The following is a 72,089-nucleotide window of genomic DNA, read 5'->3' on the forward strand; positions in this document are numbered from 1 at the left end:
ATACTCTGAGAGGTACTGCAATCAGTTGGGTTTCAAAATTTCAGAAGATTGTTGTTCTTTCTAGTTGTGAGGCAAAGTATATTTCTATGATAGATGCTACTAATGAGATAATGTGGTTACAACCCTTTTTACGAAAATTGGGTCAAGACTACGAGGGAAGTGTGTTGCGATGCGACAGTTAGAGTGCCATTCATTTGAAAAAGAATCTTGTTTATCATGGCAGGATGAAGCATATACAAGTTCGTTGTCATTTCATCTGGTCAGTTTTAGAAGATGGAGTATTAGCTCTTGAGAAGATTCTCGGGAGTGAGAATCCAGCTAATATGTTGACAAAAGCTGTGACAAATGAGAAACTGAAGTTGTATGCAACTTCAGTGGTCTTCTTCATTAAGATACTTGATGGAAATCCGTCACCGATCGAGAGATGATGAAGTTAGTCTCCAAGTGGGAGATTGTTGAATTATGGAGCCTACACTTATAATAAACTCTACAAGTGTTAATTAGAGTTATTGGGTTTGTATTTGGTTTTGGGTTTGGACTTAACCAAAAGTTATTTAGGTTTATTACCTGAATGTTTACCCTATAAATATGTGATTATTAAGTGTTTACAAGGTAGAGACATAATTGTAGAGAGATAAAGTGTGAGGCAAAAACTATGTATTCCATCTTCTTCTTCATAGTGAAATCTGGTGGCGGTTGTAGTGGACGTAGCTTAATTTGAGTGAACCACTATAAATCTGTGTCTTCTTGTGTTCTTCTTTCTTGCGTTTTTACAGATTATTTCAAGCAGGTCGAATTTTGGAGATACAAATCCTAACAAAATCAACCGTAGAAATTCTTGTAGAAAATAATGCAAAAAACAGGACTACAAAGAGGGAGTATTGAAGGTTGGTTATAATGAAAGAGCCAACATGTTTGGTCTTAAAAACTAAATTACCAAACTCCTGATGCGTGTTAAGAAGGGAGAAATCACAATCAGTAAATATAAAGTTTAGAAAATAACAGTCCAGCTCAATATTTATTATCTCCATGACTAGAATTTATTGAAGAAAGTATAATACGAGAACATAGTTAAATAGTTAGTTGATGTAATGAAGGACCTGATGAAGGCTCCCAAATTTAAGACCTACACTATCAGGAGTAATTCAACATGGAAAATCAACGAGGTATGGAAGAATAAAGCAGAAAAGAAATATGAAGACCATGCCTACAAAGGAAAAATCTACTTGGGTAATATCCAAAAAAAGGTAGAGGTACTCAACTCTCCTTTTGAAATTCAAACTGTCTTCTAAAGTAGATGAGAAATATATTAAAGACGGGGAGTTTATAGTGGTTGAAAACTTTATTTAGAAAATAGAGTATCATTCCCAACTATCAAATATGCTTTTAATTAAACAGTATGCAGAAAAGGGGCTTGAAAATGTTTTTATAAACATACACACCATTTACTTCCTATAGTTCAAAAGGGCTCAGATTTGAATGAAATCCTAGAGAAAGAGCATACTTACATATGATCAGATTGTATGAAACTGGAAATGTGGTTAGAAGAGATTAATCTACAGAGCAGACCAAAGGAAACAAATCAGATTTGGTTCAAGCTCTGGAACATTCCATCCCACATGTACAATGTTGAATCAATTAGTCATTTTGTATGTACAATTGGGAAACCAGTATATATGGACCCAATAACTGAAAGAGAAACGCACTTGTCTTTTTCTAGAATTACCATTGAAGTGCATTCTAGGAGTGCATGCCAATGAAAATGGCAGTTGTTGACAGGAAAGGAAAACATAATGTCATGGAGATATCTTATGAATGAAAATAAAAGAGGTGTATTTTACGTAACACTTTCCACCACAATAAATGTGATAAAGCTAAAGAAGAAGAGAAGAAAAACTAGAGAAGTCAGGAAGTAGAAAAGAAAAAGAAGGAAATAAAGGAGGTTAAACTCAAAGGTCAAACATTCATAGAAGAAAGCCAGAAGGATTCTAGGAAAAAGGAAAACAGTGAAGGAAAGAAAGTAAATGGACTCAAGGTGAATAGGAAAATAAAATTTGCTATAATGCAAAGGATCATGATGGAAATGGAAGATGAACCTCAAGTTTTTGTTGAGGAAACTCAAGAGGAAGAAACTCATAATTTGAAAAGTTAAAAAAGATAATTCTAAAGCCGATAAAAGAAGATTCCAAAACAGATATGGAGTCTGAAGCTGAACCCGAAGATAAGGAAGACAAAAACACATAAATTCAAGTTGAATATAACAAAGGTAAAACCCTGAAATTCTCAGAAACAATTTTTTCTATCAAATCAGAACAGTCTCGTACAAAGAGAGAAATCAAAATGAGAAATAACAATACTCATCATCCTCTTTAATACAATCTCCTTTCATTGTCAGAGGAAAGAGAAGAAGATCTCTCAATGAAAATGGATAACATGCGTAAATGCTAAGTTGGATGGTTATGTTTGAATGTAGTCTTTTTTGTTTGTAATCTCTATTTTTTAGAATGTATGAATGCTACTAATAAATTTTTTAGGATCTTTTGTTTGTCATCCTTAATTATAACTTTAATTTGTCTAACTTTGATTTCTAACCCTACCACTTTTAGAATTTTAATGAAATAATTAAAACCGTTTTGTCAAAAAAATTAAAAATATTTAAATTAATAAGTAAGAAGAGAGAAAAATAAAGATTCCGCATCATTCTTTCTCTATATTTTTCTTCCAAATTCCCTAAATCTATCATTTTCTTTTACTAATCAATAATGATTTTTTTTTTCTATTATACAAAATTTGAAATAATTTAGTTTTTCATAAGATATTCTGCAATTGACTTTACATAATTTTAAATAATACTTCTAACTTATTTAAATTCAAAAACTCTAGATAATCTAACAAACCATATGCATCATTCCGAAGTCATTAAATCAAATAGATATTAATAAGCATGTTTGAAATATGTTAAAATCACGATATTAACATCACTGCACGATCGGAACGGCGACACGATAGGCACATACTACACGATCGTCTTAGGTGATACGATATTGTCTTGAGTCGGAAGTCATCAAATTGGTACCAAAATCACCACTTATCAAAGGAAGTACGATCGGCACGGGCGACACGATTGGCACAAGCGGCACAGCCCGATCTACACGGACGACACAATTTTTTCTTGCATCATAAATGAGCCATTAAGTTTCTCTAGTATAGGGTTTCTTGTGCATTTGTAAACATCGCTGGAAATTTCCCTCAATTGTGGTTTATCTATGATCATATCTTAGGTTTCCTGCAATTATCCTGTTCTTTTTCTCTATTTCTGCCATCATGGGGAAGGGAAAGAAAAAAAGTAATAAATCTAAAGAAGTTAAGGATTTTGTGTTGGAAGGAATCAAGGAAGTAGCCGTCAAAGAAATTGAAAAATTGCTAAAGAAGTTATCAAAGAACAGCAGGATACCAACACAAGTAAGCAATCTGCTCTAACTGCTACTGGAAAAATTCTTGTTGAAAATTATGTAGGAAAATAGAGGATAATGAAGGATCTTGGAAGATACTCTATAATGAAAGAGCTAATTTGTTTGGGTTCAAGAATCAGATTACAAAACTCCTTATGCATGCCAAAAGGGGAGAAATAGTCATAAATAAGAAGAAAGCACAGCAGATTACAATTCAACTCAACATCCACTATCTTCAAGACCGAAATCTGCTGAAAAAAGAAAAATATGAAGAAATTGTTCAATGGTCAGTTGCTACAATGAAGTAGCTGATGAAGGCTCTCAAATCTAAGTCATATACTATCAGGAGCAACTCGACATGGAAAATTAATGAAGTCTGGAAGAATAATAATGTAAAAAAGTCAGAAGATCATGTCTATAAAGGGAAAATATACTTGGGCAATACACAGACAAAAGTGGAGGTATTGAATTCTTAATTTGAATTTAAATTACCTACTGATGTAGAGGAAAACTGAATGGGAAAATATACTTATGGGAAACTACATAGGGAAAAATAGAGTATCCTTCTCAATTACTAAAGATGCAATGTTGAAGCAATGGGAAGGAATAGGGTTGGAGAAGATTTCAGCAAATGTCCATAATTTATATTTCCTTAAATTCAAGAAGGGATCTAATCTGGAGGAAATTCTAAAAAATGGGAATACATATATAGGACCCAACTATATGAAATTGGAAAAATGACCTGAAGACTTGAACCTATTGAGTAAACCAAAAGAAACTACACAAATACGATTCAAGCTCTAGAATATACATGCACATATGTACAATTCTGAAGCACTTAGTCATTTTGCAGGTTTATTGGATAGACCATTATATATTGATCTAGTTACTGAAGGAGGAGAGCACCTATAATTTTTTAGAATTAGCATTGAGGTGCATCATAGAAGCACACTGCCGAAAAGTATGACCGTATTAGATAGAAAAGGAAAACCTACTGTCATGGAAATCTCTTATGAGTGGAGGCCAGACAGATGCTCTTTTTGTAATACCTTCTAACATGCAAGCCCAAAATGTGATTTGGCTAAGGAAGAAGATCCGAAAATTCATAAAGGCCAGAAAGTAAAGATGCAGGAAAATTAAACAGAGGTGTCTATTTTAAAACAGCAAAATGTGGTTAAAGAACATGAAATAGAAGATAAAGGAAATTATGTACAAGAAGAAAGCAATACGAAGAAGGAGGTAGAACCTCAACCAAATCATGTTGAAGAGATAGTTGAGGATTCTCAATTAAATCAAGTTGAAGTAGATGCTGATGAAACTAGTGAGGAAGATACTCAAGTTAATCAAGAGGAAGAAAAAGAATTCCAAGGTTGATACAGAAGAATCCAAAGTTGCCAAAAATTTCAAAGCTGAAGTTGAAGGAAATAAAGACAATGATCTCAAAATTCAAGTTGAGAACAACAAGGTGAAGAGCTAGGAAATCTTGAATAATAATTATTTCTTTCAAATCAGTACGGGTTCATATAAAGAAAGAAATCAAAATAAAAATAGGCAGTATGCATCAACCTCTTTAGTTCATCCCCCTTTCATTGCAAGAGGAAGAGGAAGGGCAAAGGGAAAAAGGAAGACAACATGTTGAAACATCAGGTTGGTATGGAAATAAAAATCCTGATTGGGATAATTAGGATTTGATACAGTTTGTAATCTTTGTTTGAAATCTATGTTTCTTGTATGTTTGATTGCTAATAATCAGATTTTTTAGGATCGTTTGATTGTCATCATTTAATCATAGCTAAAATTTATCTAGCTTTGATTCTTGAACCTCCCACTTTTGGGATTTTAGTAAAATGGTTTTAACCGTTTTCCAAAAAAAAAATATGTTAATATGATTCTAAACACGAAACCTTCATTTAATATAAAAAAGACTTTTTTGAATAAACTAGCAAAATTTGATTTCTAAAACATGTTTCTCCTTGCATAATAAATAAGTAATAAAATAAAATAATGGAAGAAACATGATTGAACCAACATTATGGACTTTGCACATAAAAATGAAAATTAAGAAAAACATTTTCAAAAATATTCAAATACATTTGAGAATTTTAGTATTGGGATCAATTCAAATAAAAATTAGTAAAGTTAGAATATTTTCAAATTGGTTTTACTAAAACATTAGTTTAAACCATATATTTGATGCCTGGGACCAAATAAATTTCTTATATATATTTGTGCTAGCATTTGTTTTATCAATAATATATATTTCACAGATCTATAGAGCCTTTTAAAAAATAAAATTAAATATAATTTATGAAAACTAAATTTATAGTTATTATACTAATAAAGAGAATAACTAAAACTAAACTAAATTCATTTTATATTAATCTATATATATATATATATATATATATATATTATTTTTAAAAATATTAAAACAAATCAATAAAATAAAAGTTAGATAAGACTAATTAATTATACAAACTTTTTTGATTTTGCATTGTTTAAAATTATATAAATTTCAGTTTAATATTGAGAGAGAGAGAGAGAGAGAGAGAGAGAGAGAGAGAGAGAGAGAGAGAGAGAGAGAGAGAGAGAGAGAGAGAGAGAGAGAGAGAGAGAGAGAGAGAGAGAGAGAGAGAGAGAGAGAGAGAGAGAGAGAGAGAGAGAGAGAGAGAGAGAGAGAGAGAGAGAGAGAGAGAGAGAGAGAGAGAGAGAGAGAGAGAGAGAGAGAGAGAAAGAGAGAGAGAGAGAGAGAGGGAGAGAGAGGGAGAGAGAGGGAGAGGGAGAGAGAGGGAGAGGGAGAGGGAGAGGGAGAGGGAGAGGGAGAGGGAGAGGGAGGAAGGGAGAGAGAGATGTTTTAATATAAATTTTTTCTTATATTTTAAATAACTATGTAAAAAAAAATATGTGTGAAATTTTAGTAATGTTTATTTTAATATTAGTGTTTTAAATGAGGGAAAAGCTGTTTAATATAAATTTTTTCTTATATTTTAAATAATTTTGTAAAAAACATGTTAAATTTTAGTGATGTTTATTTTAATATTGGAGTTTTAAATTAAAGAGAGAGAGAAAATAATTATGTACAGAAAAATGTGTGAAATTTTAGTGTGAGAGTAGATATTTTAATATAAATTTTATCTTATATTTTAAATAATTATGTACAAAAAAAAATGTGTGAAATTTTATTAATTAATTAATTAAATTGAATAAGTAAAATTTTCTTTAAATGATAATCAGACTAGTACTCCATTTGAAAGGTTGTTAAATAATAAATTGTGTAGGAGAAGGTATTAACAACTATGAAATAAAATTATTTCTAAGCATTTCTTTTGTAAGTTACTTACATTACATTGCTTAATAAATTATATATATATATATATATTGTTTAAGATACATCTCTTATTTTATATATTTGTTTTGCTAAAATATATTTTTTCATCATATTATATATGAAAAATGATTGAGAGAAGGAATTTGAGGGAGAGAATGGGGAGGGAATGATGTGCGCAACAAAATTTCTCTCATTTCTCTTTCTCCTCACCTTTTATCATTTTTACAATCAGTGATATAGTGACACATCATTCCCTCCTCAAATTCTCTCATCAAATTCTCTCCCCTATCACTCCTCATTATATATTACTAATTTATTAGTATAAAAAGTATCATAAACATATATATAAATATTTTTAGAAAATATTATTCAATATTGACAATTCACACATGTATAATACTAGTTTTAGTTAAGAATGATATGTCTATATTTCAATTGTAAAAGAAAATCAAATAGTTTAGGAGAATTCAAGAAAAATAAAGATTCTTTTTATATATTAAGTACACATGATTTATGATTTAGCTATAAATTTATACTCAATATATTATTTTGAGTATTGAACTATAAAAATTAAAATTTATCTGTCAATAAAATTAAAATAAAGATATTCTTTTATATATAAAATACACATATAAACTTATAATTAATATATTAATTTGAGTATTAAACTATAAAAATTAAAACTTATTTGACATATAGACAATACTAAATGACAATAGATCAACCTTTATAAAATTCAAAATAATTCAGTATGCTTTAAATCAAATATTTTTTAAAAAGAAAATATTTTACTTAAATTTTCAAAACTCCATTAAACCTACCTATCAAATCTCGAAAACAGAGACGAGGAACTAAAATAGTTAGTTTTATTCGTGTTTGTTTTGAAATAGTTTTTTAAATTGTTTTAGTAAATCTCTTAGCTTAGTTTCCTCTTGAATCTCGTAGAATGATTAATCGTCGATTATGTTTTCAACTAAAATTCAATTATCTAATTCCATCGAACAAACAATTAAAAGCAATCAATCATCCACTGACTAAACAAAAAACGATATTAATATTGACAACAACAATCAATTAATGAATTCAACGAACTAAATAATTGAGAGAATGAAATGCACAATTACAAATTATAATTTACAGAGTACACAATCAAATACAAGGAGATAGAACAACTTATGAACGGTTCAAAATAAGTTCCTAAGGCTAAGAGAGTAATGGGATTGCTTCATAAGGTTAGACGATGAACTCCAGCGAGTTGTTAATTTCACTTATGTGTGATTTAAGAGTTTTTTTTTTTTATATTCATACATAATATAATAAAATTATATTAATATTAAAAATCAAATAAATATATTCAAGATAATCTATTTGTTTGGTATATATTTTATTTATTCATTTTGGCAAATATTTAAGAAAACAATTAATTTAAAAATACGTTACAGATTGTTGTTTTTGAATTAACTAAATTATTTAAATCCCGATCAATAAACCATTTGTATGAAAGTGATATTGGTTTGGGATTGTTCAAAAGTTGAACATTCATGTGAAAAAAACGGTGTGTTTTTTTTAAAATATATTAAAAAAATATATATATAAAAGAAATTTACGATAATAAATCAAACAGGAAGAAACCATATCTAAGATATCAAATATCACATATTCTATTCTTATTTATAATGTCTTAAAGTGAAGTATAGTATGTGCGAGATCGGGATGTCCTAACTTCATAAATTAAAAAGATATATATGAAAAACTCATTAAGGTAGTTTAAGTGACAAAAATAGTCTCTAAAAGATCAAATGTCACGAATTCGATTTTCACTTAAAACGCCTAAAGTTGAAGTGAGTGTCATAGTTGTGAGTCATGCTATTATCCTATATTAAAAATATATATATTAAAAAACTATTATTAAAATATTTTAGTTTATAATTTTGATAATTTTAAAAATAAATACTTTAAAATAAAACATGGATCAAGTGATTTATATGAAAGTAAATTTTAATTTCTCTTTTTTATAAATTATTAATTGATCTAAACTATTTTAAGAATGGTAAATACATGTCTTCTATAATTTTTAATGATTATTAAAAAAAAATTAAAATTATTCAGATTGTAAAAATCTATATAAAATTTACCTTTAAAAAAGATTGATATAATCTATTTTTATCAATTTTAAATGATTATGTTAGATTTTTTTTTATTTTAAGAATTTTTATAAAATATATATTTCAAAAGAGATTAATAAGAAATTTTCCTTATAACATTAATTACTCTAACTTTTTCAAACTATAAATATTTAATTTTTAAAATTATTTTTCAAATTCTTAGTCTTTTAAATTACTTTAAATAATCTTTGAATCAATTATTTTAAATTAACACTATTGTTATAACATAAAATATGTTTTTTCTTCACCGTTATCTATAAAAATAAATTATAGATCTTAGTGATTTATATAAAAGTTAATTTTAAATTTTTTTCCATAAATATTAATTAATCTAAGCACTGTTATGAATGGTAAATATATGCCTTCTATAATTTTAATGATTATTTAAAATTAAATATTCAGATGGTAAAAATCTACATCTAATTTACCTTTAAAAAATAGTGATGTAATCTATTAATTTATTATAAGAATCTATATAAAATATGTAATCTTTTTTTTTTTTTTTGTATTATAAGAATATATATAAAATATATATTTTAAAATAGATTTATAAGATTAATTACTCTAACATTTTCCAATTATAAATATTTCATTTTGAAAATTATTTTTTTAATTCTTATTTTTTTAAATTAGTACTCTCTAGTTCTTTGGATCAATTAATTTTTAAGTTCTCATATCAAACAACATGCAGAAATTGTTCTTCAATCTTGTCTTGGTGTTAGCTCTTCTTTTTTTTCGTAAGTTTAATAATTTTATTTATGATTATGTTAAGTTGAAATGCAACGATAGAATTAATAATACAAATATTAATATTTTTTTTTTTTACAGAGAACAGTGAAGGAAAGACATGTTTATTGTTTAATAAGAGTGCTACTTTTAAAGGCATGTGCTTGGTTGACGACCATTGTAGAAATTTTTGTTTAGCTGAATCTGCTAACAATAGTTACGGGTATTGTAATGGTCTTAAATTACAATGCATATGTGTGAGACTATGTCCCCACACAATTGCACCAACACTATGAACCTTTAAAGAAAAAAATTATTAATAAAATAATTCTTTCATGTTTACTTAGTTTTTAGTTTCGAGATCTAATTGTTATTTTAATTTTTATTAGCTTACAGGTCTACTCAACCCTTAACAATCATATATTATTAATCATGTTACTTCACCCATGATAAAATTCTCATCCCTTCATAAGCAAATTAAAAACTATAAAAATTATACATACGATTAAACAAAGTATTTGAAAATTATAGAAACATATTTAAAAAAGTACTATGACAAATATATATATCATTAGACGATGATTAATTTTAAAATTGTCATATATATATATATATTATATTATGATGTTTAAATAAAAAAATCATTAATCGGGTCGAAAGATGTGATTATTTTGAATAAATATATGAGAGTAAATGAATATTTGAGTCAGGTCGTAGGTTGACGATCATAAACTTTGAATTGTTTTGTAAGCACTAGAATTTTAACTACCCAATTTGCAAATTTTAAAATAATTATTTTGAATAAATAAATTTAAGATGAACAAAATCAAGGATAAATCATGATTAAATAATTTATTGGAATAATTAATTTATTAATTCAATCTCAATTAATCTACATAAATGCCAAAAAAAAAAAATAATTTGAGATAAATGTTGTATTCATTTTATCTCAAATTAATTTCAAGGGGCTAAAAGAAATCAAAATAAATAATTCGAGATAAATGTTATATTCATTTTATCCAAATTTATTATTTATAAAACCTCAAAAGTATAAAAAAATAAAATAAAAAAATAAATAGGCAAACTAAATATTATGTCTATTAAAAATATTTTGTAGGTTAAAAATAAAAGCAAAAAAGAATAAAAAAAACTAATTTCAAACAAGTTTTAAGGCTAAAAAAAAGTTGTAATATGTTGCAACCGAAATTAAAAGAAATAAGTGCAGCAGACCACACAACCATCGGATGAACGCTTGAATCTCATTCGACACACAACGTCAAGCCGCGTCGCTCGCTGCAATAGAATAAAAGTGCTTCCGCACAACAACTGATTAACTAATGCGCACCTCAACATCGTTAGTAAAAATGCACGCGTATCGTTCACCGATGACGGAACGCGGACGAAATGCTTAGGCTTTCACGCTTATACTAGAAATGATATCGTTTTAACATTCCCTCAACACCCAAACGAGTAAGAAGCAAAAGACACCGTCTTAGCTTGTCTTCTTCCTTGCGACGAACATATAATCTTTCGTCGAAATATTTGATAAAATGTTGTCATTTTAATTTATATATTAAATTATGTTTTATTCATTTTATAATATGTTTTATAAATGTACTTGTTAAAAATTATTTGTATTTAATGTGTTAAATTGTAATAATTTTTATGTCAACCAATAAATAATGTTTTTGACGTTTTATATCTAAAATTTATCACAATACTGATTATTCGTTAAATTTTTATTAACCTTCTGTGTATTTTATTTATTTTATTTATGTGAATGTATTTTAATATGATTATTTATTAATGATTAATTTCAGTTAAATATTTTTTTTCATGTGTACATATAAATTCAATTTATTTTTAAAAAAATGCTCGAAATGTAACCTAGAAAAAAAATGATACTACTACATATTATCATATTTTTTTTCTCAAAAAGAAATGATAGTGGCAATTAAAAAAATAAATATATGTAACGTAGACTCTTTTATTTATTTTTTTTTTTTGAGAACTTTGTAAAAATATTTTTATAAATATGGGAGTAACTAATATTAATATTTTTTAAATAAAAATTTAAACATTTTTTTTAAACATTATTAATATTAATTATTTTTGTAATAAGATATTTTATAACTAAATATTATTAAGTAAAATAATATTTTTAATTAATTATACAACCAGTATATTTAACTTAATTATTTTTTGTCTTTTAATATTGATATTTTAAAAATATTATATATAAATAAAATATAATACATAAGTAAAATATATAATTAAATATTAAAAACAAACAAATATATTTTGACCTTTTTATTTTAATTTATAGTGGTATTTATATAGGTATTATAATATTAAATATTTTTTATTAAATACTAATAAGATATTTTATAACTAAATATTATTAAGTAAAATAATATTTTTAATTAATTAATTATTTATACAACCAATATATTAACTTAATTAGTTTTTGTCTTTTAATATTTATATTTTAAAAATATTTTATATGTACATAGAATATAATAAATAAGTAAAATATATAATTAAATATTAAAAACAAAAAAGATATATTTTGATATTTTAATTTTAATTTATAGTAGTCTTTATATAGGTATTATAATATTAAATTATTTTTATTAAATACAAATATAATTAATGTTATTTTTTTAATAATATAATTATTATAAATATGTATCTTTTAATATATTATTAAACAAAAAGACAAATAAAAAAAATATTGTATAAAAAGAATTTTAAAAATAAATAAATAACTTTAAGATAAATTAATAAAAAATATTTTTAAATTTTTGATCAAAAGATAAGAGAGGGAGAAAAGCTCTATAGATTTAAAAGGAAATGCGATCGACACAAGCGACATGATTGACACAACATAATGATAGGCACATGCGACACAACACAATCAGTAGAGGCGACACGATTTTGTCTTGCGTCGTAAGTCAAAAAATTAGCGTCGGAATCACCATTGATTAAAGGAAGCGCGATCGGCACATGCGACACAATACGATAGACACAAGCGACACGACACGATCGACACCAGAAACACGATATAGTCTTGCACCGTAAGTTATTCATTTAGTGTTGTTAGTCTTGGGTTTCTTGTGCATTTTAAGCACCGCTGAAATTTACCCTCGATTGTAGATTATCTGTGCTCATCTCTTAGAGTTTCTGTAATTACCCTATTCTATTATTTTTTCTGCCATCATGGGAAAGGAAAAACAAAAGTAATAAATCTAAGGAAGTAAGAGAGATCATTCTGGGAGAAATTAAGAATGATGCAGGAAAAAAGATTGAGAGAATAGTTGATGAAGTTATCCAGGAAAAGTAGGAGGAAAACAATGTTAAATCAATAGATCCTACAGAAATTCTTATAGAAAATAATGCAAGAAAACATGTTTGGTCTTAAAATGAAAGAGCCAACATGTTTGGTCTTAAAACCATATTATAAAACTCCTGATGCATGTTAAGAAGGGAGAAATCACAATCAGTAAATAGAAAGCCTAACAAATAATAGTTCAACTCAATATTCATTATCTCAAAGACTAGATTTTTTTGAAGAAAACAAAATATGAGGACATAGTTAAATGGTTAGTTGATGTAATGAAGGAGCTGATGAAAGCTCCTAAATCTAACACCTACACTATCAGGAGTAATTCAACATGGAAAGTCAACGTTGTATGGAAGAATAAAGGAGAAAAAAATTTGAAGACCATGCATACAAAGGAAAAATCTACTTGTGGCAATCCAAACAAAGGTAGAAGTACTCAACTCTCCCTTTGAATTCAAATTATCTTCTAAAGTATAGAGGAGAATGTATTAAAGGCTGGGAGTTTGTGATGGTTGAAAACTTCATTGGAAAAAACAAAGTATTATTCCCAACTACCAAAGATGTTCTAATTAAATAGTGGGGAGAAAAAGGTCTTGAAAATGTTTCTATAAACATACATGACATCTACTTCCTGTAGTTCAAAAAGGGCTCAAATCTAAAAAAATCCTAGAGAAAAGGCATACTTACATAGAATCAAATTGTATTAAGCTGGAAATGTGGTCAAAAGAGATGAATCTATAGAGCAGACCAAAGGAAACACATGTACAATGCTGAATCAATTAGTCATTTTGTATGTACAATTAGGAAACCATTATATATGGACTTAGTAACTGAAGGAGGAGATCACTTTTATTTATGCTAGAATTAGAATTGAAGTACATCCTAGGAGTATGCTAATGAAAATAACAGTTGTTGACAGGAAAGGAAAATATAATGTCATGGAGATCTCTTATGAATGGAAACCAAAGAGATGTGTTTTCTGTAACACTTTCCTACACAATAAATGTGATAAAACTAAAGAAGAAGAGTAAAAAAAACTAGAGAAGCCAGGAAGTAGAAAAGAAAAAGAAGAAACAGAGGAGGCTAAACTCAAAGATCAAACAATTGTAGAAGAAATCAAGAAGGATTCCGATAAAAAGGAAAGCAGTGAAGGAAAGAAAGTAAATGGACTCAAGGTGAATAAGAAAATAAAATTTTCTATAATGCGAAGGATCATGATGGAAATGAAAGATGAACCTCAAGTTATTTTTGAGGAAACTCAAGAGGAAGACACCTAGAATTTTAACGCTGAAAAAGAGAATTCTAAACCGGATAAAGAAGATTCCAAAACAGATGTGGAGTCTGAAGCTAAAGCCGAAGATAAGAAAGACAAGAACACATAAATTCAAGTTGAAGATAATAAAGGTAAAGGCCCTGAAATTCTCCGAAACAATTTTTTCTATCAAATCCGAACGATCTCGTACAAAGAGAGAAATAAAAATAAGAAACAACAATACGCATCATCCTTTTTAATACAATCTCCTTTCATTGTCAGAGGAATGAGAAGAGGAAGAGGAAGGGGAAGAAGATCTCTCAATGAAAACGAATGGCATGCGAAAATACCAAGTTGGGATGGTTAAGTTTGAATGTAATCTTTTCTGTTTGTAATATATGTTTTATTTAGAATGTATAAATGTTACTAATTAGTTGTTTTTGGATATTTTAATTGTCATCCTTAACCATAGCTAATACTTGTCTAGTTTTTATTTTTATCCTCCCACTTTTGAGATTTTAATTAAATAATTATAATCATTTTTTAAAAAAAAATTATTTAAATTAAAAAGAGTAAGAAGAGAGAAAAATAAAGATTTCACGTCATTCATACCCTACCATTTTTCTTCCAAATTCCCTAAATCTATCGTTTTTTTTACTAATCAATAATGATTTTTTTTTTCTATTATACAAAATTTGAAATAATTTAATTTTTCATAAAATATTATGAAATTGTTTTTACATAATTTTAAATAAGAATCCTAACTTATTTAAATTCAAAACCTCTCGATAATCTAACAAACCATATGCATCATTCCAAAATCATTAAATCAAATAGATATTAATAAGCATGATTGAAATATGTTAATATGATCCTAAACACTAACCTTCATTTAATAGGATCACAATAAAAAATATAAAAAAGATTATGTTCAATAAACTAGCAAAATTTAATTTCTAAAACATTTTTCTCCTTGCATAATAAATAAGTATAAAAAATCAAATAATGGAACAAACATGATAGAACCAACATTATGGACTTTGCACATAAAAATGAAAATTGGGAAAACACATTTTCAAAAATATTCAAATAAAAATTAGTAAAGTTAGAATATTTTTATTTGAATATTTTTCAAATTAGTTTTACTAAAACATTAGTTTAAATCATATATTTGATGCCTTTGACCAAAAAAATTTCTTATATAGATTTGTGCTAGCATTTGTTTTATCGATAATATATATTTTACAAAACTAACTAATACATAAGAGAGTCAAGAAAATGCCCTATAGATTTGCAGAGGGATCTATAGAGCCTTTTAAAATATAAAATTAAATATGGTTTGCGAAAACTAAATTTATGTTATTATACTAATAAAGAGAATAACTAATCAACTAAGCTAAGTTGATTTTATATTAATCTACTATATATATATCTCTATTATTTTTAAATATATAAAAATCAATAAAATAAAAGTTAGATAAGACTCCATAAATATTACTTGATCCGGGTCTACACATAGTCATGGTTCTATTTTCTCTAATTAATTTTACAAATTTTTATGATTTTGCTTTGTTTAGAATAATACAAATTTCAGTTTAATATTCTAGATGTTTACGTATTAGTGATGTTTATTTTAACTAAACTTGTATTAATATTATACTTATGTTTATTTTTAATTTTATATGGGCTGGGTAGAGTTTTAAATTCATACAATATATATATATATATATATATATATTATATATATATATATATATATTGAAAAATAGATGTTTTAATATAAATTTTTTCTTATATTTTAAATAATTATGTACAGAAAAATGTGTGAAATTTTATTAATTAATTAAATTGAATAAGTTATGTTATGTAAATTTTTCTTTAAATGATAAACAGACTAGTACTCCATTTGAAAGGTTGTTAAATATTAAATGGTGTAGGTGAAGGTATTAACAACTATGAAAAAAATTATTTCTAAACATTTTTTTTTGCAAGTTACTTACATTGCTTAATATATATATATATATATATATATATATATATATATATATATATATATATATATATATATTTATTGTTTAAGATGCATCTATTATTTTATATATTTGTTTTGTTAAAATATATTTTTGCATCATATTATATATTAATAATTTATTAGTATAAAAAGTATCATAAACATATATATATATATATATATATATATATATATATATATATATATATATATATATATACTTTTAGAAAATATTATTCAATATTTACAATTCACACATGTATAATACTAGTTTTAGTTAAGAATGATGTGTTCATAACTCAATTGTAAAAGAAAATCAAATAGTTTAGGAGAATTCAAGAAAAATAAAGATATTCTTTTTATATTTGAAGTACACATGATTTATGATTTAGCTATAAATTTATACTCAATATATTATTTTGAGTATTGAACTATAAAAATTAAATATTATCTGTCAATAAAATTAAATAAAGATATTCTTTTATATATAAAATACACATATAAACTTATAATTTATCTATTAATTTGAGTATTAAACTATACAAACAATACTAAATGACAATAAATCAACCTTTATAAAATTGAAAATAATTCAATATGCTTTTTAAATCGAATATTTTTTAAAAAGAAAATATTTTACTTAAATTTTCAAAAATCCATTACTTACCTACCTATCAAATCTCAAAAATAGATATGAGGAACTAAAATAATAAGTTTTATTCGAGTTTGTTTTGAAATATTTTTCGAATTGTTTTAGTAAATCTTTTAGCTTAGTTTCCTCTTGAATCTCATAAAATGATTAATCGTCGATTATGTTTTCAACTAAAATTCAGTTATCTAATCCATCAAACAAGCAATTAAAAGCAATCAATCAACCACTAACTAAACAAAGAACGATATTAATATCGACAACAACAAGAATTCAGTTATCTAATCCATCAAACAAGCAATTAAAAGCAATCAATCAACCACTAACTAAACAAAGAACGATATTAATATCGACAACAACAATCAATTAATGAATTCAACTAACTAAATAATTGAGAGAGAATGAACTGTACAATTAAAAATTTTAATTTACAAAGTACACAATCAAATACAAGGAAATAGAACAACTTATGAACTGTTCAAAATAAGTTCCCAAGGATAAGAGAGTAATGGGATTGCTTCATAAGGTTAGACGATGAACTCCAGCGAGTTTTCGTTAGTAACGGTGAATTTCGCTTGAGTGTGATTTAAGAGTTTTTTTTTTATATTCATACATAATATAATAAAATTATATTAATACTAAAAATCAAATAAACATATTCTAGATAATCTATTTGTTTGGTATATATTTTATTTATTAATTTTTGGACAATATTTAAGAAAATAATTAATCTAAAAATATGTTACAGACGGTTGTTTTCGAATTAATTAAATTATTTAAATTCTGATTCAATAAACCATTTGTATGAAAGTGACATTGGTTCGGCATTCATGTGCAAAAAACGTGTGTCTACACTTCTAATATCTGTTTTTTTTTTTCATTTTTAAAATTTATTTAAATGATATAAAACAAATTTGCGATAATAAATCAAATGATATCAATCGGGATCTAAGATATCAAATATCACATATTCGATTTTTATTTATGTTGCCTTAGGTTCTAGCTTCTTAAATTAAAAAAATATATTACGCCTAAGGTTGGAGTGAGTGTCATAGTTGTGGTTCATACTATGCTATATTAAAAAAATTAAATTATAAAAATTATTATCAGAATATTAGGTTATGAATTTTATAATTTAAAGAATGAATATTTTAATAAAATAAAACATGAAAGAGGCTTAGTGATTTATATGAAAATAAATTTTAATATCTATTTTTTTAAATTATTAATTGATCTAAACTATTTTATGAATTGTAAATATATGCCTTATATCATTTATAATATTTATTAAAAATAATATTTAGATTGTAAGAATCTACATAAGATTTCACTTTAAAAAATAGTAATATAATCTATTTCTTTATAAATTTTAAAAGATTATTTTAAATTTTTTTTTTTGTATTATAAGAATCTATATAAAATATATATTTTAAAAGAGATTGATAAGGAATTTTCTTTGTAACATTAATTATTCTAAAATTTTCTTATTATAAATATTTCATTTTGAAAATTAATTTTCAAATTCTTAATCTTGTAAATGACAAATACTTTCTAGTTCTTTAGATCAATTACTTTAAAAATAGCACTATTGTTATAACATAAATATGTCTTTTCTTCACTGTTTTCTATAAAAATTAATAATCATGAATATTTGTATTGTTCATTTTATCATTACATTTTAACTTAACATAATCAAAATTAAAATTATTAAACCCATGAAAAATAAGAAGAGTTAACACCAAAACAATAAGAGAACGGTGAAGAAAAGACATATTTATGTTATAACTAACAATAGTGCTACTTTTAATGTAATTTGTTTTAATAACATCAATTGTAGAAATAATTGGTTAGCCGAATCTGTTCACAATAGATACCTTATTGTAATGGTCTTTAATGCATATGTGATATGTGTGAGATTATGTGAACCCTCATAATTGCATCCACAATGTATGTAAAGAAAATATAATTATATATAAAATAATTTTTTCATGTTTACTTAGTTGTGATATCTCATTGTTATTTTGATTTTTATTAACATATAGGTCTATTCAACAATTCATTTAACATGTTAAAATAAATGTTTTATAATGACAATCAAATATTATTAATCATATTACTTAATCGACTATAAAAGTCCTATCTCTTCATAAACAAATTAAAAAAATAATAATGATATACACATTCAAATAAAGTATTAAAATTTCAACAAACATATTTAAAAAGTAGTATGACAAATATCTCACTATTATTAAACGATGATATATTCTAGTATATTATTATTATTATTATTATTATTATTATTATTATTATTATTATGTTTAAACAATGTTTTTCATTTATTGGGTCGAGAAATGTGAATAACTTGGATATATATGTTAAAGTAATTCAATATTTAAGTTAGGTTTGAACTTGTAGCGGTTTTGTAAGCAATACAATTTTACCTACCCAATTTTTAAATTTTAAAATAATTATATTGAATAAATAAAATCAATGCCAAATTAAGATTAAATAATTAATTGGAATAATTATTGTATTAATTAAATCTCAATTAATCAAAACAAAGGCCAAGAAAAATAAAATGAAATAATTTGAAATAAATTATGTATTTATTTTATCCCAAATTAATTTCAAGGGGCCAAAATAAATTAAAATAAATAATTTGAGATAAATGTTATATTCCATTTATCCCAAATTCATTATTTATAAAACCTCAAAAATATATAAAAAAAATTAAATAGACAAAATAAATATTATTTCTATTAAAAATATTTTGTATATTTGGTAAGTTAAAAATAAAGCCAAAGGAGTAAAGAAAAATTAATTTTGAACAAGCTCCCAGGCTAAAAAATGGGCTGTAATATGCCGCAACCAAAATTAAATGAAATTAGTGCAACAGACCACACATCAATCGGATGAACGCCTGGATCTCATCCAACGCACATCATCAAGACGCGTCGCCCACTACAATAGAAGGAAAGTGCTTTAGCGCAAAAACATATTAACTAATGTGCGTCTCAACGTCTTTAGTCAAAATGCACGTGGACCGTTCACCGCTGACGGAACACAGACATAATGCCCAGGCTTTCACGCTTATACTAGAAACGACATTGTTTCGACATTCCTTCGGCACTCAAACACAGAAGATGCAAACGACGCCGTTTTCGGTCTTGGCTTGTCTTCTTCCTTGAGACGAACATAAAAACTTACTACGAAATCATTGATTTCTCAAAGATGAAACTCCGACATTAGTTCACCAAATGAACTAATTTGAAGACTAAAATGATCAACCTAGCCTGGTGATCAATTTACCTATGATCATAGGAGTAGTAATTCCCTATACGATCAACTAGCTAAAGAACAAACAAAAGGTCATTAATGAAATTTTGACGAATTTGGATCTACTTGATCGATCAACTGACCTTGGGAAGCTATAAATAGCCTTCTACGGCCAAGACAAAGATAATGATCCAAATTTCAAGTCCCCAATCCAACTATAACAAAATCTGCCAATGAAATTTTCAAGCATTTCTTAAAAATTTTAAAAACTTGTGTAAAGATTTAAAGCTCAGTTCTGGATTATCAAAAAGCTTTTAAAAGTGTTCAAGAGTGTTCTCCAAATCACAATAAACTTCAATACATGTTGTGATTGAACTTGTGAATTTAAATTGAAATTTTTATATTCTAGTTTGGTCAGTTTTACATACAGTTCAATTGTTCAATGTTTTGATTAGAAAATGATCCTAAGACAATTTATAAGTTTTCGGTAAAAGATAATTTGAATTAATCTATCTGAATTGAATGCACACAAATTTGATTTTGAAAATATTCAAAATTGGGTTTATGTTCTTAAGCTATAACACAAGAAAAGTGACTCCAAAACTTTCTTAACACATTTCTAAAGGTGTTAGGAGTATGTCTAGATCAATTCCAAACAGTCCCGATCATGTTTGATCAATAGTCAAAATTTTCATAAAAATGAAAATTCAATTCATGAATTTGTCAAATTGCATAGCCAGTATGCATGTTTCATTTCTATTTAATCTCAATACATATAAGGAAACTATTGGTTATCTCCTTATATCTAATTAATTATTAAAATTTAAAATCCCAATTTTTGTTCAAATGAAATAGAACATGTTCCCGATCGAATGATGCATCGGAATATTGTTAGAAACAATCTTTAAGGTTAGACAAAGCTCTCCATCTCTTTAAATCGAAGGATGGAGGCTCCAATCGAAATATAAAAAACTTTTAGTGGTGTTCTTGATCAGGACAGACCAAGAAATCACAATTTGGCTGAGGATTTCCTATGTCTAACCAAGAAACCTTAGTGTTTGACCGAGGAATCATGCACACGAACAAGAAACCTTGACACCCGACCGAGAAATCATGCACGCGACCGAGAAACCTTAGCGCCCAACCAAGAAATCCTTCGTGCGACTAAGAAACCTTGACGCCCGATTGAGAAATCCTACATGCGACCGAGGAATATTGCACATGATTGAGGAATACTACACACGATGGAGTAACCTTGGCGCTTGACCGAGAAATCCCGCATGCGACCAAAGATCTCAACCAGACATGGTTTTTGACCGAGAATCGATCTATCCGACCGAAGAACCAACCCCATTACTGATGAATTCAATTATGCATTAACCGAGCACCTGTCCTGTTGAGTTCAGGCCAAACTCGCTCCAAACCAGCATCAAATCTGGTTCGCGACCCAGTCACCTGTCTATGGACTTGTTTTCTTTGAGCTTTTAAATTTTAATTATTTTTTAATAATTAGAGGCACTAAACTATTTTCTTTTAATCTAAAAAAAATAGAAATGACTTCAAAATATTTTTGAATATTTTCACAAAATAATATTTTTATAAAGGCCTATTTGAAATTATTTTTAAATTCTAATGTCTTAAACTAATATTTTCAAGTATCCTTCTCAATAATTTTCGACATCAATCGCATGTATAATTATTTAAATATTGTTTTACAATTTCAAATGGAAGAAAAATTTTCAGATGAAATTGAACTCGTGACATTTTGATCTCTTAAGACGACTCTTACCACTGGGATACCTTGTTGGGTTAGGACTTGCAAAATAATTGGTTAAATAAAACATAATAAAACCAATTTTTCAAACCAAAAACCAAGATTTTATGAAGTAGAGACAATTCTTCAACGGGTACGGAAGATATAGTGCGAAAATCCTTTCTTGAGTATCACTAAACATAAAACACAAAAAAGATATCTAGTAAAATTACGTTTATACACGTAAACAAATATTTTATTGATTTTAAATTAAACATCAATTGACGACTCTTTAATAAAATAAATGATCTTTTAAATTATTTAAAATATGTTTTCACATAAATCTTTTAAATAATGTTTTATTAAAATATTTTCAACAAATAAACTGAGGTTGAAATTTTCTCGAATCTCGAACTTTTCAAGAATAAGAGATTTTTAGGAGTTACAGGTTAATTAAAAAAAATTACATTAAAAATAATGTATATAAGTCTTGAACTTGCGACCAATAACTTATAAGTTTAAAACTATAACCAACTAAGGTAATCCTATTATGTTTTAAATTCAACCAAATATTTTTATATACATATGGAAATGAACTTGCACAATTTTAATTATTTTATTAATTCTTATAAGTTTGATTTTTTTTTTAAAAACATTACAATAAAATGTTAAAAGTGGGAGGGTCAAGAATCAAATCTAGACAAACCCTAGCTAAATTTAAAGGATAACAAGGAAAAAATATTAAAGAAACTGATTAGCGACACTCGCAAAAACAAACAACATAGATTATAAACGAAATGAATACAATAAAAAACAAATCATAAGTACCCCAATCAGGGTGTTTATTTTATATAAACTTTTTGCATCATAAGGCCTTCTTCCCTACCCCTTCCTCTTCTTTTTGCGATGCAAGGAGATTGAATTGAAGAAGATGATGCTATTTTCTTATCTCCATTGTGTAATCTTTCTTTATACGAACCCGTACTAATTTGATAGAAAAAATTCTTTTCAGGAATTGAATTTTAAGATTCTTGCATTTGTTTCCTTCAGCATCAGTTTTGGTATCCTGTACATTATCCTTGGTATCATCTACTTCAGTTGATTAGTCTGAGTATCTTTCTCTCTATTTTCCTCTACTACAGCTTGACTTGTTTGAGAATCACCTTTATTCTTTTTCCTCGACATCTATTTTATTATAACATTTATACTCTTCTTAATCAGAGTCTCTTTTACCCTTTTTTCCTTCAATCACATTACTTTCTTCCTTTTTAGAGTCCTCCTTGGCTTTAACTTCCTACTCTTCCTCCACATTTCTCTTTGATGTTAGACTCATCTATTTTATTTTCTTATTTTTTTCCTCCATGATCTTTTAGTATTTTCTGCTCTTCTTCCTTAGCTTGATGTTAGTATATTTTTCTTTCCTATCAACCATTGTCATTTTATATGACAATGTGCTTCGAGGATGCACCTCAATGTTAATTATAGTAAAGGAAAGATGCTCTCCTCCTTCAGTAATTGAGTCCATATATAATGGCCTACCCAATAAACCTACAAAATGACTAAGAGATTCTATATTATACATGTGTGCATGATATTCCAAAGTTTGAACCATATCTGAGTTGTAACTTAGGTTTTCTTAATAGGTTCAAATCTTTAGACCATCATTCCATCTTCATTCCATCTTCATGTATTTAAATCCAGTATATGTATTCCCATTTCTAGAATTTCATCCAGATTTGATCCCTTCTTGAATTTTAAAAAGTGGAGATTATGTACATTTATTGAAATTTTCTCTAGTCCCTATTCCTCCCATTGCTTCATAAATGTCTCTTTGGTTACTAGAAATAGTTTTCTATTCTTTCCTATTTAGTTTCCCACAACTACATTTTCCCATTATTTAACATAATTTTCTTATACTACAGCAATTTAAATTCAAAAGGAGAATTTCATACTTCCACTTTTGTTTGTACATTGTCCATGTAGATTTTTCCTTTGAATGCATGATCTTCAACTTTTTTCTCAATGTTGTTCTTCCAGACTTCATTGATTTTATATGTAGATTTATTTATAATAGTATAGGTCTTCGATTTATGAGCCTTCATTAACTCTTTCATTGTTGCAATAGACCATTTTACTATCACATCATATTCATCCTTCTTGAGTAAATTCTAGTCTTAGAGATAGTGAATTTTAAGTTGGACAATTGTGTTTTGCATTTTCTCCTTGCTAAGAACAATATCTCATTTCTTAGCATGCATCAAGAGTTTGGTAGGTTTTTTAGTCAAAATAAATTAGCCTTTTCATTATACCCTATCATTCAAACTCCTTATTTCTTCTCCTTGATCCCTGCATTATTTTTCAAAGACTTTTGAGCAGTAATTGAGTCTTTGCTACTTTCCTACACTCTTTCATTAATTAATTTTTATCTATTCTATTAATTTCCTTCTTTGTAATTTCTTTTATTCCTTTAAAATAAAGTCTTGCACTTCTTTCGTCTGGTTGTTTTTCCTTTTACCCATATTCCAATAAGATTTTAAAATAGGGGATTAAAGTTAGAACAATAATCTTGAACGATGACCTTGTTTAAACCCTAATCGATATTTCTTGATATTACAACTTATAACCCTAGACGGTTTAACCCTATTGTGTCGAACGTGCCAGACGTACTAATGATCTTTACTCTGACCACGTTTCTCGCAACTGAATCGCGTGACCATGCTGATTGTGTCGAACGTGCCAACCGTGCCGATCATGCCAGATGTGCTGACAGTCTTGATTTCGATGTGATTCTTGTTGAATATGATAATGTGTACATTCTTGGGGAACAAATTCAAGATTTCGTTGCTAGAAAATTCTTACCAAAAATCTCTAGAGTTTTTTCTCTCTCTAGAAGTTTGGTATTTTTAATGTTAGAGAATGAGATTTTTAATTTAATTTAGAGTTTTTAATTAATAGTCATATAAATTATATATTAAAAATAAATTATAAATATAAATTAAAAATACTAAGTGGTCCAGTTTACAATGTACATGGTACAAAATAAAGACCAATGTTTGAATCTTACTAGACGTAATATAAATACAATATTTAATTAACTAAAAGTGTGAGGTAACAATGTTAAAAGTTGATTGACATTGGTGTTTATTTGTCAAGGATAACATACGTGTGAAACTGTTATTGAATAGATTATGTAAAATTTTCTTTAAATTATAAACGAGACTAATACTCTATTTGAAAGGGTGTTAAATATTAAAGTGGTGCATGTGAAGGACTTAACAAATAAGAAAAAAAATATTTCTAAGCATTTCCTTTTTTTTAAGTTAGTTACATTGCTTAATAAATTATACCTATATTGTTTTGCTAAAATATATTTTTGCATTATATTACATATTAATAACTTCTTAATTTAAAAGTATTGTAAACATATTAGAAAAGTGATTGAGGGAAGGAATTTAAGAGGGAATGACGTGGCGCAATCTTCTGATTTGTTGAAAAAATAACAAATTTTCTTTCTCTTCTATCTCTTTTCACACTTTATTCTTTTTCTAACCAGTGATGTGATGACACTTCATTTCTTCTCTCAAATTTTCTCCCTCTATCACTCCTCTAAATATTTTTAGAAAAAATTATTCAATATACATGTATAATACTAGTTTAGTTATGAAGAACGTATTCATAATAATAAGATTGTAAAAGAAAATCAAATAGTTTAGGAGGATTCAAGAATTAGTTATATGAAATTATACTCTTATATGAATGTATTAAAGAGAGACTAACCTACTTAATTAAAATAAAGATTTTCCTTTTATATATTAAATACACACAATTTATGATTCAGCTATAAATATATACTTAATATATTAGGTTGAGTACTGAACTATAAAAAAAATAAAATTTATATGACATTAAAATTATATATGAAATACAAATGATTTATTATTTAGATATAAATTTAAAATTAATATATTAATTTGAGTATTAATATATAAAAATTATAACTTATTTGACATACTAAATGAAAATTCGTGAGAGGTTAATTGTTATAAAATTCAAAATAATTCGTTAAGCTTTTAAAATTGATAATTTTTTAAAAAGAAAATATTTACTTAAATTATAGAAACTCCATTACTTACCTAACTCTTGAATCCCGAAAACAAAGATAAGAAATTGAAATTGTAAATTTTTGTTGAGTTTGTTTTAATATAATTTGTAGATTTGCTTTACTAAATCTCTTAGCTTACTTTCCTCTTAAATATCGTTTTTAATCATCGATTAAGTTTTCATCTAAAAATCAATTATCCAATTCCATCAAGCAATCACTTAAAAGAAATCAATCAACCACTAACTAAACAAATAACGATATTAATATCGACAACAATGATCAATTAATGATTTCAACAAACTAAATAATTGAGAAAGAATGAAATGCACAATTAAAAAAAAATCAAATTATAGGGTACAACATCACACACAAGTAGGGTTGTGCAATAAAACTGAAAAATTGATAACCCAACTAAACCGATAGTTAATCGGTTTTATTTTAACGGTTTATTAGTTAACCGGTTCTAGCAGTTCTGGTCAACCGTTTTTTACATGTTAAACAGTTTGGTTTTTAGTTTACATATTTTCCTAACGGTTTAACCGGTAATAATTTAATTATATATTTTTATATTTTATAATTTGTATTAGTTATTTTACAAATAATAGATATATTATATATAATGAATTTGATTTTTTTAAGAGACATATAAAAAAAAACTAACAAAATAGCTATAAAATATATTATATTGTTACAATAAAATTATATAACATAAATATTTTTAAATATATCAATAAAATATATTATCATAATAATATTATATTATAACAAAGATAAGAAATGATAGATAATAGTATAATAGGTATGGGTGTTCAACGTTAACCGGTTAATCGGTTAAACGGTTCTGGTTAATATCTGTTTTGGCTTTTATTTTACAAACCGGTTAACCAGCCGTTAATGGTATCGGTTTTATCGGTTCTGGTTCTACCGGTTTTGGTCAGTTCTGATCGATTAACCGGGTTTAACCAGGAACCGATAATTCAATTTTTTTAAAATTAAATAATAAATTTATAAAATATATTTTTTTTTAAATTATTCTTTGTACTTTCCTATTATACTATTCTCCATCCTTTCTTGTCTTTATTATAATATATTATATTATAACAATATATTTTATTGATATATTTAGGAATATGTTATGTAACAATATAATATATTTTATAGCTATTCTGTTAGGTTTTTATATATGAAAATTCAAATTCATTATGTCGATTAGTCTTTGACCAACCAAGTATAAGCGAATATGATTGAATCCCTTTCTCAACCGATAGAACGGGAAGTGGAATTGGTAAATTATAATTTATAACTTTGATTTTAGGTGTTTCCGTGTTTGACGTGTTGGAGAGAAAGTTAAAACATGAAGTTGAAGATTGAACTTTGAAGACATCAAGTTTTAATTTGCTCAACTATTTTGATTTTGTTAATTTATAATTCCACGTTATCGTATCGTTATAAAAATAATTTTACATATTTTAATGAAATTATTTCAATTTATTTTTAATTTATTTTTATAAAATTTTATATAGATTATAATGTTTTTTAAAAAATATTCTATAAAAATTATTTATAAAATAACCAATACAAATTATAAAATATAAAAATATATAATTAAATTATTACCGGTTTACCGGTTAAACCGTTAGAAAAATAGGGAAACCGAAAACCGAACCGTTTAATCGGTAAAAAACCAATTAACTGGAACCACTAGAACCGATTAACCAATAAACCATTAAAATGAAACCGGTTAACTATCGCTTCGGTTGGGTTACCGGTTTTCCGGTTTTTTTGCACAACCCTAATAATAGGAAGGTGCAAACAATAATTTAAAAAAAATATATATTTCATAAATTTATTACTTAATTTAAAAATTGAATTATCGGTTCCTAGATAAACCCGGTTAACCAACCGGAACCGACCAAAACCGGTAGAACCGAAACCGATAAAACCGATACTATTAACAGCCGATTAACCGGTTTGTAAAATAAAAGGCAAAACCGGTCTTAACTAGAACCATTTAACCGATTAACGGTTAACCGGCCAGTTGAACACTCTTACCCAAAAGAGCACATGACAACTTATTAATGGTTCAAAATAAGTTCCTAAAGGCTTAATGAGTAATGAGACGATGATCTCTAGCGAGTTTTGGTGGCAACAATGGATTTCGCTTCAGTGTGATTTAAGAGTTTTTTTTTTATATTCCTACATAATACAATAAAATTATATAAATACTAAAAATCAAATAAAATATTCTAGACAATCTATTTGTTTGGTATATATTTTATTTATTTATTTTGGTCAATATTCAAGACACAAATTAATCTCAAAATCCGTTAAAGAGTGTTGTTTTTGAATTAATTAAATTATTTAAATCCCGAATCAATAAACCATTCGGGATTGTTCAAAAGTTAAACATTCATGTGCAAAAATCGGGTGCCTACACCTCCAATATTTGTTTTCTTTTAAATATATCAAAAAGATATATAAGAAATTTATTTTAATAAATCATACGATAAGAATCAATATCTAAGGGATCAAATATCACATATTCGATTCTCATTTATAATGCATTAAGCTGAAGTATAGGTACGTGCGAGATCGTCATAGCTTCTCAAAACATATCTATTATGAAGTTTTCATTTAGCATCATCCATCTTCTCTGGTTTCCCACTTAAAGGAACAATGACACTTTTTTCCATAAAAATAATCCTCAATCTGCATCCTCTAATATGCATAATATGTTTCATTAAATCTTCCAATCTCGTGTCCTATATTATTCCCGCTTGCAATCGTTTCCAATGCTCCGATCTAGCCTAACATTGCTTTGATACCAGTTGTTAAGATTTGGATCCCCAAATCTGACCTGCTTGAAACGATTTGTAAAAACGCAAGAAAGAAGAACACAAGAAGACACAGATTTATAGTGGTTCACTCAAATGAACTACATCCATTTTAGCCGTTACCAAATTTCACTATGAAAAAAAAAGAAATACAATGAATTTTTTCATACTTTATCTTTTTAGAATTCTGTCAATCAATGTAATCCTTAATAATAACATATTTATAGGTTAACATTCAGTTTTTAAAACCTAAACAAGTCTAGGTCAAGTTCGAGCTCAAACTAAAATTTAATAAGGAAATTTCGTGCTAAAACAAATCTAACAAAATACAGATATATTAGGTCTATTTACCAATAAATTAAACCTCATCGTTTCACGTCAAGATAATTTGGAAGAACATCAATCATAATGTTTGTCTATAAGTAAGAAATCCATATTTTCAATTTAAAAGATCATAAAAAGTTCACTTTGAAAGTTGTCAATGAATTCGAGTTATTGACAAGCATCATCTATTTCTTTCATTTAGGAGTACTGTCTAACCCTAGATTCATATATAATAGGAAAGACATGATGATACAAAATATTTTAGAGTCATGTTAAGGAAACCCTAGGGACACACACTTTCCAAGAGTTTACAAATAGGTCCATAATGTTTACAAATAAATGAAATAGACCCTAAAGTTAATAAAAATAGATATAACATTGTCAAGATCTAACAAATATTAGGTGAAACTGTACAATCCGGACTATAAGAAGCTAGAAAGATCGTTTGGTACTAAACTAGTCTATATAAAGTTAACTCATTATGATTTCTGGTAGAATATAAATTACAAAAAAAATATTTTTTTTAATAATTAATTTCCATGTGATGAAGAATTGACAAGGAAGATGAACATAGTAGTAAAGATAGAACAATGAATATATGGTTCAGCAATGGCTTTCATATATATATATATAGGTGGAGCACGCATGTGCTAGGGTGGACTTCAGCCCCACCTAAAGTAAAAACTTAAAATAAAATATTTTATATATATGTTTAACACATGACTCATAACCCAGTTGACTAGGTAAGTCATCTTTAATTTTAATTAGTTTATTATATTTTAAAAACTAATATAATTTATCTATAAACTAATTCATAATTTTATTAAAATAATATTTTATTTTATACTAACAATATTTTCTAATATATAAATAAGATTTATTTATATAAATAAAATATAAAAAATTAAATCATATAATAATATTATTTATTTTAAAATTATATTTATATAATAATTATACATTATTTTTTATTTATTTCAATGTAATTAATAATATAAATTATTTATAAGGGTAAAATATAAAATTATAATAATAATAATAGTGTTTTATATTTCTTAATTTTAAACTATTTCAAAACTTTATAAGAAAATATAAATTAATATTAATAAACAAGTTAAAATAGTTACATTGATTTGGTTCGGTATTTAAATAAAGAATTTGATATCCCTGCTCAAGAACCTAACAAATCTCCTAGAATTGATGTTGATGTAAGTTCTCTTAAACTTGATCCAGCGTTATGTATTCCGATATGGAAATATCATTTTAATCAAATGGATGAAATTAGACGAGCTTATATCAAGATGGGGTCATATCAACCTATTAAGGATGAGTACCCGCCGACCAAATTTGGAAATAAAAAATCAACGGTTCCAAAGTCATTGGTTTAAGAAATTTACTTGGTTAGAATACTCTCCTTTGAAAGATGCTACTTTTTGTTTGTCATGTTTCTTGTTTGAACATAAGCAACCCCAAAAATCTACATTTACAATAGATAGATTCAAATATTGAAAACGAGTTAATGATAGAGATAAATGCTTTTTTGTTATGCATATAGGATGTAATATTTCACCACATAATACGGCAGTTGAATATCTTGATAATTTAATGAATATCCTTGTCATATTGACAAATTACTGAATGCACAGTCTTTAGATGAAAAACAAAATAACAGATTACGGCTTACAACAATTATTAAAAGCACTCGGTGGCTCACTTTGCAAGCGTGTGCATTGAGAGGGCATGGCGAGTCTCCATCTTCTATTAATCGTGAAAATTTTATTGAAAAAAAAAACGGAGCATAGAAAGTTAAATCTGAGATACAAGTTGGAGTCAGCCCCAGGTAATTTTGTATCCTGGCTCCGCCCCTGTATATATATATATAATATATATATATAATATATTATTATATTATACTATAACATAATATAATATATTTAACGATAACGGAATAGGGAATTACAGTTTCTAATTTTAATTTTTTTAGGCAATAGGATATAATAATATGAGCTTGACCTATGAACTTTGAACATGCAAAAAGCGAATACAAAACATGTGTTTTAGATTTTATGTTTTAATATTAAAATAAATAAAATATATATTTTATTTATTTATTTTGACCAATATTCAAGACAAAAACTATTCTATGAATCCGTTAAAGAGTATTGTTTTCGAATTAAATAAATAATTTAAATCCAGATTCAATAAACCTGTTGTATGTTGAACATTCATGTGCAAAAGATCGGGTGTCTACACCTTCAATATTTGTTTTTTTTTCATTTTTAAAATATAATAAAAAGATATAAAAGAAATTTACTATAATAAATAAAATAATAAGAATCGATATCTTGGATATCAAATATCACATATTCGATTTTCATTTATAACGCCTTCCGTAAATTCCAAACGACAATTGGGCACGATTGGCACAATCGGCACGAACGACACAATCGGCACAATCGACACAATCGGCACGAACGATACAATCGGCACAATCGGCACGATCGGCACAAACGACACAGATTCTTGCCGCGACCGCGCTTCTACATTGGAAATCGGCCGCCATCCTCCAACACCTTCGATCGGTTGTCGTGCGCCCTCTGGAACGTGCTCTATTGTGCAAGAAACGATCGCGGTCATCTTCTCCTACTATCGATCGGAGCATTTCGTAAAAACCCCCTTCTGTAGGGACCTGATGTTGAATCGGCGTCGGTCGCCCTCCTCTCCTCACTTTTTTCTTACAAGTTAGTTTGGACCTTGGTCGGGACATCAAACCACACTGCGAGGTGCGTGTAGGTCTCCATTGAACTTCATTCTCGCCGTTTGAATCAAGTGTTCGGTCTGGAGGAAGCTTTCGTAGCTACAGACCGTTCCAAAATTGCTTAAACCCTTTCTTGTTTGAACAATTATCTTCAATCCCCTGTTCCGGTGCGATTGGTTTCCAATCGTGCTGTTTGCACCCACCCTTTGCTACAGAATTCCAACCTCTGTGGCTCCTTTGAAGATTAGGCAGTTTGCGTTTGATCTTTCTAATGACGGGTACGCGCCCATCTAGTGTTGTTACTCGGGCAAGGGGCATCATTCAAGTCGTCCCTGATGATCCTAAGAAGGTGCTGAAGGGGCCGTCGACAAGCAACAAGGCTAGGTCTGATAGACGAACTTGCAAGTCTCTTAACAATCCCATGAAACAAAATCCAGATATCATGGATGAAGTTCTAAAAATGGAAAAGATGTGCCTATTGATTCTATGCCAAATACATCATCAGGTATGAGTTCTTTTTCCTAATGCTGATGATTATATAAAAATAGTTCTATTGGGAATTCATACTGTAATGATATGCATGTTCATAATAGAAATGATAGGACTTTAATTCCAGAAATATCTGTTGTTATTGGAATTGCTGCACAGAATGGACCGTTAGGGTCTTTAGTTTGTACCCTAGATCTGACCGGTCATTCTATTGGGAAATTGGATTTGAAATTTTGCTTGGATGAATTTGATGACAATCGGGTTGTTTGTGCTGAAAATTTGGTCCAAAAGTTGGAAATAATCTGTCAAAAGGGCTCTAAGATAATGCAGAAAAATGGCATAAATTGTACAGGTTTATCGGATCCTATTGAAAGCTCAATGTTGGGGTTTGTTTCTGCATCGGGTGAAAACATTAAGTTGAGATCTATGTCTATTTTGAATGATCCTACTGAAGTTGATATTGGGGTTCTTATTGAGGTAAATATGACAGGGCTGAATAAGACTGATGGTCGAGAATTAGTAGGTTCAAAGAATATTACAAGGTTGGGATTAGTTTCAGAAATAGGCAAACATGACAGTTTGAGTTATTCAGTTGCAAAGAAAGACCAGAAAACAGAGTTTATCGGTCCTACTAGAGAGGATGTTGAACTGGGAAAAATGGGTCATATTGAAATTGCCTCTACAGAGTTGGAGATATCAACTACTTAGAGTCCATTGGGTCCAAAGAATGACATAATTTCATAATCTTGTTCTGTAATGGGAAATCTTGCAAAACTGAAAGTCTTGGGTTCCATTGATGATCAGAATGCTAAGTCTACCTGCCATACTAAAGATCAGATGAAAAGTCAGACAACCAGACTATGGACTATGCTAGAAAAAGGTTGGACAGAAGACACTAAATGCGCCTAAGATTCTGAAACTGAGGCTAATATTGCAGGATCTTCTAAACAACCTACACATCTAGCTGAAACTGTTGAAGGACATAGTCTAACAGAATTTAGAAACACTGAAGAAATTGGATCTGAGTTGGAGCTGGTCATGGAAATAAATTCAGCTAAATCAGAAAAGCTTAATAAAATAGATCTAAAGGATGATGAACTGAACTTGATTGGTATAGTCAAGTTCCAAGAAAAATGATGAAGTAAATCCCAAAAAAACTGTGACACCCAAGACTAACACTAAGATATTGAACATGGGTGCGTCTTCTCCACTTGTTAATCTGGATCCTGAAATTCCAATTGATAGTATTCAAAAGAGGAAAACTGACACACAAGAGAATAATACTGTAGGGATATTCTAAAGAAGATTGGAACAATTGAAGACAACAATTTTGTGGGAAATACAAGGGTTAGATGGGCCGAAAAGAACAAAACAAGTTAGGAAAGATAGCAACCCTGAAATAGTCATCTCCTCAGCTCCTCCTATTGCTGCAATTCCTGACAAAGAAAATACTCAGGCTAATAATAAGGATCCTACTGCTGGTCCAATGTGGTCAATGAGGAAAAACGAAATAGTAAATTTGGCAGGACTGAGAAACCAGATGAAAAAGCTATTTTTCCAAGTTAATAAACAAGAGATTACAATGCCCCAGGAAAGAAATGATCAATTGAATGCTCAGTTCAACAATCACTATCTAAAGAATTGGAATCTCTTCAACAAAGACCAATATGATGAAGTGATCAAGTGGACGGTTGACGCCATGAAGGAAATTTTAAATGTAATAAAACAAAGGTGTATACAATCATGAGCAAACCAAGCAAAACCTGGCAAGAAGGAAAGGTGTGGAATGGAAATGCGATGAACGATCCAGAAAAGGGAAAATTCCATATAGACACCTTATACCCAAAGGTAATTACACTTGATCATCCGCACCGGTTTGAGCTCCCACCAGAAATTGAAGAAAAATGCGTAAAGGCATGGGAGTTTGTCATAGTTGATCACTTTATGGGCAACATGAAGGCACCTTTTGCTGAGGTTAAAAGAACGTTGATGGGTCAGTGGGAATCCTCTAGTCTGGAGAGGATCACAATCAATGATCACAGATTCTACTTTCTATCCTTCAGGAATGGAAGCGAAATAAAGCCGATCATAGAGAGCGAATATATCTTTATCAAAGGAAAAAGATTCAAGTTGTACAACTGGAGCGAGGAACTTAATATTAATCGTAGACCACTTGAACTTGAACAAATTTGGGTGAATCTCAAGAATGTTCCACCACACTTGTGCAACCCAATGGGCCTAGTCTATATTTCAAGCATTATAGGCAAAACACTTATGTTTGACCCAGCAATGGAAGGCTACGAGCGTCATCTGTGTCCAGAGTTAGTGTCGAAATCCATCCAAGTAGCTCTCTTCCAATTAAGTTTGAACTTAAAGATAGACTGGGAAATTTATTTGACATTGGAGTACAATACGAATGGAAACCAAATCGATGTATATGGTGTACCACTTTCACACATGCTACGAATAAATGTCCAGTCAATAATATCTAAAATCGAAGGCCAATAATAATGTTCAGGAAACCGGTATCAATGACTCTAACCAGGCTCAGGTTGAGAGAAATGTGAACAGGTCTGAACTTAACATAAATGAACACAGTGATAATGATAGAATGGGCAACCAAAAGCAAGAATAGATAATGGTAAGGAAGAAGATAGGAAAAAGAATGAAGTAAGTATGGGTACAAGCTGGCCCTGCTAACGCTAATCCTATCGGTCATGTTCAAGGCACCGATCATAGAGATTCAGTTTTCTCAAGAATGGGTCCTATTCAAAACGTCGATCCTGGTCAGGATATTGGTCCTGATAAAGCTGGACATAGCCACACCAGTCCTAGAGCTTCTCATAATGCTACTGTACCTAGCCATATTGACCATGTTAAGCCTATTCCTAGACTTCCTGATCTGGATACTACTCAAGCTAGCGGACTTGCTACTACCGGTCCTGATGAAAAATGTTATGGTTCTAAAGTTTTTGGAATTCAAAGATCTATGGGATGGGGAATACTTGACCCATATGAAACAAGCAAAATTGGGTTTAATGACACTCCAATAGGTTGTGAGTCAACTCTTCATAATTCTATGAATGCAAGCAGGAACTAAAAAAGCAATGTTAGTAGAATTCGCAATGACCCGATCCATGGGCTTAGAGCCACCTTTCGAGATAATGAACAAGAAAATCCTGGACAAAAAATATTGAAAAACCAACAAGCAATAAAGAAGCTCTTGAGAATGAACTGGAAAATCTTGAGTTTTGTGAAATTAAAAGATCAAGTGCAGAAGAAGATAATTTGGTCTTGAATAAGGTAGTGAGCCTTGTTCTAAAGTAGGGAGAATTAAAATCGATAACAAACATGAATTCAGTAGCGAAGAGGTTCAAAGTCAGAAAAGACCTACTAAAGAAAACAAGCTGAAAAGCGAAGACAGAGTAGAAAGATCCTGGATCCAGAAGCCACCGACTCTATAACGGGAGAAGATGAGATCTATGTGAGACAACCCCCGCTCAATGTGAATAGTATTCCATGTAATCAAGCTGTAACCATTGAGGATAACGAGACAAGTGATGCTTACGATTTCTCTAATGAAGAGGTCTAGGACAGTCTAGAAAGTCAGGAACCCAACACTTATATCCATTCATGAATATAGTGATGTGGAACATAAGGGGACTCAATGACCCTCTGAAATGTAAAGAAATCAGGAGGATCATTGAGAACCAAAAGATCATTATTATGGGTATTCTTGAGACAAAAGTCAAAAGCCAGAACGTTGAGAAGGTTATCAAGTTGTGTATTGATAGCAGCTGGGAAATCATTCACAACTCAAATGACAAAACGGATAGAATCTGGGTTATCTGGGATAACAAAGTTGCTGAGGTCAGGGCTCTCTTTTTGAATGATTAAGCAATCTTGGTGGAGGTTAAAGACAGAATCACTGGAATCCCGTTTGATCTTGCTATTGTCTATTCTAACAACTCAAGCACTGATAGAAGACTCCTCTAGAATTGTCTTAGAAACTGGATCGGTAGTGATAAATCTTGGGTTGTCCTTGGTGATTACAATGTAACTAGAAACGAATCTAATCGTAGCCAAGAATCTGAAATAACTCGGGATATGATTGACTTTAATTACTGTATCAGAGATATGGGTTGTATCGAGCCTACCAATTCTGGGAATTTTTCACTTGGTCTTCTACGAGAGGGAATGAGCAAATTAGAAGAAGTAGAATTGACAAATGTCTAATAAATGAGAACTGGATTAACCAATTTCCGAGAAGTCAACTTCATGTTTTGAAATCGGGTATATCTGATAACTGCCCGATTAATTTGTTCTTGGAAAAGGAAGAAAGGTTCAAAAGGTCTTTTAAAATTTTCAATTTCTGGATGGAAAACGACAAATTCAAGGGTATTCTCGAAAGCGTATGGTTTAGAGATGTCAGGTGACCGAACATGTACAGGGTTTATGAGAAGCTTAATCTCTTGAAAAATCATCTCCAAAGCTTTGACAAGAAAAAGTTCAGTAATATCTTCAATAGAGTTCTGGCTGCTAGAGAAGAACTGGAAGAAGTTCAGAAAATGTTATTAAGGGATGATAATGATGAACAACAAAATGAAACAAAAAGGGATGCGCTTGAAAATTTTAGGAAGCTGAGTCTTCTTGAAAAGAATTTTATTAGACAGAAATCAAGATAAAGCTGGCTCTCTTTGAGTGACAAAACATAGCTTTCTTCTACAAAAAATGCAAGGCTAGAAACATGAGAAACAATGTATACAGGCTGAAGAATGATGATGGTGAATATGTTTAGGGTCAAAAGGGAGTACAAGATTTGGCTATCGATTTCTATAAGCAGCTTCTGGGTACAAGAAATCAGCATCAAAGTCACCTGAATACCTTGTATCAGATTATTGATAGGAAAATTTTATCAGAAGATTGTCGCGAGTTGATAAGGGTGGTCATGAGAGTTGAGGTTAAAGAAGCTCTATTTAGTATTGATGGGAATAAAAGCCCGGGTCTTGATGGGTTTAATGCACAGTTCTTCAAAGACAATTGGTTGGTTGTTGTGGATAAAGATGTTACTGATGGGGTTCTGGAGTTTTTCAAGAACAGGAAGATGTTAAAGCAATGGAATACAGCGATCCTAACCTTGATCCCCAAAACTGCGGTACCCGAGAAAGTACAAGATTTCAGACCAATTTCCTGCTGCAATGTGATTTATAAAATCATTTCAAAAATCATTTCTAAACGATTTAAAAATGTCATAGGAAAAATTATAAATCTTAACCAATCTGCATTCATCCCCGGTAGGACAATCTCTCATAATATTCTTCTCATGTAGAGCCTTTTAAAAGGCTACGGGAATAAGAAAATATCCCCGAGAGTGACTTTCAAAATAGATATCAAGAAAGCTTTCGACTCTGTTAGATAAGAAACCATTCGAGACTTTCTGGTTGTATATGTTTTTCCTATGATTTTTATTGATTGGATTATGCAGTGCGTTTCATCATTCTACTTTGTTGTTAGCGTCAATGGAGTCCACGGAGGCTATTTCAAGGGTGAAAACGGGGTAAGGCAAGGGGACCCCCTCTCTTCTTACCTTTTTGTAGCTATCATGGAGATCTTTGAGAGCATCTTCGCGATGTTCCGAAAGAATCGTCCATACATCTTTCACCCATTCTGTGAGGTAGAGGAGGTAACCCATTTATGCTTTGCTGACGATTTGTTCATTCTAGCGCACGCAAACATTGATTCCATTAAAACTATTAAGGTTGCACTAACATTTTTTTCAAAGGTTACAAGTTTAACTATTAATGAAAGCAAAAGTGTAGCATTTTATGGAGGCGTGAATAAAGAAACGAAGCAGGACATCTTTAACATCATGGGCATCAAGGAAGACAATTTTCCCGTAATATACTTAGGAATTCCGTTAACCGCGAAGCAGATCAAGATCTCACACTACAAGTCGTTGATTGAAATCAGTAAAGAGAAATTTCAGCAAATAACATTCCAACTCAATATTCATTATCTCTATGACTGAGATTTATTGAAGAAAATAGAATATGAGGAAATAGTTAAATGGTCAGTTGATGCAATGAAGGAGTTGATGAAGGCTCTCAAAACCAAGACCTACACTATTAGGAGTAATTCAACATGGAAAGTCAACGTGGTATGGAAGAATAAAGTAGAAAAGAAATCTGAAGAACATGCCTACAAAGGTACTTGGGGATATCCAAACAAAAGTAGAGGTACTCAACTCTTCTTTTGAATTCACACTGCCTTCTACAGTAGAGGAGAAATGTATTGAAGACTGGGAGTTTGTAGTGGTTGGAAACTTCAATGTAAAAAATAGAGTATCATTCCTAACTACCAAAGAGGCTCTAATTAAACAGTGGAGATAAAATGGGCTTGAAAATGTTTCTTCAAACATACAAGACCTCTACTTCTTGCAGTTCAAAAAGCTCAAATTTAAAATAAAACTTGAAGAATAGGCATACTTACATAGGTTCAAATTGCATGTGAGAGGATCGGTGGAACCAATAGAGATAGGGGTCTAACTATTGATGACAACTTCGTGAAAAACGGTTTGATAGAAATCATGTTAGGGATTTGTATCACTTTCAATTCTTCACAAACCCTTGCAAACTCTTGAATGATTCAAGTGCAGAAACGTTTGCTCAGGTTTGAAGCTAAGAACCAATAAAGGAGAAGATGGCAGAATATAAAAAACACAGAGAGTTTTTTATGGATGTTCGGAGCAAAACTGTCATACGTCACCCCTTCTTCCACCACCGGAACGATTCATTATACTTTTATTAGAATCAAATACAATTGTAAAAGCTAGCTCACTGTTGAACAGAACAAACTCTGTTCAACTTACAGTATATTGAATAATATCACTTACCTAGATAATACTTTGATTCTCTCTCTCTCTCTTGAGGTACAAAAATAGTAAGCAAGAAAGCAATTCGTAAAAGCAAGTATGGCTTGTTCGTTAGTTGTACCTTTTGTGTGTTCATCCGTTGTCCTTGAGGATCTTTAAATAGAGAATAAGTACCAATGGTCGAATCTTCTGGAATGACATGTGGCAAGCACCCATTGGAAAGCCTCCATAGTACACAGGTACAACAGACTCTATGCATAAAGATCGTGGTCGTACCAATCTGGTAGTGCGCCAAATATTCTTCTAGAATTGTCCTGTAATAAACAAGAAGTGGGAAGAATATTTGCTTATGTGGCATTAATTCATTGGATGTATCTGGCTGTCGTACTGATCTGCACGGATTAGTGGAGCAAGAGTAGCGTACAGCTAGTTGATCGTGGGTAGATGGATGCTAACTACAAGCAACGGCTGAAGCAAGGCATTAGACGTGCTCCAATTAGATGACAAGTCTAATGAAGTTAGACTCCCCGGTCTACTAGTAGGATCCATTAGACCACCAAGTCTAATGGATTTAGACGACACGGCTAACTACGTATCTGTTAGACTGCACGTCTAACTACGTATCTGTTAGACTACACGTCTAACTACGTATCTGTTAGACTGCACGTCTAACTACGTATCTGTTAGACTGCACGTCTAACTACGTATCTGTTAGACTGCATGTCTAACTACGTTTGTTAGACTGCACGTCTAACTACGTATTTATTAAACTGTTTGTCAAACTACGTATCTGTTTGACTACAGGTCTAACTACGTCTATCAGACTACCCGTCTAAATACGCATCTGTTAGACTGTACGTCTAACTACGTATCTATTAAACTGCATGTCTAACTACGTATCTCTTAGATTGCATGTCTAACTACGTATCTGTTAGACTGCACGTCTAACTACGTCTGTTAGATTGTACGTATAACTACGTATCTATTAGACTACACGTCTAACTACTGTTAGACTACACGCCTAACTACGTAATTGTTAAACTGCATGTCTAACTATATATCTCTTAAACTGCACGTCTAACTACGCATCTGTTAGACTGTACGTCTAACTACGTATCTGTTAGACTACACGTTTAACTACGTATCTGTTAAACTGCATGTCTAACTACTTATCTGTTAGACTGCACGTCTAACTATGTCTATTAGACTACACGTCTAACTACGTATCTGTTAGACTGCACGTCTAATTACGTATCTGTTAGACTGCATGTTTAACTACGTATCTGTTAGACTGCACGTCTAACTACGTCTGTTAGACTGCACGTCTAACTACGTCTGTTAGACTGCACATCTAACTACGCATATGCTAGACTACACGTCTAACTACATATCTATTAGACTTCTCGTCTAACTACGCATCCGTTAAATGTACACGTCTAACTGCGCATCCGTTAGATATACACGTCTAACTACGTATCTGTTAGACTGCACATCTAACTACGTATTTGTTAGACTGCACGTCTAACTACGTATCTATTCGACTACACGTCTAACTATGTATCTGTTAGACTGCACGTCTAACTACGTATGTTAGACTTCACGTCTAACTACGTTGCGTCTAATAGCTAGTAAGTCTAACGAACCTCATTCAGACCAAGTTTAACTTAGCACGTTTTGATGCACCTGTACAAAAACAGTTAGACGACTTAGTTTCCTTCTTATTTAAGTTTCATACAAACTCATCATCAAAATTCCTTTAGTCAAAATAATTTGACCCAACAATTTCCCCTTTTTGTTGATGATATTAAATATTTTAGATAAAGGATTAGATAAACACCTATCAAATTAAAGAACGAATGAAACTTGTTCGCAAACTACAGAAATAGGTTCCAAAGAACAATATTCCAAAAACTAAGTTCAAAAGAGTTAAAAAACCAAGTTCACAAACCAACAGAATGAAGTTTAGAAGAGGAGAGATTATTGATCTTCCCTTTTCACGATTGGGTAGTTGAATCCTTCACCGCTGAATCCTTCACCGTTGAGAAGGTTTCTAAAAGGAGGGAGAGAACGGTCACCACGACCACTTCCACCACTTCCACCTCCATGATCACCGCTACGACCTCCACCTCTTTTGGTTGTCCTACAGCTTCCATCATCATCGGTTTGTTTTCTCTTCAATCTGGTGCCGGTTGAAACACAACCTCTACTGCTACTACCTCCTCTAAGATTTCAACCGCTTCTAGAACTTCCACCGCCTTTAGAACTTCTTTCCCCCTTTTTAACATTATCATCGCCATGAGAAATGAGGTTCTTCTCTTTATTAGCAGCTGCTTCAGCATCTTCAACAACCTAAATTTGTCTTGTGAATGAATCAACTTGTTCCAATCGTTCCACATCAGCTCTACTCATATGACCCCATATCTCAAACATTTGACTTTGAAGCAAGTTCACTCCATTCATGACTTTTTGATGGAGTTCAATGGTGTTTTTCCTTTCGCAGTCATACAAATCGGTCTGCTATTTGAAGAAATTCTTTTCGAATTTGGCATATGTTTTGTTGAGGACGTTGATCTCATACGTGTTCCTCTTCATGGTTTGCTCAATTTCATTATGAGTTCTAACGAGAGAGGCAAACTCATTCTTTTAGATATCTAATTCTTTATAATCTTCACCATGTTGGATTGAAAATCCGCAACAGTCTTCTGAAAAGTGCTCATCATTTCTGTCACAGACTTCAGAAGCTTTGCACCACTAGCGGATTTTCCTTCATTTAATGAAACTTCTTGAGAATCTGCTGGAGTTGTCCGAATGAGACTGATATGAGTGTGAACCTGTAGGGACTGCTCTAGTTCATCCTTCTCTGAATCAATTTTAGACTTTTTCTTTTCTTCATCACCCAGAATATCTTCACATTTCTGAATGATGAGAAAGGTCAACAACATTATCGTGAATGTTCGCAGCCGTAATCAACAGAGTTGGTCGAGGAGAGTCTTTAGAACTTTCGGAGGACGTATCATTGTTATCTGGTTCCCCTCAGATGAAGAACTCTTATCAGATTCCTTGTCTTTTCAAGGTTCCCCCTCAGACCGTGCTTCGATGGGCTAATTGGCTTCAACCTCCTTCTTTGAAGATGCTTCTGATTCAAGAATAGGGGATTCCAGAACTTCTTCTTCTTGGGTGACAAGAGGTTGAATAGGTTCCATATCGATTTCTTATTCTTCAATTATAGGATCGGGTTGAACTGGTTCCATAATCTGTTCAACTCTGGGTTGAACCATTAGACGTTTTTCTTCAACAAAAAGGCTACCCAGTTCAATGAGAAGAGTAGTGACTTGCTCATCTTCCGGAAGAACAAATTACAATCATCGGAGAGTTGCATCGGATCATCTTCATCTGAAGAATTTCCGAAAGGAGTTACCCCGGAGTAGTCTACTTCATGCACGTACCTAAGAACGATAGATATGTAATCCTGCATGATTTCATCAAGTCTTTTTAGAGCCTTCTCCTCTTCATCAGCATTCCTTTCCAAAGTATTGATGTTGGCTTTTCTGTCTTGGAGGATCGGAAAGAGAGCCCGACCTCTCAGATTGGCTTCAACCAGCTCTTTTCTCTTTAGAGCTTTAAAGACTTCCGAAGTTTTAGCCCATTTCAGGACTCTCTTTTCAGTGTTGACCAGCTTCAATCATTGACCGCTTATATCTTTTCTCTTGATGACCTCATCGTACCTAATGGACATTCTGTTTAAGACCCAAGTATCGAAGATCTTGATCTTTTCAGCAGCCTTTACTTTGGCTTGATCCATCATTAGGTTAACTGTACACGTTGCTTCTGAGACCTCCTCATTCGAATAGGTTGAAATTTCCTTGCATTTTCCAATAACCTCAACATGTTTTGGAGTAGGCCTTGGTTCCCTAATAGTTATTCCAGTAGCCTTTATGGTGGCTCTCATTACCTCGTGAGCAGAAAGAGGTCTTGCAAAGAGCCTAGGCGTGGTTTCAGACTAGACAATCTTTCCTATCACTACAGACACAACTTGGACTTCTTTGGGAATAGGGGGCTCTTCAACGGTTAAGGAAAGAGCTTTTTCAATATCAACAGCGGTAAGGGTAGGAACGACACCCTACTTTGTTTCGATAACACCTGTAGCTTCACTAGCTACTAAATCGAGTTGACGGACATGAGACGGAATCCTGTCAATATTTTCAATATTTGGACCAACTGGCTCAACAGTTGGCCCGACAGCAAGTTCCACTATTGGAACAGAAATAGACAAATCTTATTCCAACACAGGAACATTAAACTTAGGCACTTTGGCCTTAGATTGAGTAGGGGTTACCTTGGACAAGACTTTCAAAGACGTAGGGCCTTGGGCGCCTTTGATTTTTATCCTCTTGAAACAGAGGACTTTGCTGATTTTCTCAACTGGCTCGCGGCAGGAGACAGGGGAGACATCGGAATAGCAGCAAGTGCGGAGGGACCTTGCTTAACTCTAGAATCAACTATTCCAGAATCCTTCTTCGAAGAACTTTTCTGACTAGTAGAACTAGCCTCTAATTCATTCACGGTTCTTGTTCTTTTGGCTCCTGTCGACAAAATAGAAGTCGCCGGTTGTTTGGAACGAGTGACGGATCTTCCACCCGTCTGTTGGCTTGACGCGCCAGATAAGGACTCCTTGGAGTTATTCATTCGAACAAGAGTGTTGGCAACAATGAAGACGTTGAACACCCAGCAAGAATTGATCGGCTTAGAATCCCCCATAGGAACCCCTAAAAGTTCCTGCAATCGGCTAAGTTGAGCAGCAAAGCTCACACTTTCTTTATTCTTAGGATCAATCGTCGCACACAAGTTCAGGAACATCGTTGAAGCCCAGTTGACTTGAATACCTTTGGAAATGACCGTCATATAGTAAACACGGTCTTGATTATAAAGATGAAACGATCCCGCCCTCCCTTAAAGAGCTTTAGCAACAACATCATTCAACATGATAAACTGGGGTTTAAGAACATTCTTACTCCCGTTTAGTCTGATTTCTAAACCGTCGGCTGAGAAAACAGTCTTCATTTCCGCCGTAATTTCTAATGGGAGATTTAGGTTGAACGTATGGCCCTCCTATGGATGTTCGAAGAACTCTGCATAGGACGCTTCGTTGAAGGAAATAACTGTATTATTTACCGTTGCATTGATAGAATTTCCAACCATAGTTGTCGATTTAATGAACTCCTGAACTTCCTTCTCGTAGAATATGAATGTCCCGCCGAGATACTTCCCGAGACCAGAGTATTCCAGAGATCTGAACATGTCGACCACTTCCTGTTGATCGAATGTATATACAGAAGGAAAATCCACCTGCAAAGTATAGTGTCCAAGGTTGATTCTCTTGTTGCCCATTTCGAAAGAAGACGAACAGACACAAGATGAACAAGGGTTTTTAGAGAGAAGATCGAAGAAATTTAGGGTTCTTGATAGATTTGAGAGAGAAAAAATTTCCGATCTCATGCACAATGTCCTTATATAGATATCCAAGAGTCGCATGGCTCAACCGTCACTTTTCCTAGGGGTAGGACCCATTAATTAATATTAGACGTCCTTTCCAAAGAGTCGTAATTTATTTTGGGGGTATATTAGTCATTTTCTCTTAACTTGAAAGACAATTGTCTTCATGTTATTCGGAGATGACTATTTTTATGTTTGAGCGGGAAAATAAGATGACACGGCTTATGGGACAGCTGTCCTTGATCAGTCTAATACACACGTAGTTAGACGTTTTTCTTACTTCTTCAATCTATGATATCTAAATGTCTATTAGACGCATGGGTCTATTAGACACATGGGTCTATTAGACGCAGGCGTCTAATCACGTGTCTTATAAACGTCTAACGTCTATTAGACGTCAGCGTCTAACCGCGCAGGTTAAAAACCAAGACACATAGACTTAAATGCATAGAGTGTAAGTAAAAATACGTCTAAGTACATGCTTTTTCTTTTAGATGACCTCGTCTAATAGACCGATTAAAGTATTTTATCTGCATGTATCTTTATTTTCATAATAAATTTTCTCTCTCATTTTGTGTATGTACAAAATGATTAATTAAATGTTTTGAGGTACTTAAGACCAAAATATTTTTAAAACATAAAAACACTTAGTCCTTAGGAATGGCAAAGGCCATTGTTGATCTCCTAAAATGTATACTCAGAAGAGTATGCTCCATGCTTCCTTCCTGCAGCTTTCCTGTATCACCTCAGTTTCCTGAGTTTCTTCTTATTCTCTTGCCATGAATCAAGCAACCTCGTCTTCATCACTGTCGCTAGATGAGAAGTATGAGTCATTATAGTTTCGTATGTTCTTCCCGTCCCCTGCCATAAGAACCTTCAGCTCCTTTTCTTCGTCCTTCTTCTCATCACGCTTCGGCTTCCAACATTCCGACTGGTAATGACCTAGAATTCCACAATTAAAATACTTAATATTAGCTTTGTATTTCTTATTATCATTAGAATTTGAAGAGATTGAGTTAGAGTTTCTCTTCTTCATGAAGTCGCCAAACTTTTTCACGAAGAGAGACATAGCATCGTTGTTGAGTGGGCAGCTGTCTTCACATCAGGAGCAGCAGGAGACTTTTTAGTAGTCACCAACGCTTTGTCAATGATAACGGATGTGGATTGATCTTCTTCAATCCTTGAGTTCAACTCGAACTCATAGGCCTTGAGAACAGAAAACAGATCAAAGAGTGAGATCTTGTTGAGGTCTTTGGATTCCCTCATAGCCATCGTCTTTATATCTCATTCCCTTGGAAGAGCATGCATGACCTTGATAGCAATCTCCCTCTTGCTATAGGTCTTGCCGAGAATAGAGATTGGAGATGATTTTGCTGAACCTTGTGTCAAACTTAGTCATTGTTTCTCCAAGACGCATCTTGAACTGTTTGGCAACCATGATCTTGTTCTCCTTTGTTTACTCATTTCCCTCACACAGTTGGGTAAGTCTGTCCTAGATCTCCTTGGCAGTATCACACTCGATGATATAGTTGAACATACTGTCATCAAGAGATCTGTACAGAACGTCTAATGCCATGTTTTTGAGGTTATTTTTCCTCTTGTCTTCACTGGTCCATTCGGATTTCTCCTTATCAATTTTGATAGGACCATCTGTGATAATACTCCACATGTCGTCATGAAGAGAAGAAAGTTGAGCACGAACTCTCTTCTTCCACACGATATAGTTTTCTCTTGAGAATGTGGGGATTGCGGTAGCGCTGACATCTTTGGTTATGGTCGACATTCAAAGTGATAACTTGAGAATATAAATAGGGCTCTGATACCAATTCAAAGGATCGGTGGCACTAATAGAGACAGGGGTCTAACTATTGATGACAACTTTGTGCAAAACGATTTGATAGAAATCCTGTTAGGGATTTGTATCATTTTCTATTCTTCACAAACCCTTGCAAACTTTTGAATGATTCAAGTGCGGAAACGTTTTCTCAAGTTTGAAGCTAATAACCAATGAAGGAGAAGATGACAGAATGTAAATGACACACATACTTGTATATAGATGTTCGTAACAAAACTCTCCTACGTCACCCCTTCTTCCAACCACCGGAAGGATTCACTATAATTTTCTTATAATCAAATACAATTGCAAAGCTAGCTTATTGTTGATCAGAACAGACTCTGTTAAACTTACAATATATTTAAGAATAACACTCAGCTAGACAATACTTTGATTATATATCTCTCTTGATGTACAAAAATAGTAAGTAAGAAAGCAATTTGTAAGAGCAAGTATGGCTTGTTCGTTAGTTGTATCTTATGTGTGTTCGTCCGTTGTCCTAGAGGATCTTTAAATAGAGAACATGTACCAACGGTCGAATCTTTTGGAATGACATGTGGCAAGCACCCATTGGAAAGCCTCCATAGTACACAGGTACAGTAGACTCTGTTCATAAAGATCGTGGCCATACCAATCTGGTAGTGCGCTAAATATTCTTCTAGAATTGTCCTGCAATAAATAAGTAGTGGGAAGAATATTTGTTTACGTGACATTAGTTCATTGGATGTATTTGGCTGTCATACAGATCTGCACGGATTAGTGGAGCAGGAGTAGCGTACAGGTAGTTGATCGTGGGTAGATGGATGCTAACTTCAATCAACTGATGAAGCGAGGCATTAGATATGCTCCAATTAGAATGACAAGTCTAATGAAGTTAGACGCTCCTGTCTAATAGCAGGATCTATTAGACCACCAAGTCTAATAGAGTTAGACGACACGTCTAACTACGTGTACCTTCAAATTAATCTGAAGGAGTTAGACTGCACGTCTAACAACGTATATGTTAGACTACACGTCTAACTACGTATCTATTAGATTGCACCTCTAACTACGTCTGTTAGACTGCACGTCTAACTACATATCTGTTAGACTGCTCCTCTAACTACGTATCTATTAAACTGCACATCTAACTACGTCTATTAGATTGCACGTCTAACTACATCTATTAGACTGCACGACTAACTACAAATCTGTTAGACTGTACGTCTAACTACGTATCTATTAGACTGCACGTCTAACTGCGTATATGTTAGACTGCACGTCTAACTACGTATCTATTAGATTGCACCTCTAACTACGTCTGTTAGACTACACGTCTAACTACGTATCTGTTAGACTGCGCCTCTAACTACGTATCTATTAAACTGCACATCTAACTACGTCTATTAGATTGCACGTCTAACTACATCTATTAGACTGCACGACTAACTACAAATCTGTTAGACTGTACGTCTAACTACGTATCTATTAGACTGCACGTCTAACTGCGTATATGTTAGACTGCACGTCTAACTACGTATCTATTAAACTGCATGTCTAACTACGTCTGTTGGACTACACGTCTAACTACGTATCTGTTAGACTACACGTCTAACTACGTCTGTTAGACTGCACGTCTAACTACGCATCTATTAGACTACACGTCTAACTACGTATCTATTAGAATGCACGTCTAACTACGCATCTGTTAGACTGCATGTCTAACTACGTATTTGTTAGACTACACGTCTAACTACGTATCTGTTAGACTGCACTTCTAACTACGTCTGTTAGACTTTACGTCTAACTACGTTGCGTCTAATAGCCAGTAAGTCTAATAAACCTCATTTAGACTAAGCCTAACTTAGCACGTTTTGATGCACCTGCACAAAAACAGTTAGACGACTTAGTTTCCTTCTTATTTAAGTTTCATACAAACTCATCATCAAAATTTCGTTAGTCAAAATGATTTGACCCTTAGTCAAAATAATTTGACCAAATAGCATGAAGCTGGAAAAGAAGAGTAGACCAAAAGAAACTGCACAGATTTGGTTCAAGCACTAGAACATTTCCCACATGTACAATGCTGAAGCGATTAGTCACTTTGCATGTACAATTGGGAAACCATTATATATGGACCAATAACTGAAGAAGGAGAGCATTTGTATTTCTCTAGCATCAAGCATCAAGCATCAAGCATTGAGCATTGAGCATTGAGCATTGAGCATTGAGAATTGAGCATTGAGTATTAAGCATTAGGCATCAAGCATCAAGCATCAATCATCAAGAATCAAGCATCAAGCATCAAGCAACAAGATTCAAGCATCAAACATCAAGCATCAAGCATCAAGCATCAAGCATCAAGCATCAAGCATCAAGCATTAAGCATCAAGCATCAAGCATCAAGCATCAAGCATCAAGCATCAAGCATCAAGCATCAAGCATCAAGCATCAAGCATCAAGCATCAAGCATCAAGCATCAAGCATCAAGCATCAAGCATCAAGCATCAAGCATCAAGCATCAAGCATCAAGCATCAAGCATCAAGCATCAAGCATTGAGCATTGAGCATTGAGCATTGAGCATTAAGCATTAAGCATTAGGCATCAAGCATCAAGCATCAAGCATCAAGCATCAAGCATCAAGCATCAAGCATCAAGCATCAAGCATCAAGCAACAAGATTCAAGCATCAAGCATCAAGCATCAAGCATCAAGAATCAAGCATCAAGCATCAAGCATCAAGAATCAAGCATCAAGCATCAAGCAACAAGATTAAAGCATCAAGCATCAAGCATCAAGCATCAAGCATCAAGCATCAAGCATCAAGCATCAAGCATCAAGCATCAAGCATCAAACATCAAGCATCAAGCATCAAGCATCAAGCATCAAGCATCAAGCATCAAGCATCAAGCATCAAGCATATGGCATCAAGCATCAAGCATCAAGCATCAAGCATCAAGCATCAAGCATCAAGCATCAAGCATATGGCATCAAGCATCAAGCAACAAGCATCAAGCATCAAGCATCAAGCATCAAGCATTGAGCATTGAGCATTCAGCATTGAGCATTGAGCATTGAGCATTGAGCATTGAGCATTGAGCATTGAGCATTGAGCATTGAGCATTGAGCATTGAGCATTGAGCATTGAGCATTGAGCATTGAGCATTGAGCATTGAGCATTGAGCATTGAGCATTGAGCATTGAGAATTGAGCATTGAGCATTGAGCATTGAGCATTAGGCATCAAGCATCAAGCATCAAGCATCAAGCATCAAGCATCAAGCATCAAGCATCAAGCATCAAGCATCAAGCATCAAGCATCAAGCATCAAGCATCAAGCATCAAGCATCAAGCATCAAGCATCAAGAATCAAGAATCAATCATCAAGCATCAAGCAACAAGATTCAAGCATCAAGCATCAAGCATCAAGCATCAAGCATCAAGCATCAAGCATCAAGCATCAAGCATCAAGCATCAAGCATCAAGCATCAAGCATCAAGAATCAAGCATCAAGCATCAAGCAACAAGATTCAAGCATCAAGCATCAAGAATCAAGCATCAAGCATCAAGCATCAAGCATCAAGCATCAAACATCAAACATCAAGCATCAAGCATCAAGCATCAAGCATCAAGCATCAAGCATCAAGCATCAATGCACAATGTAATGGGGATCTCTTATGAATGGAAACCAAAAAGGTGTGCTTTATGTAATACTTTTATGTACAATAAATTTGATAAATCTAAAAAAGAAGAGTAGAAAAGTCATGAAATATAAAAGAAAAAGAAGGAAATAGAGTAGGCTAAACTCAAAGATCAAACATTTATAGATGAAAACAAGAAGGATTCTGAGAAAAAGGAAACAACGAAAGAAAGAAAATAAAGGGAATCAAGGTGAGGAGGAAAATAAAATTTTCTATAATGTAAAAGATTATGATGAAAATGGAAGATTAACCTCAAGTTGTTGTTGAAGAAACTCAATATGAAAACACCCAGAATTTCAAAGGTAAAACAGAGAATTCTAAAGCTAATAAAGAAGATTTCAAAACCGATGTGGAGTCTGAAGCTGAAGCTGAAGATAAGGAAGACAATAATACATAAATTCAAGTTGAAGATAACAAAGGTAAAATCCTTAAATTTTCAGAAACAAATTTTTCTATCAAATCAGAACGGGCTCGTACAAAGAGAGAATTCTAAATAAGAAACAACAATACTCATCATCCTCTTCAATACAATCTATTTTTATCGTTAGAGGAAGAGGAAGGAAAGGGGAAGAATGTCTCTTAATGAAGATAAATGACATGCGAAAATCCTAGGTTGGGATGGTTAGAGCTGAATATAGTTTTTTCTATTTGTAATCTCTGTTTTTTTAGAATATATGAATGCTACTAATAAGTTTTTTTAGGGTCTTTTAATTGTCATCCTTAAGAATAGCTAGGGTTTGTCTAACTTTTATTTTTGACCCTCCCACTTTTTGATTTTAATTAAATTGTTTTAACCGTTTTCTAAAAAATAAAATATATGAATACTAAAAATCAAATACACATATTCTAGGTAATTTATTTGTTTGGTATTGTAGACATAGAAATTTGACATACCTCAAAGTTATAATAAATATTATTATTTTAAAATAATATTTGAATTTTTATATTCAAAATTACTTAAGAATGATTAAGGATCAAATTAGGGTTAATTATTGTGATAATTAGACCCTAATTAAAAAATTATTTAAAAATTCAAAAATAAATGAGTTTAAAATATTGTATTTATTTTAACCAAATTAAACCCAAGAAGGGATTAAAATTATTTAATTAGGATTTAAACATAAATTATGTCTAATTTATGGCTTAACACAATTAAATAAATACCCCAAAATTCCCAAAAATACCAAAATAAAATAAAAATATGAACATACTTTTTATTATGTTTCTAGAAATATTTTTGGTGAAATTTTTGGTGAAGAAAAACACAAAAAGGGATTAAAAATCAATTTCAAATAACCATTTTATTAAAAATAAAATTGATTATCTGGTGTATCAAGAATTATGTTTAAATTTTGCAGCATCATACGTGGCCATTGGATGAGCGCCATGCATCATCCAACACCCAGGAGCGCACCACACAACACACTTTAACGGAGCTAACGCAGGCCTGCTCACACCGGATCAACTAATGGGACATGTTAACCCCGTTAGCCTAATCACTGAGGGACTGGATAGAATGCCTAACGGCACCATGAAACGATGTCGTTTTGGATCATCTTCTTTGCTAGACGGAGCGCTTGTCGGAATTGAGACTAGACGGTGCGTTTCTTATAAAAGGGACAACTTAAACTATAGACGAATTTATCCCTCCATTTTTCGGTCACGTCTTCGTCTTAACTCAACCTAGAAGTCTTATCATATCCCCTAGCTAGCCTACACGAAGTGGATAAGAACTAGGGATAAGATTGGAGATCATTAAATCCGACTTGAATTGAGCTTCTTCAACCGACCTAGGCGAATATAAATAGTCTCTAAGTCTTTCTTTACAAAAGCATCAAACAATTACAACATATTACATCACGAATCAAAGAAATCAAAATCTGGCCAAGAACTATTTTTTTGAAAACTTTCTACGATGATCATATCTTTAATCCAGGCTTTTGGGAAGCTTCCAACACATCTAAGGAATGTTCTCCAGTTGTTGGTATGAATCCATAACTTTTATATATCGATATATAATTGAAAGTTTGAATATTTTTCAAATTTTTCTAATTTGACAGGTTTGATCTATTCAAGGGCTTGTTCATGTGATTTATTTGTATAGAATCAATCTCTATATAATGTATGAACCTTATGTTGAAAAAAATCGGATCAAATCAACCTGAATCAATAATTTTGAAAAATTAACCTTAAAACTAGATTTTGTAAATTTTCGTGTTCTTGAGTTTAATCTAGAGTTTTTATTAAAATAGTTGTTAAACATATTTGTAAACATGTTGAGATGAATTCTAAATGACTATAACATTGTTTTGATTACATTTGATCAAACTATATTTTTGAAATTTTTTGGATTTTGATTCAATCTTCAAAAACTATTTTAATATTTGAATGATGTTCTTGTTTTGGTTGTGTTCAACTATATTCATCATTTCAAAGTCATTGGAACAAAAATCATACATTAAAATTGCTTAATTTAAAAGATCCCGAAATTTGACATACAAATGAATTTTGAAATTGATCTTTGTTAAGATCCAATAATCGCAATTTATGTTAAGGCTTTTGTTCTTCATGATCATATCACTAACTGCAACTTATAGATCATTATTCCATGATCTAAATTAAAAGTTATAGCACCTGCAACTTTTACCAAAACAAAAATACCTCGATCCTCTTGATCCCAAGCAAAGGACCAAAGTTCTTAGCCTAGGACCGAGAGTAGGGACTGAGGATCTTAGTCCAGGACCAAGGATCCCGACTTAGAAAATTGAGTCCAGGTCCGAGACCAAATACTGATGTTCTTGAGTAGAGACCGAAGATTTCAACCGAGAAATCTTAGCCTAGGACCGAAATCAAGAACCGATTTTTTAAGACCGAGTCATCCCCTTAATTAATTTTATTATTAATTGATCTAAGCACTTTTATAAAGGGTAAATATATGCCTTCTATAATTTTAATGATTAGTTAAAAATAAATATTTATATTGTAAAAATTTATATCTGATTTATCTTTAAAAAATAGTGATATAATTTATTAATTTATTATAAGGATTTATATAAAATATGTAATCTTTTTTGTATTATAAGAATCTATATAAAATATGTAATCTTTTTGTATTATAAGAATCTATATAAAATATATATTTTGAAAGAGATTATAAGAATTTATTTTGTAACATTAATTACTATAAATATTTCATATTATAAATATTTCATTTTGACAATTATTTTTCAAATTCTTATTATTTTAAATTAGTACTCTCTAGTTCTTTGGATCAATCTTTTAAGTTCTCATATCAAACAACATGCCTAAATTGCTCTTCAATCTTGTCTTGGTGTTAGCTCTTCTTTTTTTAAGTAAGTTTAATAATTTTATATATGATTATGTTAAGTTGCGATGCAATGATAGAATTAATAATACAAATATTAATGATTATTTATTTTTACAGAGAACGGTGAAGGAAAGACATGTTTAGTGTATAACAAGAGTGCTACTTTTAAAGGCATCTGTTTGGATAACGACAAATGTAGAAATCACTGTTTAACCGAATATACTTACAATAGAGATGGGTTTTGTAATGGTCTTCTATTCCAATGCATATGTGTGAAACTATGTGGCCTCACAGTTGCACCAACTATGGATGTAAAGAAAAAAAATATATAAATGAAATAAATCTTTCATGTTTACTTAGGTGTGACATCTAATTGTTATTTTGATTTTTATTAGCATATAAGCCACTCAACCATTGACAATCACATATTATTAATCATATTACATCATCAATGATAAAATTCTCATCCCTTCATAAACAAATTAAAAACTATAAAAATTATATACTCGATTAAACAAAAGTATTGAAAAATTATGGAAACATATTTTAAAAAGTAATATGACAAATATCTATCTATCATTAGACGAGAATTAATTCTAAAATTGTCATATATATATATATATATATATATATATATATTTCATTTATCGGGTCGAGAGATGTGATTAATTTAAATAAATATGTGAGAGTAATGAATATTTGAGTTAAGTCATGGGTTGACCGTCATAAACTTGGAGCGGTACTATAAGCACTAAAATTTTACCTACCCAATTTTAAAATTTTAAAATAATTATTTTTAATAAGTAAATTCAAGATAAATAAAATTAAGTATAAATCATGATTAAATAATTAATGGAATAATTATTTTATTAATTAAATCACAATTACTCTATACTAACGCCAAGAAAAAAAATAAAATAAAATAATTTGAGATAAATGTTGTATTAATTTTATCTCAAAATAATTTGTAAAAGAAATCAAAATAAATAATTCGAGATAAATCACAATTAAGAAAAAAATTATTTCTAAACATTTTTTTTTTAAGTTACTTACCTTGCTTAATAAATTATATATATATATATATATATATATATATATATATATATATATATATATATATATATATATATATATATATATATATATATATATATATATATATATATATATATATATATATATATATATATATATATATAAGAATCTATTATCTTGTTATATAAAAAAAAAATATAACAAGATAATAGATTCATCTTAAACAATATATATATATATAATATATATATATATATATATATATATATATATTTATATATATTTTTAAGATGCAAAATATTTTGTTATATTTGTTTTTCTAAAATATATTTTTGCATCATATTATATATTAATAATTTCTTAATATAAAAAGTATCATAAACATATATATAAATATTTTTACAAAATATTATTCAATACTGACAATTCGTACATGTATAATACTAGTTTTAGTTAAGAATAATGTGTTATACTACAATTGTAAAAAAAATCAAATAGTTTATGAGAATTAAAGAATAATTTATATGAAATTATACTTTGTCTTATATGAATGTATTAAAGAGAGATTAACCTACTTATTTAAAATAAATGTATTCTTTTATATATTAAGTACACATGATTTATGATTTAGCTTTAAATTTATACTTAATATATTATTTTGAGCATTAAACTATAAAATTTAAAATTTATATGTCATTAAAATAAAGATATTATTTTATATAAAATACACAAATAAATTTATAATTAATCTACTAATTTGAGTACTAAACTATAAAAATAAAAACTTATTTAACATATAGACAATACTAACTGACGATAGATCAATCTTTATAAAATTCAAAATAATTCAGTATGCTTTTTAAAATCGACTAATTTTTAAAAAGAAAATATTTTACTTAAATTATCGAAAATCCATTACCTACCTATCAAATCTTGAAAACAAAGATGAGGAACTGAAATGGTATGTTTTACTCGAGTTTGTTTTGAAATAGTTTGTCGAATTGTTTTAGTAAATCTCTTAGTTTAATTTCCTCTTGAATCTCGTAAAATGATTAATCAACGATATGTTTTCAACTTAAAGTCAATTATCTAATTCCATCAAACATTAAAAGCAATCGATCAACCTCTAACTAAACAAAGAACGATATTAATATCGATAACAATGATCAATTAATGAATTCAACGAACTAAATAATCAAGAGAGAATGAACTGCACAATTAAAAAATTCAATTTACATGGTATGAAATCACATACAAGGAGATAGAACAACTTATGAACGGTTCAAAATAAGTTCCTAAGGCTAAGAGAGTAATGGCATTGTTTCATAAGGTTAAACAATGAACTCCAACGAGTTTTGGTTAGTAATAATGAATTTCGCTTGAGTGTGATTTAAGAGTTTTTTTTATATTCATACATAATACAATAAAACTATATTAATACTAAAAATCAAATAAACATGTTCTAGATAATCTATTTGTTTGGTATATATTTTATTTATTAATTTTGGCCAATATTCAAGAAATCAATTAATCTAAAAATCCATTAAAGAGTGTTGTTTTCGAATTACTAGAATTATTTAAATCCTGATTCAATAAACTATTTGTATGAAATTCATATTGGTTCGGGATTGTTAAAAAGTTGAACATTCATATGCAAAAATCGAGTGTCTACACCTTCAATATCTATTTTTTTAATTTTTAAAATATATTTAAATGATATAAAATAAAATTACGGTAATAAATCAAATGGTAAGAATCGGTATCTAAGATATCAAATATCACATATTCGATTCTTATTTATATTGTCTTAGGTTCCAAGCTTCTTAAAGTAAATATATATATATATAAATATATATATATATATATAAATATATATATATATATATATATATATATATATATATATATATATATATATATATATATATATATATAACTCATTAAGTTAGTTTAAGTGAAAAAATAAATTTTAAGAGATCAAATGCCACATATTCGATTCTCACTTAGAACACAAAGTTGAAGTGAGTGTCATGGTTGTGGGGCTAGGTTAGTATCCTATATTAACAAATTAAATTATAAAAAATATTATCAAAATAATTTAGGTTATGATTTTTATAATTTAAAGCATGAATACGTTAATAAAATATAACATGAAACAAGTTTAGTGATTTATATGAAAGTAAATTTTAATTTTTCTTTTTTTTCAATTATTAATTGATCTAAACTATTTTATGAATGGTAAATATATGCCTTTATAACTTTTAATGGTTATTTAAAAATAAATATTCAGTTTGTAAAAATCTACATAAGAATTACCTTTAAAAAATATTGATATAATTTATTTTTATCAATATTAAATAATTATTTTAGAATTTTTTTTTATTATAAGAATCTATATAAAATATATATTTTAAAAGAGATTGATAAAAAAAAAAATTAACATTAATTACTCTAGTTTTTTTATATTATAAATATTTCATTTTAAAAATTATATTTTAAATTCTTAGTCTTTTAAATTACTTTAAAAAGATTAAGTTAAATAAAGAAAATGGAAAAATTAATTAAAAGAAAAATAAGAAAATGTTTTAATTGACTAATTTTGATGATGAATTCTTAAGTGAATAAAACTATGTCGTGCAAATGTCTATGTGCAGGTACAGCTCAAGAAGCGCGAGCAAACGTCTCTCTTCAACAGACGTCTCACTTCATCAGACGCCTTGGTCTAAAGAAGTACGAGTAGACGTCTCACTTCATCAGACGCTTTGGTCTGAAGAAGCGCGAGTAAACGTCTCACTTCATCAGACGCCTTGGTCTGAAGAAGCACGAGCAGACGTCTTGGGTTATCAGACGCCTTAGTCTGAAGAAGCGCGAGCAGACATCTTGCTTCATCAGACGCCTTGGTATGAAAAAGCGTGAATAGACGTCTCACTTTATCAGATACCTTACTTCTGCAGCAGTCTAAAGAAGCGCGAGCACGCTTTTCTTCAGCAACAGTCTGAAGAAGTACGAGCAGATGCCTTGCCTTAGTAGCAGTCTAAAGAAGAGTGAGCAGACACCTTACTTCAATAGCACTCTGAAGAAGCGTCTACTTATCTTCATAGCTCATCAGCATAACGAAAAGTAGTGTTCGTTATCAGTCGTTTTCCAAGTCAGCTTAATACGCCAAAAATGTATAACTGTCACATACTCAATTATTCCACTAGTCCACGTTGTACCTTCCAGTACACCGCGTTCTATTGAATATTCCACAGTACAATTCGGTACGCCACGATCCAACGAATATATTCTTGTGTAAGATCTCGTACCCCTAGCGTACATTTAACGGAATGTTGACACGTATCCAAGAGACAAATTTGACTGTTGCTACACTTTAATATAAAAGGTGATCAGAGTACAACGACGATATCTCTCTTCGACACTCAGTGATCTTTGAATTGTTTAACGCTGTGATTACTCTCTCTCTAAGATTATTTTGTAATTCACTAAACTAAGTTGAAGTATTGTTTACTGTTCTACCAGAGTGTATGTTTAGTATTGTAAGTTGAACATAACGTTGTCTATTCAACTATTCAATAATGAGTGATAGCAAGGAGTTTAGAAACAGAAAGTTGTTAAGTCTTGTGTTCTGACTGAGTTTGTGTAGTCGTTATACGAATCAAAGTCTTCTAGTGAAAATCCTTCTAGAAACAGAAGAATGAGTGACGTAGTAGTTTTATCTCTGAACATTCATAAAACCTTGTGTTATTTCCTTATTGCATCTTACAGTCGTTCATCTACCGCTTCAAATCCAACAAATATTTCCGCACTTGAATCCGTTCAAGAGTTTGCGACGATTTGTGAAGAATAGAAACGGATTTTCATCTTTAACATGATTAAAATCGAATTAAAAGTGATAATTAGAACAACAATATTTAACCCCCTTCTATTGTTTTCACCAATTTTAATAACTCTCTAGTTCTTTGGATCAATTACTTTAAAAGTAGCACTATTGTTATAACATAAATTTGTCTTTTCTTCATTGTTCTCTATTAAAATAAATAATCATGAATATTTGTATTATTAATTCTATCATTGCATTTCAACTTAACATAATTAGAGATAAAATTATTAAATCTACGGAAAAATAAGAAGAGTTAACACCAAGACAATGAGTGAACAGTGAAGGAAAGACATATTTATGTTATAACAATAGTGCTACTTTTAAAGACATGTATTTTAATAACATCATTTGTAGAAATCATTGCTTAGCCGAATATGTTCACAATAGAAACGGTATTGTAATGGTCTTCAGTGCATATGTGTGAGATTATGTGAACCCCTCACAATTGCACCAACAATAGTTATGTAAAGAAAAAATAATTATATATAAAATAATTTTTATGTTTACTTAGTTGTGTTATCTCATTGTTATTTTAATTTTTATTAGCATATAGGTCTACTCAACCATACGTTTAACATTTTTTTTAATAAAGGGAGCTAGCATAACACCGCCACAACTATGACCCCCCGCTTAAACTCAAAGCGCTTCTAGATAGAATTGAATTCGTGACATTTTGGTCTCTTAAGCTGACTCTTACCACTGAGTTACCTTGGTGGGATAACCATACATTATACATTTAACATTATAAGTGAAAATGAGTGTTTTATAATGACAATCAAATTTTATTAATCATATTACTTAATTGACTATAAAAGTATCATCTCTTCAAAAATAAATTAAAAAAATAATAATGATATACACGATCAAATCATATTTAAAAAGTAGCATGAAAAACATATCTCTATCATTAAACGAGGATTAATTCTAGAATTATAAATATATATTTTATATGATGTTTAAACAATATTTTTTCATTTATCGGGTCGAGAAATTTGATTAATTTGGATATATGTTAAAGTAATTGGATATTTGAGTTAGGTTGCGGGTTGACTTCCATAAACTTGGAGCAGTTCTGTAAGAAATAGAATTTTACCTACCCAATTTGCAAATTTTAAAATAATTATATTGAATAAATAAATCGAAGATAAATAAAATCAAGGCCAAATCAAGATTAAATAATTAATTAGAATAATTATTGTATTAATTAAATCTCGATTGATCAAAAAAATGTCAAGAAAAATAATATAAAATAATTTGAGATAAATGGTGTATTCATTTTACACAAATTAATTTTAAGGGGCAAAAATAAATTAAAATAAATAATTTGAGATAAATGTTATATTCCATTTATCCAAAATTCATTATTTATAAAAACCCCAAAAATAAACCCAAAAAATAAATAAAATAGGCAAAATAAATATTATATCTATTAAAAATATTTTGAATATTTTGTAGGTTAAAAATAAAGTCAAAGGGAGTAAATAAAAATTAATTTTAAACAAGCTCCAAGCATAAAAAAGGGCTGTAATATGCTGCAACCAAAATTAAATGAAATTATTTCAACATACCACACAATAATCGGATGAACACATGGATCTCCTCCAAAGCACATCGTCAAAACGCGTTGCCCACTATAATAGAAGGAAAGTGTTTCTGCACAAAAATGGATTAAGTAACACGCGCCTTAACGTCTTTAGTCAAAACGCATGCGGATTTCTCATCGCTGATGGAACGTGGACATAATGCCTAGGTTTTCGCGCTTATACTAGAAATGACATCGTTTTAGACTTTCCTTCAGCACTCAAAAATAGAAGAAATCGGTCCTGACTTGTCTTCTTCCTCGAGACGAACATATAAACTTAATCTGAAATCTTTGATTTCTCAAAGATAAAAATTCGACGTTAGTTCATCAAATGAACTAATTCGAAGACTAAAATAATCACCCTAGCCTGGTGATTATTTCACCTATGATCATAGGAGTAATCATGCCCTATACGAACAACTAGCTGAAGAACAAACAAAATGTCATTAATGGTCTTTTGACGAAATTAGATCCACTTGGTTGATCAACCGACCTTGGGATTCTGTAAATAGCCTTCTACGGTCATGACAAAATTAATGATCCAAATCCCAAGCCCCCAATTCAACTATAACAAAATCTTCCATTGAAATTTTCAAACATTTCTTGAAAATTTAAAAATTTGTGTAAAGCTTTAAAGTTTAGTTATGGATTATAATAAAGCTTTTAAAAGTGTTCAAGAGTTTTCTCCAAATCACTTGTAAAATTCAATACACGTTGTGATTCAACTTGTGAATTCAAATTGAAAATTTTATATTCTAGTTTGGTCATCTTTACATACCGTTCAATTGTTCAATATTTTGATTAGAAAATGATCCTAAGATAATTTCAAAGTTTTTTTGTAGAAGCTAATTTGAATCATTCTATCTAAATCGAATGTACACAAATTTAATTTTGAAAATATTCAAAATCGGGTTATGTTCTTGAGCTATAACTCAAGAAAAGTGACTCTAAAACCTTCTTAACACATTTCTAAAGCTGTTAGGAATACTTCTAGATCAATTTCAAGCAGTACCGATCATGTTTGATCAGTAATCAAAATTTTCATAAAAATGAAAATTTCGTTCATGAATTTGTCAAAATGCATAGCTAATAAGCATGTTTCATTTCTATTTGATCTCAATATATATAATGAAACTATTGGTAATCTCCAAATTATTTTGGTTTAAGGTTTAGGGTTAGGGTTTAAAAATCCTTATTTTGGTTTTAAAATTGTCCAAATCAAATAGAACATCTTCACTGTCGAATGATGCATCGGGATGTTGTTAGAAATATTCCTTAAGGTTATGCGAAGCTCCCCATCTCTTCAAAACGAAGAATGGAGGCTCCAATCGAAATTTTAAAAACCTTCAGGGGTGTTCTTGAGGACAGACCGAGAAATCACCGTCCAACCAATGATCTCTTACGTTTGACTAAGAAACCTCAGTGTCTGGCCGAGGAATCCTGCACACGACCGAGAAACATTGGCACTCGTCCGAGAAATCTTACACGCAACCGAGAAACCTTAACGCCCGACCAAGAAATCCTTTACGTGACTGAGAAACATTGACGCCCAACCGAGAAATCTTACACGCGACCAAGGAATCCTACACACGATTAAGGAATATTGCACGCGACCAAGTAACCTTGGCGCCTGAACGAGAAATCCTGCATGCGACCAAAGATCTCAACCCGACATGATTTTCGACCGAGAATTCATCTGTCCGGCCGAAGAACCAACCCACATGACCAAGGAATTCAACAATGCATTGACTCGGCGCATGTCCTATTGACTTCAGGACAAACCCGCTCTAAACCCACATGCAACCCAGTTCGCGACCCGGTCACCTGCCTATAGACCTGTTTTCTCTAGACTTTTAAATTTTAATGATTTTTTATAATAATTAGAGGCTTTAAACTATTTTTTTAAATCCCAAAAAAAATAGAAAACAAATTCAAAATATTTTAAAATATTTTCACAAAACAATATTTTTATAAAGGCCTGTTTGAAATTATTTTTAAATTCTAATGTCTTAAACTGATATTTTTCAGGTATCATCCTCAATTATTTTCGACATCAATCGCATGCATCAATATTTAAATATTGTTTTACAATTTCAAATGGAAGAAAAACTTATGCATGTCTAGGACTTGAAAAATATTATTTTTTTTGAATTAAGGAGAATTAACATGACATTCGTACAGTCATGTCCCCCGCTTTAACTTAAAGCGCTTTCAGATAAAATTGAACTCGTGACATTTTGATCTCTTAAGACGAATCTTATCACTAGGCTAACTTGGTGGGTTAAAACTTGAAAAAAATAATTGGTTAAATATAACATAATAAAACCAAAATTTCAAACCAAAGCCAATATTTTATGAAGCTCCCCATCTCTTCAAATCGAAGGATGGAGGCTCCAATCGAAATCTAAAAACCTTCGGTGGTGTTCTTGAGAACAGACCGAGAAATCACTGTCCAACCGAGGATTTCCTACGTTTTACAAAGAAACCTCGGTGTCTGACCGAGGAATCCTACACACGACCAAGAAACCTTGGCACCCGACCGAGAAATCCTACACACGACGGAGAAACCTTGGCACCCGACCGAGAAATCCTACACGCGACCGAGAAACCTTAGCGCCCGACCAAGAACTCCTTTACATGACCGAGAAACATTGACGCCCGACCGAGAAATCCTAAACGCGACCAAGGAATCTTGCACACGATTGAGGAATATTGCACGCGACGAAGTAACCTTGGCACCTGACCCGACATGATTTTCGACCGAGAATTCATTTGTCCGGCCGAAGAAGAAACCCACATGACCAAGGAATTCAATAATGCATTGACCCGGCGCATGTCCTATTGACTTTAGGACAAACCCGCATGCAACCTAGTTCGCGACCCGGTCACCTGCCTATAGACGCGTTTTCTCTTAGCTTTTAGATTTTAATTATTTTTTAATAATTAGAGGCTTTAAACTATTTTTTTTAAATCCCAAAAAAAATAGAAAATAAATTAAAAATATTTTTGAATATTTTCACAAAACAATATTTTTGTGAAGGCCTGTTTGAAATTATTTTTAAATTATAATGTCTTAAACTGATATTTTTCAGGTATCTTCCTCAAAAAATTTCGACATCAATCGTATGCATCAATATTTAAATATTGTTTTAAAATTTCAAATGGAAGAAAAACTTATGCATGTCTAGGACTTGAAAAATATTATTTTTTTGAATTAAGGAAAATTAACATGACATTCACAGTCATGCCCCCCATTTTAACTTAAAGCGATTTTAGATAGAATTGAACTCCTGACATTTTGGTCTCTTAAGACGAATTTTATCACTAGGCTACTTTGGTGGGTTAGAACTTGAAAAAATAATTGGTTAAATATAACATAATAAAACCAAATTTTGAAACCAAAGCCAAGATTTTATGAAGCTCCCCATCTCTTCAAATCGAAGGATGGAGGCTCCATTCGAAATCTCAAAAACCTTCAGTGGTGTTCTTGAGGACAGACCGAGAAATCACTGTCCAACCGAGGATTTCCTACATTTGACTAAGAAACCTCAGTGTCTGACCGAGGAATCATGCACACGACCAAAAACCTTGGCACCCGACCGAGAAATCCTACACACGACGGAGAAACCTTAGCGCTCGACAAAGAAATCCTTTACGTGACCGAGAAACATTGTTGCCTGACCGAGAAATCCTACACGAGACCAAGGAATTCTGCACACGACTGAGGAATATTGCACGCGACCAAGTAACCTTGGTGCCTGACTCGACATGATTTTCGACTAAGAATTCATCTCTCCGGCCAAAGAACAAACCCACATGACCAAGGAATTCAATAATGCATTGACTCGTCGCATGTCCTATTGACTTCAGGACAAACCCGCTCTAAACCCGCATGCAACCCAGTTCGCGACCCGGTCACCTGCCTATAGACGTGTTTTCTCTAGGCTTTTAAATTTTAATTGTTTTTTTTAATAATTAGAGGCTTTAAACTATTTTTTTAAAATCCCAAAAAAATAAAAAATAAATTCAAAATATTTTTGAATATTTTCACAAAACAATATTTTTATAAAGGCCTGTCTGAATTTATTTTTAAATTCTAATGTCTTAAACTGATATTTTTTAGGTATCATCCTCAATAATTTTCGACATCAATCGCATGCATCAATATTTAAATATTTTTTACAATTTCAAATGGAAGAAAAACTTATGCATGTCTAGGACTTGAAAAATATTATTTTTTTGAATTAAGGAGAATTAAATTGACATTCACAGGCATGCCTCCCGCTTTAACTTAAAGCGCTTTCAGATAGAATTGAACTCGTGACATTTTGGTCTCTTAAAGTGAATTTTATCACTAGACTACTTTGGTGGGTTAGAACTTGAAAACATAATTGGTTAAATCTAGCATAATAAAACCAAATTTTCAAAACAAAGCCAAGATTTTATGAAGCTCCCCATCTCTTCAAATCGAAGGATGGAGGCTCCAATCGAAATCTCAAAAACCTTCAGTGGTGTTTGTTGGGTCAAATTATTTTGACTAAGTGTTGAAATAATTTAACCACTGATATTTTGATGATGAAATAACTTATGAGTTTTGATACAGGTGTATTGAGACAATATGTTATAAGACGTGGATCTAATGAGGGTCATTAGACCGATTTTGACTTTCATTGCATAGAATTAGACGTACAGTCTAACTCATCGGAGTTAGACGTGTAGTCTAATAGACGTGTAATTAGACGGAAAGTCTAATGAATACACGGAATTAGACGTGAGTCTAATGGAATTAGACGTACAGTCTAACTCATCGGAGTTAGACGTGTAGTCTAATAGATGTAAAGAAGTAGACGCAAGTCTAATGAATACACGGAATTAGACGTGAGTCTAATGGAATTAGACGTACAGTCTAACTCATCGGAGTTAGACGTGTAGTCTAATAGATGTAAAGAATTAGACGCAAGTTTAATGAATACACGGAATTAGACGTGAGTCTAATGGAATTAGACGTACAGTCTAACTCATCGGAGTTAGACGTGTAGTCTAATAGATGTAAAGAATTAGACGGATGGTCTAATGAATACACGGAATTGGACATGAGTCTAATAGAATTAGACGTATAGTCTAACTCATTGGAGTTAGACGTGTAGTCTAATAGATGTAAAGAATTAGACGGATGGTCTAATGAATACACGAAATTAGATGTATGTCTAATATATTTATAATTAGACGGGTAGTCTAATTGATATTCGGAATTAGACGTAAGTCTAATATATTTGTAATTAGACGTGTGGTCTAATTAATGAAAGTTAGACGTGAGTCTAACTCCTTCAGACAAGTCTGGGGTAGAACCGGAATTAGACGTGTAGTCTAATGGTTATTGAATAATTAGACGTGTGGTCTAATTAATGAAAGTTAGACGTGAGTCTAACTCCTTCAAATAAGTCTGGGGTAGAACCGGAATTAGACGTGTAGTCTAACTCAGTGGAGTTAGACGTACCGTCTAATGGTTATTGAATAATTAGACGGGTAGTCTAATTAGTGAAAGTTAGACGTGTGTCTAACTCCTTCAGACAAGTCTGAGGTAAAACCAGAATTAGACGTGTAGTCTAACTCAGTGGAGTTAGACGTACCGTCTAATGGTTATTGAAATTAGATGCGAGTCTAATTCTATTAGACCAGGCGGTCTAATAGACGTTTTTCTATTAGAAGGAGATGACATATTTCATTAGACTGATTTTCACAATCCGTCTAACTGAAATACGTCTAATGCTTAGTTTGAGCAGTACGCTTGAATCTAGCATTTCTCCTACACACGTGCTATAGCTGCACCCTACTTCTGCTCCACTTTCTAGTGAATATTAGTACAACAGCTATACACATCCAATTAAGGAATGCCACGTAAGAGAATTTTCCTCAAATTACTTGTTTTGCAGGTACATCTCTGGTGGAATATTCGGCGCACTACTAGTTCCTGTGTACAATGGAGGCTTTCCAATGGAAGAGTGCCACGTATCATTTTGAAGTTTCGATCGTTAGCTCCTGCTCAATATTTAACCAATCTTAAGGACAACGGACGAAGTAACTTACTGCGTAACGAACAAGCGAATACAACAAACAAGCAATCTGATTTTTCAGAGAGAGAAACTACTCAATCATCTTGCTTACTGAATTCAAACTGTGAAGCTTCTTTCTGATTGTACTGTGTGTGAATCGAGAAAGAGAGCTAGAATCAAAGCACATTTAGTTGAGTGATACTCTTCATCTTGTAATTGAACAGAAAGTGTTATGTTCAATAGTGAGCTAAGTGTGTGTGTAAACTGTATTTGATTCTAATCATATTATAGTGAATCCTTCCGGTGGTTGAAAGAAGGGGTGACGTAGGAGAGTTTCTCCGAACATCCATAAACAAACTGCTGTGTTCTTCTTTTCTGTCATCTTTTCATATTTCATCTTGTGCGTCAAACCTAAGTAAACAATTCCGCCTTGAGTCCGTTTCAAGTGTTTACACAAGTTTGCGTAGAATAGAAAGCGAATTAAATCCCTAACAGGATTTCTTTCAAACTGTTTTTCATAAGCCTTCATCCTTAGCCAGACCCCCGTCTCTATCGATAAAGACGATCCTATCAATTGGTATCAGAGCCATGTTTTTATTCTCAAGCATCAAGAACCCAAAGCATGTCTTGCATCAATGAAATTCCTCTTCTGTCAAAGGACAACGGACGAAGAAACTTACTGCCTAACGAACAAGCGAATACAATGAACAAGCAATCTGATTTTGCAGAGAGAGAAACTACTCAATCATCTTGCTTACTGAATTCAAATTGTGAAGCTTCTTTCTGATTGTACTGTGTGTGAATCGAGAAAGAGAGCTAGAATCAAAGCACCTTTAGCTGAGTGATACTCTTCATCTTGATTACATATTTGTTAAACATATTTGTAAACATGTTGGGATGAATTCTAAATGACTATAACATTGTTTTGATTACATTTGATCAAACTGTATTTTTGAAATTTTTTGGATTTTGATTCAATCTTCAAAAACTATTTTAATATTTGAATGATGTTCTTGTTTTGGTTGTGTTCAACTATATTCATCATTTCAAAGTCATTGGAACAAAAATCCTACATTAAAATTGCCTAATTTAAAAGATCCCGAAATTTGACATAGAAATAAATTTTGAAATTGATCTTTGTAAAGATCCAATAATCGTAATTTATGTTAAGGCTTTTGTTCTTCATGATCATATCACTAACTGCAACTTATAAATCATTATTCCATGATCTAAATTAAAAGTTATAGCACCTGCAACTTTTACCAAAACAAAAATACCTCGATCCTCTTGATCCCAAGCAAAGGACCAAAGTTCTTAGCCTAGGACCGAGAGTAGGGACTGAGGATCTTAGTCCAGGACCGAGGATCCCGACCTAGAAAATTGAGTCCAGGTCCGAGACCAAATACTGATGTTCTTGAGTAGAGACCGAAGATTTCAACCGAGAAATCTTAGCCTAGGACCGAAATCAAGAACCAATTTTTTAAGACCGAGTCATCCCCTTAATTAATTTTATTATTAATTGATCTAAGCACTTTTATAAAGGGTAAATATACGCCTTCTATAATTTTAATGATTAGTTAAAAATAAATATTTATATTGTAAAAATTTATATCTGATTTACCTTTAAAAAATAGTGATATAATTTATTAATTTATTATAAGGATTTATATAAAACTAGCATGATTTCCGTGCGATACAAACGGACAAATTTATAAAAAAAAGTCAAAATTTATATATTAAAATAATTTAATCACACTATATACTATATTAACGGTTTTCATATTGTGTATATATTCTTTCACATTTCTATTTTTATTAATATTTTGTGAAGTTATCTAACCTCAAATTTATTATAATTTTTCTTTATAGATTTTTTTTTTAAAATACAACTAAAATAAAATAATACAAATATGGTCATTTATTCAAAAATTTAGTTTTTTTGTTTTATTAATTTAATTAAAAATAATTTAACGTGAATTATCACACTATCTTAAATTGGCAAAAATAATATTTGAGGAAAATATGCTTGTATTTTTTTTTCTCTTTTGTACATAATTATTTCAGCTTCATTATATCCTCTCAAAAAATTCGAAAACAGTTTTTTATACATTAAAAGTCAAAATATTAAATAAATATATGTGAATTGTCTATTAAAGAATAATATTGAACCATTTTTTTTATGTCAACACCATAAAACTCTTGTTTCAAAACTATATATATATATATATATATATATATATATATATATATATATATATATATATATATATATATATATATATATATATATATATATATATATAAATATATTATATACATATAATTTTATTTTTGTTAAACAATATCATTAATTATTATTTTTATTAAAAAAAATAATTCAATTTTATAATATTTTGTATAAAAATATATATATATATAATTATATTATAAATTAAATTAATAAATATTTATCAATTATTTAAAACATATCAAAATATAGAGTTAAATATATTTTGTATTATATATATATATATATATATATAATATATTTATTATATTTTTGTATTATATATATATATAAATAATTAAAATATTAATATTATTCATTAAAATATAATTTTATTTATAGTTTTCCTATAAAATATCTTATTAGGTTTTGTTATAAAAAAATTAAATAGCCTTCGCTGCCCTTTTTTCCAATTTAGTAATCGCGGTCAAACGAACTTCTTCCTTTCTCAGTCGGAGATCGATTTTGTACCCTCTACAATGATGGGAAGAAAACATATTACGGGACCGACCACACTGATGCTGCTGGCTTATGGGATGTAACAAAACTTGCAGCGAGATGAAACAAACTCCAACTCAAAGATCCAGGAGGGAAACTCTCCTCTTACATCGTTCCTCGCCCATTTGACCTCCTATTGATAAAAAGTATTCGCTTGTATCCAAACCGCCTAGGGGAAACCTCGGGCTGCTACGAACCAAATCACCAATGGTGAGTTAATGCGAAAGCAGGCCAAGCTCCGTAAAAGCCCAACTCCGCTCCTGTTACAAAACGAACTCTACCTCGAGGAAGCCTAATAAAAAAAACTAAATCTTTGGAGAAAGAGAATTATCGGTTTCTCTTAATTTCAAATCATTGTCTTCTTTTGCTTCCCATTTTTCTTCAAATCAAGATCGAATTTTTTCTTCTAGGTCTCTCTTACGTCGTCGTCGCCCTCTTACGTCGTCGTCGCCCTCCTTCGTCGCGTCGTCGTTGCCCACCTCCATTTCTCGTGCTACTTATACCTAAGGAGAAATGAGAGTCAATTTAAGAAATACCTAGACCTAAGAAGAAATGAGAGACGAATTTGATAAGAAATTCATATAAAATGTGTAAAAATAAAAAAAAAATTATTATTTTCTTTTCTAAATCTACGGAGACAGAGAATACTCGTCTTCCTCTTGATTTCGAATCTTCGTCTTCATTCGCTTCTCATTTTTTTCAAATCAAGATCGAATATTTTCCTCTATGTCACTCTTGCGTCATCGTCACCCTCCTCCGTTGCATCATCGTTGCTCTTCTTCATCACGTCGGCGTCGCCCTCCTCCTCTTCTCATGCTACATATACCTAAAGAGAAAGGAATGTCAATTTAAGAAAGACCTAAACCTAACGAGAAAGGAGAGACAAATGTAACGCGAAAATTTGATAAACCGTAAGAATTTGATTAAAAAATCGTATAAAATGTGTAAAAATAAAAAAATTAATTAATTTTAATTTTTTTTTAAAAAAAATCAGAATCCACGGAGGTAGAGAAATTCTCGATTTCCTTTTAATTTCGAATCCTCGTATTCATTCGCTTCCCGTTTTTCTTAAAATCAAGATCGAATATTTTCTCTAGTCTTTCTTCCGTTGTCGACACCCACCTCCTAAGGAGAAAAGAGAGATAATTGTACTGCGAAAATTTGATGAGAAATTCATTTAAAATGTGTAAAATTTTGGTAAATATCACCCTAAATTTTTTGTTTTAAACATTATTATATATATTATCTTCGTTTACGTAGGGACTCAAACATGCCATCTTACCCTTACTTTTGGTCTTCCCCATCAATCACAAATTCACATACGCATTTACGTAGGGACTCACACATGCCATCTTACCCTTATTTTTGGCCTTCCCCATTAATCACAAATTCACATACGCATTTACGTAGGGACTCACACATGCCATCCACATCGACCACAAATTCACCCCTTTTAATTTCGAATCCTCGTATTTATTCGCTTCCCGTTTTTTCTTCAAATCAAGATCAAATATTTTTCTCTGGTCTTTCTTCCGTTGTCGACACCCACCTCCTAAGGAGAAAAGAGAGATAATTGTACTGCGAGAATTTGATGAGAAATTCATATAAAATGTGTAAAATTTTGGTAAATATCATCCTAAATTTTTTGTTTTAAACATTATTATATATATTATCTTCGTTTATGTAAGGACTCAAACATGCCATCTTATCCTTACTTTTAGTCTTCTCCATCAATCACAATTTCACATACGCATTTACGTAGGGACTCACACATGTCATCTTACCCTTACTTTTGGCCTTCCCCATTGATCACAAATTCACATACGCATTTACGTAGGGACTCACACATGCCATCCACATCTAGGGACTCATACATGTCATTTTACCCTTACTCTTGGCTTTCCCCATTAATCACAAATTCACATACGAATTTACGTAGGGACTCACACATGCCATCCACATCGACCACAAATTCACCCACTCATACCCACTACGTAGGAACTCACACATGCCATCCACATCGACCACAAATTTACCCACTCATACCCACTACGTAGGGACTCACACATGCCATCCACATCGACCACAAATTCACCCACTCATACCCACATGCACAATCATTTATAAATTCGTGTAAATTGAGACTCGAACTCTGGTCTCTAATATGAAATGTGAACAATTTAACCATTAGACCACTTGTATTTTTTGAATTTAATTTAAAATTTTATGTATGTATAAATATTTAATCCTTGTTAATTAATAATAGATAAAATATATAAATAATAAAAGAAAATTAATTAATTAATTATATAAATAATAAATATGTGAACACTCTAACCATTACTACTTGTATTTTTTAAATTGAATTTAAAATTTTATGTATGTATAAATATTTAATCCTTGTTAATTAATAATAGATAAAACATATAATGAATAAAAGAAAATTAATTAATTAAGTATATAAATAATAAATATGCATAGAAGGATAATAGGAAGGTATAAATGAGGGAAAAAAATAAAAAATAAATTAATTATTAGTGTTACAAAACGGAAATTAATTAGGAAGATATATTATGAATATGAGAGAGAAATGAATATAAAAGTAAAATTTGTAATTTTATTTTAAGTTTAATAAATTATTTAAATGTTATTATATATTATATATAGTATTATTATGTATATTATATATATATATATATATATATATATATATATATATATATATATATATAATATTAAATATAAGTTTATATAAAATTAATGAAGAAAAATAATATGTATAATTAAGAAAGAAAAAATAGTAAAATAAAATAAAAATTAATTAGAAAAGATAAATTAATAATTATGGTATGAGAGATAAATTAGTAATTATGAATAGATAATTATGACAAAAGAGAGAAAGTTATAAAATATAATAAGCCTATGTAATATGTGGTGAGAGCGTGAATATCTCCCTACATTTTATTTCTTAATCATTATTAGATATATATAGATATGTAATCTTTTTTGTATTATAAGAATCTATATAAAATATGTAATCTTTTTGTATTATAAGAATCTATATAAAATATATATTTTGAAAGAGATTATAAGAATTTATTTTGTAAC

The sequence above is a fragment of the Impatiens glandulifera genome, chromosome 1 (genome assembly GCF_907164915.1).
Source record: "Impatiens glandulifera chromosome 1, dImpGla2.1, whole genome shotgun sequence".
In the NCBI taxonomy this organism is placed as follows: domain Eukaryota; kingdom Viridiplantae; phylum Streptophyta; class Magnoliopsida; order Ericales; family Balsaminaceae; genus Impatiens; species Impatiens glandulifera.